Source organism: Chenopodium quinoa, unplaced genomic scaffold, assembly GCF_001683475.1.
Source record: "Chenopodium quinoa cultivar QQ74 unplaced genomic scaffold, ASM168347v1, whole genome shotgun sequence".
In the NCBI taxonomy this organism is placed as follows: domain Eukaryota; kingdom Viridiplantae; phylum Streptophyta; class Magnoliopsida; order Caryophyllales; family Amaranthaceae; genus Chenopodium; species Chenopodium quinoa.
Window position 1 is genome coordinate 2,379,539 of NW_018742959.1, and position 72,089 is coordinate 2,451,627.

A 72,089-nucleotide genomic window follows, 5' to 3' on the forward strand; every position below is an offset into this window, starting at 1 on the left:
CATAAATGTCACTCATCATACCCTTCCCTAAGCTTTAATGAGACAACATGCTCAAACATAAATCAAATAATCCATGGGAGGGAAAAAGAAAGAAATCATTCCAACCAACCAACACATGTCCAACAAGTCACTAACCATTAAAGAAAGAGCAAGGAAAGATATTACTAGATATAGGTAGGTGTAATTACCTGCAAATGACCCAATTTAACCTTTCAAAGTTAATTTGCTCCAAAGCTATGCCTCATATGCCATATGTTAGAAAGGAGGAGTCAATCTTCCTTAGTTCTTTATCTAATACTGATGCACCAAAGTATGCCAAGTCATGTACCTAGCAAAGGGCACACAAACATCTCCATGTGAGAAATATACTAAAAGAAAAGAAAGTGAAAAAAATAAAACACGAGTTACTTCCTGAAAAAGGCTTGCTTAAGGTCCTAGCATGACCGCTCTAATAAAATAATATTACAATGAACAGAAGAGTTTGTCAAATGCACTTCTAAACATTACATAGGACAAATGATAGGCAAATGACAAATTCCCAAGTAGCATGGGAAAGAATTCAACAAGCCCCCCTAGGTGAGTGAATTCCTACGTACGCCTACGCATAAGAAGTTATTTCGTAGGAAATACTAATTCCCATGATGTCAAACAAACACTTTTGAACAGTTTTTATGCAATTAGGAAGGAAATTTAGTTCATGCTAAAACAAAAATTAAATGAATGTTTATTAAGAGAAGATAAATTATATGCTTCCTTCAAGTACCTTTTTAGTATCTTGTCGCAATGCCTTTAAAGTTTCTACATACTCACAGGAATTCTTAACCAACTATATGTTGGGTGCAAACTGCAATGAACAATACAACCTTGATTGGGTGCACTCTATATCACAAACTATTAATTTCAGTGCAAAAAAAATCATAAAAGACATCAAAGACTGGAGATTTTGCCAAAGAGTATAGTTTTAAAAATATATATGTATAACCAATTTTCACAGGTTATTTTAATTTTCTCTCACGTATATGATTACTTTACTACACTAAGGACAAGCCTCCTATTATTATTATTATTATTATTATTATTATTATTATTGTTATTATTATTATTATTATTATTATTATTATTATTCATCCATTACCCCCCAAGTTTTTAAACGAGTACTAAAATCCTAAGTAGTCAATCGGCACAAGTTATTCTTTAATCTTTGGTAAATTTTTAAAATTTAATTTCTATCTCTGCGTTGAATACATGCATTTGGTTATTTGTCTTTTTTTTCATAATTTCATTAAATTAGGATATTAGTTGGTGTTATGATGATTTGTTGAATTTTTTATGTTATTTGGTTGAATTTGTATTAATTTGTGTTGTTAAATTTCGATTTATTTTGCCAAACATATTCCATCTGTTGCAATTTATCATGATCATATCATTACAAAATAAGTTAGAAAAAAGTAATTAGGGAGCACAAGATAAGTATAATAAAGTAATTATATAAGTTAAAGTAGATTAAAATAAAGGGTGAAAATTGGATTATTTACACTTTTTCAGCAAAATCTTCATCCTTTGATGTCATTTTTCTACACTAAACTTAATAGTTTGTGATGTAGTGTACACCTGATTAAGGTTGTGCTATTTTCTACACTCAACCCATAGTTGGTGTTATAAAGGCCAATTTTGCCTAAAAAATAAACTCATATTATCTCCATCCTATATCGTTTGCTCATTTTCTTGCAATTTAATTTGGGCCAGTAAAAAAAAATTGTTTTTACTAATGTACCATGTATTTTGATAATGTATAGGGTTCCAGATTAAGGGCTTAAGAGGTTGATGAAGTCAAAAATAGGGATTAATGGTTAAGGTTGAAAATGGAAAATTGATCAACTAAGATTGAGCACTGATAAAGATTGAAGATGAAGCTTTTTACTTTTCGTATGGCTTGGAAAATATAATGTAATTTCTTGTTGCTAAGTAAATCTTAATAAAATAATTTGTTTAATCTTACCTTTTATCTCATAAAACTAAACAACTTGCTAATAAATTGTTAATTAAAATTAGTATTGACGACTTTAGATTAATCAACTAACATATCACTGGCGAGGCTGTTTTTTGTTAACATAGTCAACTATACCCAAACATAATCGACTGTAACCGATAACTACAATATAATCGACTATAACCGACGACTAAGCTAGAATTTATACGGGAGAGGGGAAAGTAACCCCTTGCTTGAAGCCTCCTCTTTCTTTGCTCGTAACCCTGCTCAGCGAACTTTTTATTATCAACAAACTATCTTTGGCTGTTGATTTCATCAACCTCGTCATCAAAGCTCAAAGTTATTCATGTATGATATGCCATCACATAGACATGCCCTCATTAAAACTGGTAAGAGTTGTTAGTCACAAGTTTCCAGGTTGTATCTTTCTCGGACTTGGCAGAAAAAAGACTCACTAATCAATATATGAGTAAACCTTATCAAAAACTGTAACAGCTATACATAAACAAATATTAAGGCTCACTCGGTTACTCCCTTCCCACTTTGGTAGCAATCAGCAAATTTACAGCCTATTGATGTTGCTCATAGACACATACTCTCGTACCCAAAATACTGAGAAATACAAACATCTCCAGTGATACACGATGAAGCATGAAGAACCTGTTTCCGAGCAAAAAATGTCTCAAGGGTACCACTGTGCCCTAATCAGAAGTACATGAGCTGTGCAACTCCACTGACAATTAATACCCATTTGATCTATGGCTTGATTTGTAGCATTATGCAAGTTTGCAATTGCTATGATGAATTGCTTCCATATACACCGATAAAACATAGTGCCGAGCTCTTGATGTTCAGCAGTTGACAGTACCTATCATACTGCTAAGATTCTGGGAATCAGTTTGTCTCACCGACTATGCAATGCAGCAGGCGATGCAAATCATCACCACAAGGCTTGGCATGTCTTAGGTCCTGTGAAGTGGTGCAGGGTATATGTCCAATGGTTGGTAACGTAACTGCTCGTTATGAGGCAAAGGACCATCCTTCAAATAATAGAAACATAATTTAGTAAACATAATCAAGAGATGAAGAAATGAGAATAAGCTTACACCCACATGTAGCAAACTAAAATATCGACTTAATATGTCAATTCAAAGCAGGAAATTTACATGGACCACAACATTTTCAAAATTATGACCAAATTTTAATTTTCAACACAATACACTAGATCACATTTCTTAGATATGTTTGATAGCCTGTTCAAGAAAAAAAAAAAAAAAAAAAAATCCATGTAAACTAGGTACAAGTATTGCTAATGTCATCTCATATTGTCCTCTACCACTCTTTCACCAGCTTTGCAGTAAGCACACAATCAAACCCTGAATTTTGGATCCATCCTTACTCACCCTTACAAGATTGTATAGTGTCCCTTTATATCCCTTTCATTCCGGTCATACTTAGATTATACCCACTTCATTAATTATATTCACCATTACAAAGGACCATGCAGTTAGGAAGGATATGAAGAATATGGATTTGTATGAAAACGAGGTATTTGATCGTAAGGGATGGAGTATGAAGATTTTTGTGGATGACTACACGAGATAATCACTTTTGGTTCATGTAGCCAACCCCATTTATGGGTTTAAGGCTTTGATTGATTGATTGATCATTACAAAGGCACAATTGACAAAATTGGTGCTTCCAAATGCTAGGTAAAAAGTATATACAAGGTATATGTCTTAAAGCTATCTACATCCCTTTCAACCTTGCACTTAATTTAGTTGTTTATTATTCAGTATTTTCATACATTCTTTTGACATGATTTTATACTAACGTATAAAAAAAATGCTATATTGACTTATCGCATGTATGATTTCAACATTAACATTTCATAATTTACAGAGCTAAATTTTTCCCAGTGAGTATTTTTAATATAAGACCTAATGGAGGCATTAAGCTACTAGGTTACATTATTAAATAATGGAGAGGGTGATCAAAAATGAGAATGAGGAATTGTATACATTTCTAAGAAAACCAAATGGGTCTGTCTAATGATATGTACCTAGAAAAAGGAAAAAAACAAAAGAAGGCTGATCAATTTGTCTCAATTTTTAAATTGTTTCAATTCCCAAAATTGATTAGCAAGTTATGAAGCAATGCAATTAGCAAAAGACATTCGAGTACAATCACAATATTCACCATCTTGTCCGACTCTATCAGCAACTTACACAAGAAGATTGCTTGTAAACCAAAGATACCATCCATCTTTGACTGACATTCAATGATTAGCCCCGTTTTGTTTTGTTTCAAGTAACATGGTTATAAATCTCATATGTGGTCACAACAACGGTCTGAAGCCACTTTTGTGGCAATGCAGGTGGCATGAGGTTGTAACTGATGCGGGTGGATGTAACTTAGTGGAGGAAGTTGAAGAAGTTCCACGTGTGTGTCGTGAAACATAGTTATGCTAAGCTCCTTTGGTGGTCACCTCTTGGGATAGACCATCATCAAACTCAAGTGATATTTTTACTTGCTTAGAATAAAGCTCAAAGGGTTCTAAGTATTGACTAAGAGATAAAAAATAATTTGTAGACAGAAAGGCTTGTGCTTGATAAAAAAAATGCATTACTCAACTTCAATCAGCCATATCATCTTCACTATAAGGAATTTTCAACCAATTTAAATGGGAGATGAAAGTAGAGTCCGAGAAATTCCCAATGATAGGTCATATGCCCAATTTGAGTAAGAAATGAAGAAGTCGTGAGCAATCAAAATTGAGCTGCAGAACCGCTGGAGCAACTTTCTTGAGTGACCGATCCATCTTGATTTGGAATTTTTGGCATAAGCTTTGGAGCGTCCGCTTCGACCCTCTGTAGCGGTTTTTCTTCTATCTTTTAGTTGCTTTCTTGTTTTTAATCTGTCATTCATCTTGTAATCATAGGTTTTTAAGTTCTAGAGTTGCAAAGCTTGTTGTTTTTCAAAACTTTTGCCTAATTTTGAATCTAATGAGATTTTATGTCCCTCTACCATAGTCTTTGTTGACCCTTTGTAATTATTGAAAACTTCGTAATTGCATCCCCAAATATCTGCTCTACTTTTTGTTAAACTAAGATTAAACCTTTATTGCATTAAACTTGATGATCAATGTGATAAGAGACTAGGGCCCCGTTCTTTAGAGCTTATGCTATCAAATCTGCTCCGCTAAAAAGAAATCTGCTCTGCTCTGCTTTCAAATAATAATTAATATTCAATAATAATAATCAAAATTATATTGATGATAATAATTTATTATTTTAAATAATAATCATAATTATCAATATTTAAATAATTATAATAATTATTAACATAAATAATAATTAATATTTATTAATCATAATAATAATTTTTAAAGTTTAAATTAATTAAATATAAAATATTATCTTTTAATATTATGAATTTTACCTAAATATATGACAAATTTTAGCACATAATTAAAAAATATATATTTTTAAAAATTCAAACAAACCGTGCATCGCACGGGCTTCATCTAGTATTTAATAATTCAAACTATTAAGAATTAATATTTGATAATATTATTAATTAATAATTTCTAATAATCTTAAAAATTCTGTCAAAAAAATAAATAATAATAATAACAAGTAATAACAATTTTTTTTATATAAACATTTGATATTAGAATCACAATGTATAGAAACCTTTTATGTGGGTATTGATTGTAACTTCATTGAGTTGAATTATTTTTCAAATCTTTCCATGTATGAATTAAAAAAAAAAAAAGAGGTTGTTTTCAAGAAGGTTTTTTTGTATATTTTTATAGTTTTCAAATCTTTCCATATGATAATAATAATTATAATAATAACAATAATTATAACAACAACAATAATAATAATAGTAATAATAATAACAGTAATAATAATAACAATAATAATAATAATAATCATAATAATAATAATAATAATAACAGTAATAATAACAATAATAATAATATAATAATAATAACATTAATAACAGTATTAATAATAATAATAATAATAATAGTAGTAATAATAATAATAATAGTAAATAACATAATAATAATAATAATAATAATAATAATAATAGTATTAAAAATAATAAATAACATAATAATAATAAAAAAAAACATTAATAACAGTATTAATAATAATAATAATAATAAATAACATAATAATAATAATAACATTAATAATAATAATAATAATAATAATAATAAATACCATAATAATAATAATAATAATATTATTAAAAGTATTAATAATAATGTTGAAACATGCTCGACTCGGCTCTGCTATCCTAAAATCTGCTCTGCTCTACTCTACTGACCCCTGCTGCCAGAAGCTCAAAAGAACAGGGCCTAAGAGTTTATCTTTATTGTTTTCTGTCTTCGCCACTTTAAGTTTGAAGCTTTGATTGGAAATTTGGGTTTTTGGATTATTTCATATCAGTAACTACCTAACATTTCCTGAACAATGTGGACGCGATGTAGTAATGTGAGATATGACAAAGATTTGATACCATGCCTAAGAAGCAAAAATTGATGATTTTTTTTTTTTTTTTTTATTATTATTAGTGAAAATGATTAAGCAGATTGTCATTTGTTTGAAGTGTATTGGGTTCTATATTTTAACTGTTTTGGGTGATTTGTAGGATTCATTGGATATTACAGAAGAACAATAGTAAAGAGATACAAAGTTTTCTTTAAGAAAAAGGAAATTTAATTTTTGGGAAAACTAATATAGAAACTATGACAATCACAACATCAAAACAATAGGGGTGCTAAGATAAGACATAAAGATTATATCATATAGATGCAAAGCATCAAATAATAAGAAAATCACAATCTTTTATAGTATTGCATCAGCAAAGCGTATAACTTAAAACATAACAGTTAAATTTGAGAGGAAACAGGAAATAAACATGGCATAAAAAGTAAAAAAAAAAATATTACCTCATCTAAATTAATTTGGAATGGTTGTACAAAATCTTCAAACATTATTGGAGAGAGTTTGTTCATTCTATCCTCAACATCCTGGATGACAGAAGATAAAGATATTAAAGGCAGTGAGCCTTCATGATTACTATAAGACTGTAAGATTAAGATATTTAGACGAATCAATCATTACTCACTCGTTTACTGTAGTAAAAATACTTTTAAAAAGCCAAGAAAGAGGAGTAGGGGGGATACAACAGTGAATAGCTAGGACCCTATTAAAGGTTTCCCTCTTTTCAATCCACAAAACTAACAAACAAAAAATAAAGTGGAATTATAGATGGTGAGCTTCAGTTTATCGTGGAAATTATATTTTCATTTCCATGGTAATCCTGTGTTTAGCTTAACATGAATTTGTGACCTAAGCAAATTACATCAAAATTCCATTAAGTAATTTAACTTTTTAGGAAACTCCAGATGCTAACCTCCAGTTTTGCAAAAAATTTTATCGTGGAAGTTTCAAAACACAAGTCAAAAAAAAAAAAAAAAAAAAAAAAAAAAAAAAGACAAATAAATAATTTCCTCAATGAACTCTCTCTCTTTCCCCCTCTCTCTCACTTCTTTTTCAACCCCCTTCCTCTGCTATATTGGACTTCTGATGAAAAGCAATAATCTAAGACGGGGGATATGATGGCAGCAATGGTGACAGTAAGGTGTGTTGATTATTGGATTGGCTGGTTGGGTGGTGGCCAGTTATCAAAAGTAAGGTCACTATGAAAAAAAAAAAAACCCACCATATCAATCTAAGATTTTTCCCAAAAGTAAACAGTTACTGATGTATTTTATCACTTGAATTTAAGGGAACGACCAATGCTCCATAAAGCCTACAAAAGCGTGCCAGGCTGCCGGACATTGTAGGAACCCGTTGGAATTAAATAATGATTTTACAAGTTTGTTTTTTGAAGAAAGTATTAGTTGTATTTAAGATTTTAAGAAACTCAATAACCTTTCAAACATCAGATTTTGTAGAAACAAGTAAAACTTACTAATCCGGTGATTCTGGATTTTTCCAGCAGCTCCCTGGAAATCGCATCAAGTATATGTCTATTTTCCTTCAAGCCCTTCATTGCCAGTTCTTCAGTCTCTTCAATGTACTGTCAAATAGGTCCAATTATACGAGAGTATGAAAAGTGAATAAACATGTCAATAATGAACAAACATCAAGTTGGGAAAATTCAAACTACAAGAGAGAATACACTTATACACCCTCCTCTACTCCATCAATGACTTCCCTTATTGCCACATAATATTAAGGTGGAACTTCTTTTGGCTTTGTGAAGTGGACCTTTCTCTCTTGATGATGGTTGTCGCCAAGCCCATATATATAACACCATGTATTCATTTACCTTTTTAATCTTCCTACTTATAGTTTATTCATTCTTGGCAAATGAAATTCTCTTTGTTAACTCTCCTTATCCCACTACATTCTCTCTTTTTATCTATATATACTTCATCCGTTTTTTTTAGATGCATCACTTTCCTTTTAAATTATTAAATTCTCTCCATCTCTCTCATATCACATGGGTCCTCTTTTTTCTCTCTCTCAATCTCTCTCATCTCCAAAAACTGTCTAGGCGTCCGTGTTTTTGCAAATTATGCATCTAAAAAAGGAGGAAGTCTATAAGGATGACATTTTTCCTCTTTCAATCTATGCATTTCATTTTGTTCTTATAGAAGCCAAAAAATTCTCACAGCCCTTCCCACAACTGTTCCTCTTAAAAAAACCTCATTGTTAACCCTCCTAAACAATGGAAAAGGCCAAATTAACATTGTTCCTTTATAATCATACAATTACTACCTTATTTCAATAATAAACAAACAAAAGGTCTAATCCTGCCTCAAATTTAATTTCCCTTAGTTTAAAAATCAGAAAAATGAATTTAACACACCATATCTCAATTCACAAAATACAATTTCCCGTTTAATTTGTACTACTATATAATAATATCAATGTGTCTAGACTCTAGACAACTCTCTCTCTCTCTTACTAGCAAAGTAAATAAATAAATAAAAGGGGGGGGGGGGGGGGGGGCGCTCATATCCACTAACTCTTTATTTTCTTGGTTTCTATTCCTACAATAAGTAGAAAGATCAAAACAATAGTGGGAGTTTTTCATTGATTTAACCCCTAATTAATTGCACATGAACTAAGTTAAAATAACTTATATAGTTGTCTCTTTATGTTCCAACAAAGTTTCTCTCATACATACAAAAAGTGAATTTAAATTTAAAGTTCACACGCCCATATATTGATCAAAACATAGTTTTAATTTTTGAAAAAAAAGATATACTACATATGGATCTTATTTATATATCATTTCACAAATTTTTCTAATGGTATATAGATGTACTACAAGTTATATTTGATTTTACAAAACATAGTTATTTGTAATGATTTATAGAAAATCATTTTTCTTATTAAAGTCTTTTCAAAATCATCAAACTCTTTTATTACGTTATTAATTTCTATATGAAATTAATCCATCGGTCTCTATATGTTCTTAATTTGACAGTAATTTTTATGAGAAAATCACTGCTCAACCTAAAAACTGTTAGAAACAAAGGGAGTAATATTATAACATGACATGCTTATGTGGGCTATCTAGACTCTTGAAAAATTACTCGAACATTCAATATTTTTTAATTATCATAATGTTAGGTTATGCACATACAATTATGTAGCATAGATTTGTTTGGTAGATAAGTAAAAAGTAGTCATAAAAATTTAATTAAAGAAGAAACAGTTTGTGGTGGAGTCCATATCAGATGAAATGTGAAGAAATAGAGTAAGATACTCCCTCCGTTTTTTAATACTTGCTCCATTTCTCCTCGACACGTATGCTGACGCTAATCATTGATCAATAATACATTTAATTATCAATAAGTATAAATTCTAACAATTGAAAATTGATAATCTATGCATTGAGATGATTCCAACAAATACCCACAAGACTATATATATTTTTTTCTTATGTATAAATCACAAACATTAGTCAAAGTAGGACAACTGAATAGTGCAAAAAGTAGAAACAGAGTAAGTTTTTAAAAACATAGGGAGTAATAATTAGTGGTAGGGGTCACATCACATAGTTGGAGTGAGTTAGGTTAGGATAATGATTTGAGTACCAACCAAAATAGTATACAAGACAATTGTTAGAGGACGGAGGTTATATAAAGTAACACCATCGAGAACATATACGGATTATTTTTGTATTGTTAAAAAAAATAGCATAAAAGTCAATGATATTAATTAGAACAACTTTTGTATTAAATTAATAGTATTAAGAATTTTTATAGAGAAAAATAAATAAATACCCTTGTTAATTCTCGAGTGAAGAGTTCAGATATTTCAAGCGTCATCTCTGCAGGAATTACATGTGGATCATCCCACTATCAAATAGTACAATGAGTCAGTAAAATTGAAAATGACAATAAATTATTGATTTTAAAAATTACTCCGTATAAAATAAAATAAAAGTAAACAAAAGTATAAAAACTTTAAAGAAAGCAAACCTTGTATCGTAACAATTCACCATCTGGATTATCTGGATGGTCCACAAGACCAATTTTTTTTGTTAATGCTGTTAATCCTAACCTAGCATTTCTTGGGCTAATAACCATCTCCCTAGCAATCTGAACAAAGCAATTCGTACAAATAAAATTTGTAAACATATATTGAAGCAATATAATAGAACATAAGCACTTAACCACGCATAAAGGAGATTAACAAATGGGGAAAGGGGGAGCACAAGCAACATCAAACTTGTCAAGTGTTTAGGAGAATCAGGCAAAGGAACAGGGAGCACACAAGCAGGATTGTGTGTAAGGAAGGCAGAAGATGAAAAATATAATATCATCATGAAGATTCCAACAGAAAGTTGCAGCATAAAAAATTTAAAAAAAAAAAATCAAAAACTTTTCAAAATATTATAGAGACATGCCCTCTAGTTTCTAATTTTTTTTTTAGGAAAACCAAATCCGCCAGAGGAAAAGACGGAGAGAGAACAGAGGGACAGGGAGTGAGTACAAGGGTGCTGGGCAGGAAAGAACATGGAAGACTGAAAAATGTAAAATTTTAAGATCACGTATGGTCACAACAAAAGGGAGGAAACAAAGGAAGAATTTAGGAGGTAAATCCCTCTTAGTTAAAAGACATTAGGCAGATCATCTTTTTTTTTTTTTTTTGTTTTTTTTTTTTTTTTGTTATTGAAGTATATTATAAGATACCATACCAAACCATGACTACACCTAAACAATAATCTGTAAGCTATAACCTTTGTGATCTTTTCTAGATCATCTTTTCCTCCATCAGTTACATCATCACCATATACAATGCGCTCAGCACATCGGCCTCCATGAGCCACAATCATTTGCATCATCATGTAACCAAATGTTGTGTATCCTTGGTCCACCATATCTTCCCTTGGATAAAAGACAGATATAGCTGTTTCCTGTCCATGTTAAGAGATATTAGATCGGATACTAAGAATCACAAAAATCAAAATTTCACCCAAATGACTTATTCAAACTCCTACCTTACCACCGGGCAATAGCTGAGAAAAAGCATGCCAATCAAATCTTGGAAATAGATGAGCTAATACTACATGACCAGCTTCATGCACAGCTAGCAGACTCTTTTTTTCAAGTGATACCTATGATACAACATGTCAGCTTTTATCCAAGAAAACCATCTACTGGTAATAGCTCGACAACATGCTAAAACTTACACTTTGTTCACATTTTTGTTGCTCCTCCTCGGTGAGCAACACACCCATACCCTCCAGTAATTGCTTGTCTAAGACATCAACAATGTCTTGTTGGGAAATCATAGAATGCCCTTTCCTCACCTGCATGCCATTTTGTCAGTGATTGAAATGAAAGGCTAATATAAAAGTCTAAAAGCTGCATACACAAGAAATATTCGGATGCGCGCACACTCAGAGAGAGTACGACTGAAGACAGACACACAGAGAAAGAAAGAACATGAAATTGCTAATAAGCCACCCTCATTACCAAGATGATGTGTCTTGAGTTCTTGATTCATATCTGGCCATAAGATGAATCATGATAAAAAAAAAAAGAGCTTTTTTATTTATAAGAATCAATCAATTAATATAATGTATATATTTCCTTATAACTCACTCTGTTTTTTATTGTTTGTCCCATTTGGAACCTTAAGAGAACCCGTTAAAAATGGAAATAACAATTTATAGATTTTTTGCACTTCAAAACATAGTCATGTGGGATCTTGTTACATTCATCTCGGTTTTTAGTTTTTAAATACATAATAACTGTTTTTTTTTTTTCTAATTATGTTAGTTTCTAAAATATTACCACAATAATGCTTTAGAAGGAAATTCGGACAATTAAGATATAAATAAAGTACACATTAGTCACCATATTTGCATTATTCCAAAAATAAAAAAAATAAAAAAATAAAAAAAATACATGGGAGAATAATATCAAATCATGTAAAATACAACTAATATTACCATGTGAAGGGATATTTACCCCTATGCATTATTATGGTAGAGGCTAATTATTAATGAAATTTTTCTTCCCCTTGGGAAAAAACAAAAAAACAAAAACTATGCATTTACGAAATTTCATATAAGACCATACAAGAAGGCCTCTAAACTTTGAAATTACGTTTGAAAGATTGTAAGGAAGACACTGAAGCTGTATTAGTAATTATGTAATATCGAAGTTGTAGTAACAGTTGGGCGAAAAACACCTTTAATATACAAACGCACGCATCACGTGCATTTAAGATAAAGGAAAATATCCATATAACTATAATGGTACTATTAATATAATTCCTCCATTAATTTTTATTTGTCCCCATTTAGAATCTTCAATTTTAGGAGAGAAACTTTAGATATAGAGTATGAACAATTTTTAATAAATATAAAAACAAACATATTCATGTGGAATCTTGTTAGATTAATCTTAACACAAAATTTATAAATATAAAAAAATTATTTGAAGGGATTGATATTCAAATATGTGCATCATAAACTATGAAAAAAAGAAATGGGACAAATAAAAAGGTAAGGAGGGAATATTATTTGACATTTAGTATACCTATTAAATTAGTGGAACTTATTAGAGCTTATTAGACATGGTTGGACCGATTGGAAGGAATACACACATCTATATAGAACCCACCCATTATTGTTGCTACTTTGAAACTAAACTTGATTTCGCTATGTAATTTGAACTGAAAACTTAAGAAGATAGGTTTAAGAACACATTAACACATGCTTAGTTATATAGGAACTCCAAGACTTTGTGCTACTAAAATTAACTTGTAGGAAATGGAGTAAAAATAAATGCAACATAAATATGAAGTGATATGAACACCACATGCATAAAATAAATAAATAGTTAATAACTTACAGACATAATTCCTGCTTCATTGACAAGATTTCGGATATCAGCCCCAGAATAGCCAACGGTGCGAAAGACAAGCTGTGGAATGAAATTAAATCAGAGGTATACTAGTACCCACAATTTAGACAGCTAGGCAATGAAATAATACCACAGGTTAAAATGATATATAGATCTTTTTTGTAGGATAAAAATAAGTATAAGTAGTTTAAAGTGGTACTCCCTATGTTCTTTATTTTATCTTCGTATTTATTATTCATATAACATGAAGTACTAAGTTGAAAGTGGGTCCCTTTTTTTTACTTTTAACATAGGACAAAGAAATTTGTTGAGAAACATTGATATTATAATAGGAAAAATAGAAATATATAATCCCACCTCACGAATATTCCAAAACAATCCCACCTTTGACATGGATCTTCTTTTAAAGATCCAAGACCCGTTGGCAACCGGTTAACTTAAGTTATATGCCACGTGTCGATTTTCAATGGGGTTTTCTTTTCAATAATTAAAAAAAATAGTTTTGTTTTAAAAAAAATCAAGCCACCCATTCCCCACCCCTGCGCCACCTCTGGCTTGAACAACCACTGCTTCCCCTCCACATCCACATCCTCGCCTTCCCTCACAACCCCAACCCCGTCTCTTTCTTCCACTTAGCCATGAACTAATGTCATACGGGTTCAATCAGATCAGAGCAGCGAAAAAGGGAAAAGGGGAGGATGAGGTGGGGGTTGGGGGTGATGTTTTCCGGTTTTGAAGGTGGGTGTTTCGGGGTTGGTGTTTTTGGTGGAGAATAGGGTTGTCTGTGTGGGCAAGGGAGTTTTCGGGGATAGGGGTAGGGGTTATGGGTCTCCGGATAGTTAGGTGGTTTTCCGGCGTCGGAAGGGGTTTTCTCGGGATCAGGGTTGGGATTTCGAGGTTGTTATTAAGAGTTTTTGTGGCGTGGCAGGGGATTTCGTGCTGGTTGGGGGGAGGTTTTGGGATTAGTGATTGAGCTACTGGTTCAGGGGTTTTGGGGTTGGATGTGATTCCATTTCAGGCGGCAGTGGGTGGAGCTGTGGTGGTTATTGTGGTAGGTAGCCATGAAAGGGGGTTGGGAGGTAGAAGGAAAGAGATTAAAAAACACACACACACACATTTTAACCTGTTTTAAGTGATTGTAGGTTACATGGATCTTTAAAAGAAGATCCATGTCAAAGGTGGGATTGTTTGGGAATCCAAGCAAAGGAGGGATTATTTATTTCCTTTTTTTAATTATAATATAGTTTGATGTAGAACATTTGGTGGGCTAAGAAGCTATGTTACTCGGACTCTTCATTTCACCTCACGTATCGGTGTCGGACCCTTGACATTCGGACATGGGTATGACGCCCAGACACTTCACTTTTAGTTCAAAATCATGGAATTTTTTCACAAAATAACCGAGTCGGACGCTTGGACACGTACCTATGTTGGACATGGGTACCCGAGTCCAAGTAACATAGCTAAGAAATGATAAAAGTGGAAATATTCTTTACTATAAAAGGAATAAAGCAAAAGTAAGAATATTAAAAAAATTAAAAAATAAAAAAAAAAGAACTCTCAAAACGAAATAAAAAAAAAAAAATTAAAACTGAGTATAATGGATACGACAAACCACAAAGGTAACTTTCAGATCCACCACAATAAAATTTGCATAAAAAAACTAACATCAAACGCAATATATTTGCCACATCCTTTGCATAATCCCAACAAAGCTAGTTCACATTTGAAAAGTTACACCCGTTATCTGAAACAGCTTAGCATTATTAACATCACAAAATGAATTCAGCTTGTAAAATCAACAAATTTCACTATTGGTTGTTGAAGCTTTCTTGATACTTAACTGACTCATCCTGGTCGTAACGAATGAATCTCATAAATTCACTTACCTTTCCAAAGTCAACATCTTCAGCCAGCTGCTTCCCTGAACTATGCACCCCAAAGATTTGCACACGCTGCTTTGCATCGGGCAATCCAATGTACAAACGACGGTCTATTCGTCCAGCACGAACAAATTCTATGTCTAATTCATCTGGCCTGTTAGTTGCGCAGATGAAAATAACTGCTTGTCTAAGAGAGAACCGGTCAACCCCAGTCTTCACTTTGCTGCAAAACATAAAACAAATAGTTACATACATTATGTGTAATCCCCCGTATTAATTAAATATTTTATAAATGGAATTTTATTTTATTTATAATATTTATTTGTTATTTTCCGGAATTTAATTTCAAAAGTTTCAAATTATTAATCTGGGTCGAAAATTATTTGAACAAATTATTTTATGCACCTTTATTCTACAATTTATGTCCAATCAAACAAGCCTAACTCATTTGTTTACTTAATTGACCCATTATTTTTATGAGGCCCAATCTTTCTATTTACCCTACAATTGTCTCCTATAAATACCCCATGAATCCCCAAAAATTTCCCACACAAAAAGGTTAGTCTTATTTTCTCCTTTGTTTTATTAATTTGTATAATTATAATTATTGATTTATGGGTTTTGATTTTATTGTTTGAAATTAATTTAATTAGTATCAAATTATATTTTGATGATTAAATTTGATAATTTCATAAGTGTCATAATTTTCAGATTTTGTAAATTTTATAACCTAGGGTTTTTAATTATTGAAAATCATGATTTTAGGGTTTTTATGAACAATTGAGTTAGGGCTTTTATAGTAATGATGTTTTGAAATTTTGGTGATTATAACTAATGATTAGTTTAACTTAATTCCACATTATTTTGAACATATAAATTCGTGTTTTAATATTCAAATTTCCGTTCATTAATATTAATCTCGTTTTAATCCCGATCAGGTTCTGAACTCATCCGATTTTGACAAAAAAGTAGTGTTTTCCATGTGGAATCAACGTTTTAAGAAAGACTCACTACCTTGGGTAGAGAGCACCACCCTCTCGTGGCCAAATTCAGCTTCTAATTATGATTTTCGGACAGTTTTTTATTTTAACGAAGTTTTTTTATACTTAAAATATTATCCTTGAGATTGATTAATAAAATTAATTATGTTTAAAGTTAATTAAGCATAAATATATGTTTTTATTGAAGTTTTAAGTGCTGGAATTAGTTTCTAAGTACTACTTTTGATGTTTTATAAAAAGGGCTTAATCACCCATTAAAAAGGGAGATTATTAGGGGTTTCAAAATAATTTTAAGATTTTTATTAAACTTTAAAATTGCTGTAATTTCATGTATAAAAGTGTATTTTAAGGTTTTTATGAAGAAAATTTAAAAAACTATATATAAGCCTTTAATTTTAACTAAAGGGAAGGTTTTAAAGTGTTGTTTGATTTTGATTTTGAAGGTTTTAAAGTAAGTCAGTATTGCTGTAAATTTGATTGATTGGGTATTGATTGAGATGTTATTATTTGGTTTAGGAGAGGAGTTTATTGAAGGTGATTTCTAGTTAGTAAAGTGGCATACTAATTCGTTTGTTCAAGGTACGTACAAGTTACGAAACCTTGTTTTTAGGTGCATGTTTAAGAACGGATTGAGAACTTAGTATCATGTATAGGGATGACTGAGTTAAATTGTTTGGTTATACATTGTGAATTTCGTATGACGTGCACTATTTTATATTACAAGAATTATTTGTGCTCTAATTATGCAAGGTGCGCTTAGAGGCAAAGGTATGTGATTTGTGGAATGATTTATTTATTACTCATTCATGATTATTGAAATAGGATGAGTAACGGAAGAATTCAAGTCTTATAAGACGAGGTTAAGGTTTTGGGGTGGCTTATGCACTCAAGGTGTTTATACACCGAGGTAGTTAATGGAATAAATAATAAATGTTGCTTGTCACTAAAAACAAGAATTGAAATTGGAAAGTTGTTTTACTTGATTGAATTGATATTGGATTGATTGTATTGTTTGCATATGAGTCATCACCAAGTCTAAACCTGTAAATCACGTAAAGTGCAAGATGGATGAGCAATAAAACTCTAGATTGGTGCACTTCTGGAGTAATGACAATCAGGAGTACACGGGGTATTAGCCGTATACTTTTATCGAGGCCGTTTGATCTACGAGTCCCCTATTTCAAATATTTTTCAAAACTAGGAGTTAGGTGAGATCTCATACTAATTACGGTCACGGAGTCGCGCCCGTGGTCGTTGGAAAGGAGGCATGGGGTTTTTCTTTTATTGATGTTCCAAATGGAACATGGGTTGGACAACCTTGTTTATTGTTAAATCCTATTAAATAAATAAATGAGTTAGTTAATATCAACTAGTGAAGTCTTAATAAATTTGATATTTGAGTCATGTGTTGAGTCTATGATTTAATGATGCTTATGCTTGATTATTAGTAGCATGATAGGTATTTCTTAATTTATTTCGCAGCTTGTATGTACTCAGCTTTGCTGATTGTGTGTTTTTGTGTGTGTCTTTCTTTGGTCATGGCCTTCGCCTTTCAATGACCCTGTGACGATCCAATTTTTACACTTGTAATATTGGGGAGCAGATTAACCACAGGTTGTTACATACGCAGGGTTGTGGGATTTTGAGTAGAGAGTTTGTTATTATTCGCAGTTTATTTCTTTTCATAAGTTTGAATTTATTTAAACTCTGGTTTTATTTATTTTCTACTTTTGTGGGGTTTTGAATAAGGGCCTTAATGGTTCCATCTTGTATCACTTAATTTGGTTTTATTTGTTGGTTTTGAAACTTATTTATAACTGAGTTAGTTTTTCCGCTGCTAATTTCTAATAAAGCCTTAACGTTTGAACACGTGGCGGTAGCACGCCAGTAGTTCGCTTGAGTAGTTCTCTTGAATATTGTTCAGGGTCCTCACATGTTTAAAGAGAGAATTATTGGGGTGTTACATTATGAATAAAACAAGACATATTCCAAGTGTTGCTGCCTGTTTTTAGTTCTTTTCAGATAAAATTTTAAAATCTCATCTAATCAGCAAAAAAGAATTACAGTTAACTACTCCCTCCGTCCCCGAAAGAACGACCTTTTTGGGTTAATTTCGCGGGTATTAATAAAGTTAAATAAAAAGAAGAAAAAGTATTTTGGAAAGATAAATTTACATGGGGTTTGTAAAAAAGTAGAGAGAGAAAATAATAAAAGTACATGAAAAAACAAAATTTTATATGGGGAAGCTAATTTTGCACAAATATTGTTGTAAATTGGTGGGTATCTTAATGCAAATGGATCGATCATATTGGGACTAAAATTAGGCCAAAAGGGTCGAATTTTTTTGGAGACGGAGTATTTATTGGAGTTGATGCATTCATAATATTTCAACTGCCAGAACCAAATCGAAACCTTCATGAAGAAAAATGAGCCCACACGAAGTTGTTCAAAACCATGAATCTGCCTCACATACAAATTACCCAAGTTTTAATGTTATGGTGTTACCTATGTCTCTAACCCATGGATGTTGGGTACTATGTCCATGCAGAACCTTGGCAGAGGCCTACTTAAGTTTCCTAGCTATAAGAAATCATGTGCAGTCGTGCAGAGCGTACAAGCAACGAGCTGTAGGAAGTTTAACAGTATCACGAAAAGTCAAAAACCATCAGTGGGGTAATTGTGTAATTCACCTTGATACCCCGAAGTGGTCCTCACATATTCTAGGAAGAGGAGAGGCACCAAAGCAAGTGGCAACGGTCTCACAGCAGGAACAGAGCAGTCAAAACAACAACAGACCACACTCAAGAGAACCACTGACCTGGCAGCAGCAGAGAATGAGCAAATGACAGCAGCGCCAGAAGACAAATGAAGCAGGCACTAGAATCATCTTTGGGATGTGTGATGTAAATATATAAAAGGAAGAGAGCACTGAGATAGGCAGGCAATTTGTGAGTGAATTTTAGTAGAGGCTGGTAGCCTAAAGTTACCGTAGGAGATTTGTGGGCTAAACCCACTATTTGTAAGAAAACTTTTGGCTTGAACTTGAATAAAAAAAATCTGTCTTTCTTCCCCAAATTGGCTTGTGTGTGTTAGATTATTTGTATCTGGCTTGAATCTATTACTTATTGACAATCATAAACCTTCACACCAAACTTAATTTCCATTAGCACTTTAGCCAGCAAGGGTTATCCTTTTAGTCAGACTATTATTTTACATCAACGGACATCCATATTTATTTTCGCCTTGATGTATACAAATTGGAGACACTAGTAAAATATCCGCTAGACAGCCAGAATCTCACTTTTGCCAACTAGTGAATGGACACACTCAAAGTCACAAATTCAGCAGACAGCTTATTGTCTTTACACCAAATTTAATATTCTTTAGCACTTTAGCAAACTAGTGACTAATAAGAGAGTGTTGAACATTCTGGCCATACAAATGTCAGACGACTCGGACCGAGAGAAACCAACAAAAAGCATCAATGTGGTAGTTGAGAAAGGAAATGGACAACTAGAAAATAATGAGCCTTTGGCCCAATAGACAATATTTTTCTTGCTAGTAACACTGGAAGGACGCAACTCGAAGAAAATCTTACTAATTAAGCTTGGAAATAGCCTACTTGAGAATGCAGTTGAGTTCACGACTAAGATGTCAATAAGGGGGTATTTCTACCAGATGATGCAAAAACTAGGTTGTCATACTGTTTCTATACACAAGTTTATTCGAAATTAGTTGTTTATTAAGCTGAGCTGTTTGGGAGAGTATATTTACAAACTCGGGAATTGTATAGAGCACAATATTTATAACCATGTTGGACATCATACGTTTCAATCAATGATGTATCACAGACCGATGAAAACCTGCTCAGGTACTCAAAGCACACTCAAGTATCAATTGATAAGTTGGATCAATTGTTGAAGGGAGAAGTAACATTTAAAGTGGGAGTGGAGGACTTTTACACATAGGTGGGGGAAAGGACTTTTACAAATCAAAGATATTAACAGTCAAACCCATGTTTAAATATAGCTAGTGTGTTGCTTAGAAAAAAAAAATGAGTAAAACTAACGCACTAATGAAAGTCTCATCTACATTATATTGACTCTCTTGCCCGTACCCATTAGGAACACTCAAAGATGCAAATCTTGCACAAGACTAGCACTCGTTTGGCCAATAGATAAGAGAATGTCACACATTACAATCAAAGTCGGATGATGATAAATGTTGCTTCTAATATAGTATTGATATTAAATTAAAATACTATTACATCAAATTTTATAAGAAATGTAAAAGTTTTACTTTATTATCTCAAAATCTATAACAATATTAAACTACAGCACCCCGCAGCCCAAATAAGCTACTACAAGAGTTTTTCTTCAATCTAAATAAATTTGGGACTTAGTTGCATATACATTGAGAAAATAGGGATGCTTAGGACACTCAATGAATTTTGCTAGACACTCGGATTTGAGATGGGGAACAAGGATTTGTAGTCCTCCACTTTACCACTCGGCAATGCCGCCAAAACGATACAAAATACACTATACTTAAGTAGTCCCTTTAGGGGGTATTACTGCACTTCTTTTTTTATTTGTTGGACTAGAATCGATATTCAAAATCATTCCATTCAAAATATTTAAATTCTGTTGAAGTGTCGGATTCCTAAATTCTCATAGGGATCTCCTGTTCTAGAGCTTGTTATATAATTTTTACTGATTCCAAAAAAAAAAAAAAAAAAAAAAAAAAAAAAGGCTAATGAATCTCCTTTTTTCCATTGGACTTCCCAATCAAATTTGTCATAGACTCATAACATTCATAATGATCAACTTTATGAAGGTCCCATTGTATCCCGGAAGATTGCGGATTATCCATGTAATATACCAAGAGAAATCCTTAAAATATGATCTTTCACCCCCACTATAAGGCAACACACATAAGGGTTTTATTTAAAAGGGGAAATAAAGGAAAGGGAAAGAAAAAATAAGTACCCTGATGCTCATAAGTGTTGTTTCGTTGGCCTTTTTCCGGTTCTTTTCATTTTAAGCTCCTTCCAAACTCCTCAAAACTTATTCCCTCGCCCCCTTCCACCAAATACTTGATTAACTTGGAAGCCTCGATCTTTCCTCCCCCCACCCCACACACACTAAATAAGTCCCAAGATGCTCATAAATGTTGTTGGGTTGGCCTTTTTCGGTGTTTTTCATTTTAAGCACTTTCCAAACTCCTCCAAACTTATTCCCTCGCCCCCCGTCCCCCAATAAAGTCCAACATTCAACATAATTGACTTGGAATCCTTCATCTTTCTTCCCCCCCCCATAAAGTCAAACATTCAACATAACTTACCCAACATCATGTTCTCCATGCCTCAACCAACCTAAGCACACATGGCCATAAAGCACTAATACTAACATCTCCTTCACAAACTTCCTTATCACCACCACCGATCCAAAAACATGTAGCCTATCCATTTTAATCAATTACACCACCAACTACAACCTTTTCTCTACCTTAGATCAACCACCACAACCACCTTCCTGTGATGGATCCGGTCAACCATATTCTCGAGTCTACACTAGGAGAGCAGGAAGGCACCAAGAACAACAAAGGGCAGCAACACCTTAGAGCATTTCGAGATTTGAAGACTCCAATTAAGTAGAAGACAAAGTTAATTAAGAAGAGAAGAAGGAAAGAAAGCAGCTCTACTTCTATTATGTTTTTAATGGTTTTTCCATTTGTGTTTAAGTAAGTCACATGTAAACCTTAAAGTCAGCTTTGACCTCCAGTAATCTTGTATAAGTAAAATAGTTTAGTCATTGTAGAAGGCGTCTTGAAATGTGTAAGGCAAAAACAAGAGAGTGGCTACCTAAAGTGGCTTGGAGATTTATAGCCTCAAGCTACTAAACTATCCTTTGTAATCCTTTGACTAATTAAATGAAAAATCAGCCCTTCTTCCATTAATTGAATCACTTCAGTCCAAATTCATTGTAATTAAATACAGTCTATTACAACTTGGTATCATAGCGGTCGATCATGGCGGGACAGTCAGACGCGGTGGATGAGAAACTCAAGGAGACCAGGACGCTTCCACGCTTCCATTGGTCGAGCAGTGGCTGAAGCGGTGAGCTGAGCCATGGCTGACACCCAGAACAACATCACCGAACACTACACGTTTTTTATTTTAAGCGGAGCGAAAACGGCCGGAGAAAGACAGAGTCAGACTCGAAGGGCGGGTCGACCGCTTCCGAAAAGACCATGAGGTTCAGGCCACTTGGCGGCGAAGGAGCTGGAGAAGTTGAGGGAGGAGATGCGCGCCGCCCTGGCCTCGGCCACACAACCCCGACCACAGCCACCTCCGCCACCTCCCCCATTGCAACTGACCATTCCAGTGAGGTCAACAACGAAAATCATAGCGAAAACGAGGTGAGAACCCCTAGAGAGATTTGGCATGCCTGAATGGAAGAGGAGAGAACCCAGAGGGTGGCTCGACGGTGAATAGTTTAATGGTGGTGGAGATAACTGTTGGAAGCACAAAAAGCTTGAGATGCCGACATTTGAAGGAAAGGATCATAACAATCGGGTGATGCGCGCGACAATGTATTTCGATTTTTATTAGTTGTCGGAGGAGGACAAGGTGTCGACCGCCGTGGTTGCAATGGACGGGCCGCTTTACAGTGGTTTCATTGGAAAAATAAGAGGAGGCCGTTGGGAGGATGGGTGGATCTCACGGACCGATTGTTGAGGGAGTTCCGACCTTCGAACGACGGCAGCCTCCATAAACAATGTTGGCCGTCGAACAAACGACGACGGTGGAGGAATACCGCCTGAAATTCATCGAACTCGCTTTTCCCCACGAGGATATTCCGGAAAGCTTAATGCTAGGACAATTCGTGAATGGGCTGAAGGATGAGATTAAGGCCAAATTGAGGTTGTTGAGTCTTGGGAGTTTGGAGAAAGCAATGGACTTAGCAAGAAGGATTAAATGGCGGAAAGAGTGTGGGCCTTGGAATGCTGGACCAAGCAATTTTTGGCCTAGCCCGGTCGCAATCAGTGGGCCGAAGCAGCGAGGGCCTCATACAATCGTATGGGCTGCCAAATGGGGGTTCTAGTTTGAGTTGGGCAAGGGCCCCTGAGTCCCAAGGATCTGCTAGTGTTGGTCTACCCACTCCAACCCAGCAACCCCAAAGATCGAGCACAGGTCCGAGAAGGCTCACGGAGAGTGAATTGCTAGACAAACGAACCAAGGGACTTTGTTTCCGTTGTGACGAACGTTGGGGCATGGGACACCGGTGTAAACGGAAAGGAATTGAGTGTGTTATTGGTCGAGAATGAAGAAGAGGAGGAGTTTGAGGAAGGAGGAGATGTTGAGCTCGAATTAAAAGATGATGAGCCTTCATTAGGAGTCTCACTTTGCTCGGTGGTTAGCATTTTAAACCCAAAGACGATGAAATTGTTAGGAAAGGTGAAGGGGCGGGTCATAGTGGTGATGATTGATCCGAGAGCAACCCATAACTTTATCTCGATGGCGGTGGTGGAAGCAATGAAAATTCCCATAACGGAGGGGGACGAGTTCGGAGTATCCTTAGGTAATGGATTGTGAAAGGAAAAGGGATGTGTTAAGCGGTGAAAGTATGGTTGGAAGGTGGTATAACCGTGGTGGAAGACTTTCTACCACTTGGGCTAGGAAATGCCGATGTGATACTCGGGGTGCAATGGTTAGAAAAGCTTGGGACCGTCACTACGAACTGGAAGACTCACGAAATGAAGTTCACGGTGGCCGGCGTACCCGTGAAACTCATCGGAGATGCCTTGTTGGAAACGGACAAGATCTCACTTAAGGCCATGTTTCGAATTTTGGGCAAGGAAAGGAATGAGCTGTTGGTGGAAATAAATCAAGTAGAACAAATGGAAGTTGGGCCAGAAGGAGAAGTTGGGCCCAATTCCAAGGCCAACCCACCAGAATTTTTGAAGTCCACTTTGGAGCAATTTGCTAAAGTCTTTAACATGCCTACGGGACTCCCACCATCAAGAGGCCACGAACACTCAATCATTTTGAAGGAAGGCAGCGACCCCGTTAGCGTGAGACCGTATCGATATCCACAAATACAAAAGATGATTGAAAAATTAATTCGAGAAATGTTGGAAGCCGGTATTATCAAGCCCTCAACTAGTCCGTTTTCGAGCTCGGTTTTGCTTGTCAAGAAGAAAGATGGATCGTGGTGGTTTTGTGTAGATTACCGCACCCTCAGCAAGGAAACGGTACCGGACAAATACCCGATATTGGTAATAGACGAGTTGTTGGATGAGCTACATGGGGCGGTCATCTTCTCTAAGTTGGACTTGAAGTCTGGCTATCATCAAATTCGAGTCAAGGCCCAAGATACCAACAAGACGGCCTTTCGGACTCATGAGGAACATTATGAGTTCCTTGTGATGCCATTCGAGCTAACTAACGCCCCGACCACTTTTCAATCGCTAATGAACGATATCTTTCGACCATTTTTGAGAAAGTTCGTTCTAGTATTCTTTGATGACATTCTTGTTTATAGCAAGAGTGAAGAGGAACATCAAGTGCACTTGCAACAAGTTCTCAAAAAGCTGGCAGAGCATGAATTATATGCTAATTATAAGAAATGTGAGTTTGGGAAGCATGAGGTGGCTTATTTAGGCCATGTAATCTCAAGTCAGGGAGTAGCCATGGATCAAGAAAAGATCTCAGTTGGGCTAGCATAAGAAATGTGAGTTTGGGAAGCATGAGGTGGCTTATTTAGGCCATGTAATCTCAAGTCAAGGAGTAGCCATGGATCAAGAAAAGATCAAGGCTATAATCAGTTGGGCTAGCCCACGAAATTTGCGGGAATTAAGAGGATTTTTGGGTTTAACGGGCTACTACCAAAAGTTCGTGGCCCATTATGCTCAAGTGGTCGGTCCACTTGCATCACAACTCAAGAAAGATGCGTTTGGGTGGTCCGATGAAGCGGCCCAAGCCTTTGAAAGGTTAAAGGTGGCCATGACAACCCCTCCGGTACTAGCAATGCCCGATTTTCATAAATTGTTCAATCTTGAGACCGATGCCTCGGGCTATGGGTTAGGGGACGTGTTAGATGCAAGAGAATCGCCCAATTGCTTACTATAGCAAACTCTTAGGGGTTCGGGCCCTATCCAAGTCCATATACAAGAAGAAACTCATGCAATTTGTTTAGCAATCGTGAATTGGAGGCATTACTTGTTAGGGAGACACTTTGTGGTTAGAACTGACCAACAAAGTTTACGCTACATCACTCGACAAAGAGAGGTGGGAAGTGACCACCAAAAGTGGATGCGTAAACTAGTGGGTTTTGATTTCGAGGTTCAATACCGACCCGGGGCCTCCAGCCGGGTGGCGGATGCGCTGTCACGAGTGGGTGGCGAATTAAAATTGATGTGTTGTACACAAGAAATTGATTGGAAGGAATTAGAAGGGGTACTTGCAAGGGATCCTTGGTTGGCAGAAATTAAGAAGGGCCTTGAGACTTTGGCCAAGGGCCCAATGGCTTTACTTTGGCAGAAGACAGGGTGTTGTATACAAGTCAAATAGTGTTACCTAAGTCAGCTAAGGTGATTCTCCAGTTGCTCCATGAGTACCACGATTCCCCTACCGGCGGCCACGACAGAGAGGTTAAGACCTACCTACGGGCGGCGACAGAATGGTACGGGTGGGGATGCGCCGATCCATAGGCGATTATGTGAGGGGATGTGACGTCTGTCAACGAAACAAAGCCTCGCAGAGGCAACCGGCGGGACTTCTCCAACCACTACCCATACCAACGGCGGTGTGGGAAGATGTTTCAATGGATTTTGTAGAAGGGCTACCGCTTTCGAAAGGTGTGGATGTCATCCTAGTAGTGGTGGACCGTTTTTCGAAATATGGCCATTTTATTGGAGTCAAGCACCCAGCGAGAAGAGTGTCGGCATCTTCACACGGGAAATAGTGCGGCCCCACGAGTTCCCTTCGTCGATTGTATCCGATCGAGATCGAATTTCTATGAGTAACTTTTGGCCGGAATTGTTTCGGGTACAGGGGACGCAATTGAAGAGGAGTACTTCCTACCATCCGCAGACGGACTGGCAGTCGGAAATCGTCAACAAGGGGTTAGAGGCGTATCTGAGATGTTTCACGTCTACACAACCGAAGACATGGGCGATGTGGCTTCCTTGGGCGGAGTACGCGTATAACACGTCTCCCCACTCAGCCACTAAAACCACTCTGTTTCAAGTGGTTTACGGTCGTCCTCCGCTTAAGTTATGGAAGGTCAAACACCGGTGGGGTCCTTGGAAGAACAATTGCTGGAACGGGATTGTATGCTGATGAAGGCCTGATAAGCATAGTAAAGATGAAAGCTTCGGAGTAGGAGAGATGGTATTTCTGAAGCTCCAACCTTATCGGCAGAAATCCTTGGCACGACGTCCCTTTGAGAAGTTGGCCACATGATTTTATGGTCCTTTCAAGATTCTCCAGAGGTGGGCAGGTGGCCGCGTACAAAGCTTCTCTGCAGTCAACCCAGCATTGAGTTAAGTTCCAAGCCTTTCACTCTGTCAGGTACTTACCAAGACCCACGATTAGCAGGATAAGCGCCCTTTGATGCTATATTTCCTTCACTAATGCAGTCTATTGCTGATGACCCGCATAGCTTAGTAGCTAAACACCAAGCAAGCCTGCCGGCGTCCTGTAAGCTCCACCCTACTTTCCATGTGTCGCACTTGAAGAGGATGATCGGTGATCGACCCACCAGCCCCACTATACCCGAATTATTGGCGGATTATTGGCGGAACCAGAAGCCGTTTTGAATGTCCACAAGAAAAGGGGAGGCAACAAGGTGGTGCTGGAAGTCCTTATTAAGTGGCTATGAATGATCGCTTTCCGTCCTTCCACCTTGAGGACAAGGTGAAACTTGTGGCGGGGAGTAATGTGATGGATCCGGGTCAACCGTATCCTCGGGTCTACACTAGGAGAGCAGGAAGGCACCAAGAACAACAAAGGGCAGCAACACCTTAGAGCATTTCGAGATTTGAAGACTCCAATTAAGTAGAAGACAAAGTTAATATAGAAGAAGGAAAGAAAGCAGCCTGCTTCTATTATGTTTTTAATGGTTTTCCAATTTGTGTTTAAGTAAGTCACATGTAAACCTTAAAGTCAGCTTTGACCTCTAGTAATCTTGTATAAGTAAAATAGTTTAGTCATTGTAGAAGGCATCCAGAAATTTGTAAGGCAAACACAAGAGAGTGGCTACCTAAAGTGGCTTGGAGATTTGTAACCTCAAGCTAATAAACTATCCTTTGTAATCCTTTGACTAATGAAATGAAAAATCAGCCCTTCTTCCATTAACTGAATCAGTTCAGTCCAAATTCATTGTAATTAAATACAGTCTATTACACTTCCTCCTCCCAATCACCGCAAATCACAAGGTTTTGACAACCACCGAACTAACTTCCAACCAGAATACTTCAAAAGCAGCCGCCACCAAAACTACTATTTAAAAACAAAAAACCACTTCTATAACCTACCGCAAGTCTCTCACCCCACACAGCACAAGTGTGTGTGTGCGTGCGTGTGTGTGTGTGTGTGTGTGTGTGAGAGAGAGAGAGAGAGAACAAGATTAAATAGAAAATTAACTTACCACACCACCGAAATTTAAGATGTCAGTGATACGGATTGGTATAATTGATCTTCAATTGAACCACCCAAGGTCAAATCATAGACCTTGGCAGTGGTAGTGAAGAGGGTAATTGAAGGCAGTAGGGGTAGCGATTAAAGGTGTACGGCGACATGAAAGCTAAGGAGTAGGGATGTTAGTGGGGTGGGTCAAGTAGGAGACCCGCCCCAACGGGGGCGGGGATGGGTCCTGGTTTGGTGGGTGGTAGAGCGGGGATGGGGATAAAAATCAAACCTGCCATGGGTGATGCAGCGAGGGTGAATGTTACATTGTACACACCTCACCCCCACCTCACACCCACATATATATTTTTAAAAACAAAATTATATACTTTTATACTATTTTATATAAAAAAATTATGTAAAATAAAATAGTAGATATAATAATTAGTATAGTAATATTATAACTAAAAAAGCGTGTAATATTAACAATATGTTTTTTTTTTTGGAATCAATATTAATTATGTTGGATTGTGTATAGGGAGGTGGTGATTAGGCGGGTCTTATGTAGGGATTTAGTGGGGATGGATATCCAAGTGGGGGGTGAGGCGGGGATGCTTTTGGAATTGTACCCGCCGGAGCGAAGATGGGGATGAATTTTAGACCCGCTACGGGGTTGGGGATGGGGGATGGGATGAAAATTTTAGGTGGGGATGAGGATAGGAAGGCCAACATCCGCCCCCCCGGCCCCATTGACATCCCTACTAAGGAGGATGAGGTGGGGAAAAGACCGAAAAGAGAAAGGCTAATGAAAGAGTTTCTTAAACAATATACTCAAAAGAGAATTGTGAACTCACTCTACACCCAGCTAGAGTAGGGAATTGAGGGTAGGTTTATTTCTTTTCTTTCCTATTGATGAGTGTCATTTATGGCACTCATTTAGCTTCTTTTAGGATGAATTTTGATTGCTTTCATATCTCTTTTATCTATTTTTCTTTAATTTTACTTAATATTTCTCTAGTTTGTGTTTTCCTAAGTTGTTTTCCCATTTTCTTGCATTTCTTGGTTTATTTTGCTTTTTCTCTTTTATTTGTTTGTTTTGCTTCGATTTCAAGAGAATGGAGACATCTAAGGAACTAAATGAACTTCTCTTGGGATTTGCAAGGCTTAAAGTGCAAGCCGGTTCCTTCCCTTGAAGCTCAAAAGTGAAGGAGTGCAAAAGCCAAGTCTTCAAGGCCGCGCTCTCATGCTGCGTGGGCATCAAAATCGGTGTTGAACCCACCGTGAAGACCTTCGGAGACTGCCACCCCAACCATGCATCAAGTGGAGCGCACGGGAGCATCAGCGGATACACGAGAAGGAAGTGCCTTGCTCCCATGCGCAAGCGCGCACGAGGGCGACAGGCTGTGGCGCAGCCGTGCAAGTGGGAGGTGCGGTCGCCAGCCTTCCTCCCCTTCCTCCCCTTGTTCCGTACCCATTTCATTGCGGCCGCGCATGTAGAGGAGAGGGCGCGCCTATTGGAGTTTTTTTTGGACGTTTAACTAACTCCTCCTTTATTAGATTTACTATATAGAATTTCTTCATTTTTAGAGAGGGAAGCTCAAATTGGATTTTTAGAGAGAGAAGCTCAAATTGGGGAAACTTTTGTTCTTAGATTCTAGAGAGAGTAACTTGGTGAATTTGATGAATGCTACTTTCAATCTTCTTCCTCTTTGATTTTGATCAAAGTTTTGTAAGAATTCTTACTCTATAATGCAATTTTAGTTTTTGATTCTTGATATTTGATTGAATTACTTGTTGTTTGTTTGATTTGATTTTGGACAAGTATGAGTATATTTTGCATACAACGTTGATGATGAAACTGTTGATTAGTTTAGTTTTGCTATTCAATTTTGCAATGTGTATATTTTCCAATAGTATGTCAGTTTGTTTACAGGAACAGTATTTAGCTCAGCAACAAAGAAATTTGATGATGCAGTAGAAGCAAGCAAAAAATCAGTGCCTTACTCTCCATCCAGCTGAGAAATTAAGGCCTCAAACGTAGCTCTTCTTCGAGGATCATTCCTAGCATGCCTTCCTGCTATGGCATCAATTTCATCAATGAAAACAAATGACGGAGCCTACAAAAAAAAAACGAAAAAGAAAAAGAAAAATTGACATCAATTCATCAACTAATTACAAGATTTGAATTCAAAAATACATAGCAGGCATTTAATGTCTTACCAGGAAAAAAAATTTAAAAAATAGAAATACACAAAAACAAAACAAAATCTAGCTACTGCAAGGAGCTTTAAAAAAAATAATATAAATTAAAAAAAAAAAAAAAAAAAAACATAGATACACATACACAATAGTAAGCCTGTCCTACGTAGGCTGTATTCTATTAATTCAGACTCATGTTGCATTAGACATTGTAGTTTAATTTACATCCAACAAATGCACCATCAATTAGTGTACTATACACATAAAGTTTCATTTGAAGAGGGAAAAAAAAGTTTTGCTATGGAAAGAAAAGTATAAAACTCACTTTGCAATGGAAAATGACAAGAAGTCCTCTTCAAAATAGGGAAGAACATTGCATTTAATTACATTGTACATCAAATAGTGATGAATTACGAAAGGTTGCTAGGGCATGAGACCACATAAGACACCAAAGATATGGCTCTATCAGCCTAAGAAACACTTGAAGAGGGCTTGACGTGCAACTCCCTGTCCCACAGTCCCACTTCAATCCCAACACCACTGAATGGCTAAACATGGATAACAAGTAACCACTCAACTGTTGCAACCTTTTATCTATTGTAATGTCATAAAGAACCAAGCAAATCTTTCTTTAAGAAAATAAGAAAATGTAACCAACAAGAGTGACAATTACATTTCTTCGTGCTATTGAAAATATTTCGTTGATCCTTGCAGCGCCACTTTTCTCACTGTCGGTAAACTCTGCACCTGAAGCGAACACAAAAGGCAAACCACTTTCCTTTGATAGTGTTCTAGCAAATAGTGTTTTACCAGTACCTGGAGGTCCTGAAAGAAGAATACCCTGCCACAGAAACATGAAAAATCACTTATACATCATCCGCACATGATATAAGATAATAAAATCACGAGTTCCATTGTAAAAGACTAAAATCCAGAACGAGCTGGAAATATTGCCAAAAATTGAAATAGATAATACAAAATTCAACTAACTACTAATTATGGACAAGAGTATTACCCTCACAAATTGCACCTCCCTTTCAAAGAACTGCATAGGGTTTCTCATGTAAACCATTATTTCATCGAGAAGATCCCAAACATCACCCCCTAATATTACTTCTTTGTACATTGACTTCGTTTTAACATCTTCGCCAACAGGCTACAAAAGGATCAGATGGAATCAGCTAATGAACTAACTGCCTAGACAGAATGTCGGAACACTCTATTACCAGGATCCAAATATTTACCAAAATAAAATTCTCTGCATATGCCACGTCAAACAGCTGGTTATACTTCTTATAGAGAAAACGGCTGGAAGCAATGTGCAGAAGCATCAATGACTCTCTCATAAACCACAAAACCAGAATTCCAGGTAACAACGCAATTAAAACTTTCAGAAAATAATGGATTTGCCGTTTCTGAAGAAGATCCACCTCAACCCCAGAATTTGATATTGTCTCAAACAAGTACGGATCAAGAGGGATGTCAATCTAACAAACATGAGGAAAAGATTAATTATAAAGAGGTATTTAGTAATTTGACTTGGATATATTATTAACTAATATATACGGAGTAAATTACAAATGTTATTATGTAAGAGTAGTATATTGTTGGATTCGTCGCAATGTATACTTTTAAATTATTATTTTTTTTCTAACATATACGAAGTGATTAGATAAAAATAGTAGTTAGTGTTTCGAAATACTATCCAGCTCATATAGGAAATGTGTGCATATATGTCACTTACGATGTACTCCAATGGAAAACCTTCCTTCATTGTTACATACAATCTCTTTAGATCTTCGGTGAAGACAACAGCTGCAACCTGCCAAAGGTATAAAGAAGCTCAAAAATGTTCTCATTCAGATTGGAAACCTTCCAATAAAAAGATATCCTATCATCCATACCACCAGCTAATTGTTTTAAGAAGGAAGAAAACACATTGGCTACAGCAAGGATGGAGCAATAGACATGACATGATTCATGATTCATGATTGTGAATTCTTCTACATATTAAAATGTTGATGGAGGAAACGATTAGGCACAAATTAAAGAATCAACCAAAATACTCCGTAGGTAGCACTGAGCAATCTGACGTTTAAACAATTCAACAATATAGGCTCTCAGATATTCTTTAACTACCAGCAAATCGGCAAGACAAAAGCACAATACAACAAAGAAGGAACACTGAGTCTACCTCTGAGCTATTGAGCTTTTCAAAAAAATAAGTGTATGGTAGTTTAGGTCGATATCGCCACCAACGCTTAGATATCCACAAAGCCCTGGCTCCTTGTGCATCTGATGCCTTTTCTACAACATCTTTTCGAAGACTGTCCTCAACTTCTTTCATGTCAAATTCAACTGAATATCTAGCATTTAAAGGGCTAGTTTGCTCTGCTAACTTCTCCTTTTCCAGAATTTCTGTCCATGCCTTGAGCCTTCCACGCCATGATCCTCTAAGCTCTTGCGTATGAGCTGCAATGTGATAGAGAAAGAAGGGTTGCAAGGTTAGACAATGAAAATGAGTAACACTTCCAGAAAGGAGAAATAATTTTAGCCAATGTATCTAGTATATAATTGAGGAATTTGAAATACGATAATGTAGCTCCGTACAAAAGTCCAATCTCTAACGAAAAAAATTGTTCAGCTTGGTTTCCTTAGATAAATATTAAGAGCTAGCTATCATTACCTTGCTTCTAAAATACATAAAGCACCATCTGGTTCACCTATAGGAATTGGTACAAACACTGTACAGTATCAAATAAAACCAGACCAAATGTTTGGCTGGTTTCTTCTCTGTTGATCAGCTATATGGGTTGGAAAGTCCTCTAGGTTATACTGCCCACCTCCAATCAACATCAAAATGGTAACTATAAAATCATAAAGTCTAAAAAGAAAACGTATAACTCCAATCAGCGAGCCATCCAACACTAATTCTAGAACTCATCCACCCGCCTCTACTTCTTCTTCCTATCTCACTCCAACCACCTTCATCCACAATCACAACCATTAATTCCACCTCTAGTGGCTCCTTCTATCCTACAAAGAGAGAATCAACATGACTACAAGGGAATGGTTTAGCAGCAATTCAGTGGCATTGGCAATCAATATTCCGCGACCATCAATGGTTTAAGTGAGAGTTTCCAACTGCAAACTTGTTCAAAGATTTGTTAAAATTAGTTGATTCACCTTCATTTTTCCTAATATAACCTCCTTAAGCATGACCAGAGATAACAGAAATTCTGGCCCTAAATTTTTAGAAAATGAGAGATAGAGGAGTCTGGGTTCCAAGTATCATTCATTTCATATCCTTGTGTTTTTAAGTCAACCCAGATCAAACAGGACATAAGAGTTAACACAGGATACATGCAATCATGCATTGTCAAGCTATACAAATTCACTTTATGAAACATGCAGCAGAATTTGATAAAGCATCAAGTGGAGGAAGACAGAGCCTGAAAAAATAGATTGACCATGATGTCTGCTTCTGACACAGTATTTAGTGAAGAAGTCATTTTTACCCATTAAAAACTTGTATCCTACCTTTACTACACACTAAGCCTAGTGATGTTTCTTATGCCCTTCCTCCTAAATGGTAAATGATGAATTCAGCCAGAGTTTCAGTTACCAACTTTGAAATTTATTTAACAAAATAAAGGTTATTTACTAACCTGACACCCCAATCTCACTTTGAACGTCCTTCTTCGCTTCTGCACTTAAACTTGCATCACTGTTGATTATTCCTTTCACATTTTCGATAGGCTGTTCACTATCATCATCCCATGCATCTTCTCCAACATACGAACTATCATGAATTAGAGTCCCATTGGGTCCTTCAATAAATTTCTTCATTTTCAGTCCTTTCGGCATCGTATTTCTCCACATTCCCTTCTTCAGCCTGCACTTACAAAAGAGTTCCATGTTGTTTAGCAACATCTGAAAGTTACCAAGCACCAAACCCGAGTAGCCCACACTTACTACTTGGATGAAAAACATATATAAGTATATCACTAACACTTAAGATAAAACCTTTTAATAAAGCAAACTTTGAAACTCCACAACCACCTCTATCTCTCATTCCACATTCTAAAGCCCGTCCTCCCGTAGCATATTACAGCAGTCAGTAGCATCTTCTGCAGTGCTAGCCAGCTCTTTGTTTTATGTCCCTCAAACAGATTTTTTTTAAGGAAAAATTGTCAAGAACTACCCGCCTAATAGGTCATTTTGTCAACAACTACTCGCTTAAATTTTTTATCAAAAAAACTACCCACTAAATTTAAAAATTTTGACTAGCATTACCCATTTTGGTTTTCCGGCGACTGGGGTTCACTTTTGTTTTTTCTTCCATAATTTAAACACGATATGATGAATCACTCAATTAAGAAGCCAAAACAAGTGAATTTAACATCAATTTAGAAGCATTACATATATCTTAATTAAAATCACAATTACGTTCGCCCTCTTTAATTGGGGAAATATTAAAAATTTTGTGCCTCTAGGGTGAATCGTTGTAAAGGAGATTAGGTTGGTTGTTAATACGAGGTTTAGGCTTAAGTTTTGGAAGAAAAAAATAAAATTAGGCCACACTTGCCGAATTTTGTTGTCGGAGAACCAAAATGGGTAGTGCTACTCAAACTTTTTAAATTTAGTGGGTAGTTTTTTTGATAAAAATTTTAAGCGAGTAGTTGTTGACAAAATGACCTATTAGGTGGGTAGTTCTTGACAACTTTTCCTTTTTCTAATTAAGTTTATAGAAGAAACTTTTGATTAAAGTGATTATTTTTTTTTTATAAATGGAATGGATTCCCCACACTAAAGTACAAATAGTTCTTTCATATTCTTGGGAGTTGGAATACTCATCCTCATGTTGTAAATTAATTTATCTTGGAAGAGAAATTGAAGTAATAAATTAACACGCTTGCTGCTAGCTGGAGTCCTAATTCGTTTAACATCACATAAATCTTCATCTACATTATGACACCAACTGCACAGTCCTCCATTTGTGACAGATATATTGTCATTAAGGACTTTCGATATTGAAGAAGCTTAACTATAATCTAAATACTTGCACTGATAAAGGCAGCATTAATTTTGTTATTGTAGATAATATTTCAGTGTGTTTGGAAAATTAAAATTACAACGATACTAAGTATTTAAATTTATGAAATTCAATATTTTTAGAATATTTATTTATTTAAAGGGGTAACAATGGGAAAGATAAGATATTGAGAAAATTGGCAAGAAAAGCTACTTATATCTTACCTACTTTGTATTTCTTTAAAATTTACTCCATATCAGATTTATTTTTTTGAAGAATTAGGTTTGAGTAGATTTGGTTAATTAGCTGGCAATTTCGACGGAGGCATTGCAGCTGTAACATACCTCCTGACATTACTTGGCGTGGGAACAGGAATTAATGCCTCCATATATGCTTCCGTCAACTCTTTCTTCTCTTGTGCAATGCGAGGAGCTGGAAGACCCATGTAAATTTTCCTAGAAGACACTACGATAGCAAGCAAATAGAGCAACAGGGAACCAAAACGTTTAGGTTCCCAGCTTTTTACATCCTGTAGAATGAGATGTTAGCCATACTATTCTAGAATTTTTAGGAATCAAATAAATCCTTGGTACTGATGCAAATCATCAGTTTCATGTGTCCTACATCCCATGAAGGAACAAAACATGGGTCCAAATCATTAGATTGATCTAAAGATGATCAATACTTGAACAAGCTAAAACGAAATTTTCATAAAGAAACTATAAGAATATAAACAATTAGACTTTAACATAATTTCACAGAATGCCTTGAGCAAAAAAAAAATTCAATCCAAAAAAGGAACGGTTGAGTCCATATATTTCTTATTCAATAGGCAATGGAATTATAAGAATTTGCATCAATAACAGTGTGAATTCAACTTACCGGCATTTTCTTCTACTTATAATCAACTAAAATGAGAGAATGATATCTTTACTTGAAAAGCAAACTTCTTCATACAATAAACTACTATAAAACCTCAACTTATACATATTTTGGAACAAGCTTAAATATAGGATAATTTCATGAGAAACTCTATTTTGCACTTGAATACACCAGAGCTACGACTTTTCACCCGAGTATTTCCGGTAGGTGCACCTAAGAATGTTCGGTATTTTCGGGGGAAGGGTAGTGTTCATTAAAACTGGCTTTTACAAACACAACTCAAAGTGAATTCACCCTTTCAACAGCACCAGCAATAAAATACTTTCTTTGATCTTTAAAATTTCAATGACATATATGTTTTCACCTCTTCAAAAGTCATTTTCTCAACAAATATGTATCAACTTCCACAGTAAAACACCATATTTAAGCATAAAAGAAGTATAGCAAATATAAATTTCTATATATAAAAAATATAAAAAAATCTTACTTTCCAATTATCCCATTTGTTCCAATTGATGAATTCAGGAACCAATTCAAACCTAAAACGATTAAACCCAGCTCCAAAATAACTCACAGCACCATCAACCCGGCTCGAAACTTGAGAAATTAATTTCTGGGCGTCGCCAGAATCAATGCCAGTCTCCTTCATCACTGCCTCGCCAAATTTAGTCAAAAATCGGTCGGAACCGCGGCGAATGGAGCCCGAAAGCTTATCCCAGGAGAACCCATTTGAATTCCCAGAAGCAGAAGCGATGAATAAAGGTCTGGGGCGCGAAGATTTGAATTTTTTTCTGCGGCATGGTAACGGTGGAGGGGATAGGTGCTTCAAGAATACTGTGGTTTGGAAATTGGGGATGAGAATTGTCGAAGACATGAAAAAATTTTGAAAAAATGAGTTAGTAAATTAACATAAACAAGGAAAATGGTAGGAAATTTTTTGTTTAGCAAATAGCAATTGGCATAGTGGAGTACCTAAAGAGCTGGGTTTATCATGTAGGGAGAGTGTAGGGAGGACTAGGAGGTAAGAGGTTTAGCATAATCAATAACATGGGAGAGTGGCGAGTGCTCTTTGTATTCTATTGACGTTTCTTAGAGTCTATTCTAATTTATTAAACAAAATTGAGGAAGTAAACTGAAATTAAGCTAAAGAAAACGGGTTTTTAGTGACTGTAATAATGTTTTGTTGGTATTAATTTGTGTTTAGATGGTATCGTAGACTTCTTTTAAAAAAAATGGTATCGTACACAATTAACGGAGGCCTTCCGAATATATGTAGCAACCATTATGCTACCAAAATACTTCATCTAATAATGTTTTGTTGGTATCAACTTATGTTTAGGGCATGTTCACATTTACTGAATTGAGCTAAACTGAATTGAACTGATTAGAGTTAAATTGAACTGAAATGAACTGATTAGAGCTGAACTGAACTGAGTTGAAATGAATATTTTATGAGAGAGGGAAATTAGAAGCTGAACTGAACTGAACTGAACTGATTGGAGCTGAACCTGAACTGAACTGAAATGAAATTAAGTAAATGTGAACAGGCCCTTATATGGTATCGTACACAATTAACGGAGGCCTTTTTGACATATGTAGCAACCACCATAATACCAAGATACTTCTTTATCAAAACTAACAAAAAAAAGTGATTTGTTCGTAACATTAGATGTCTTTGTTGGTAATAAACAATATCACCTAAATACAATTTTGTACAAACGAGCGTTATTAGAGTCATTACTCTAATTATTATTCCTTCCGTCCCACAATACAAGAGACGTTGGACTTTTTTTTTTACTATTCACGCATTAGATTTGACCATAATTTTTTTACTAACATAATAAAAATATATTTGATCATAAAATATGTTGTTAGATAGGAATTAATATAAAGTTGTATAACATAACTTCTAAAATAATTTTCATTAATATTTAATTATCCCCAAACCGCCTCAACCAACCCCAAAAACGGAGCCACTCAATGCGCGCAAGCTGGCGCTGCCAGCCTTGGGCGCCAAGGTTGCTGCCCCTTGGCTTGCCTGCCAGCTGGTCGCTCGGGCTAGCAGCGAGCACCAGCAAGCCTCGCATTGATGCTGGATGTTGTTGCCAACACCTTCGTGCGCCATCCAAGCAAGCAATACTTGCTGCTAGGCATGGTGCGCTATGGTGTTGCGCCCCATGCTAGCAATAGCTAGCAAGCGATGCTAGCGTGCATGCTAGCACGTGGTGCACCCTGCACTAGGCGCCAACACCTTTGGTGCGGTGCGGTGCGCATGCTAGCTTATGTGCTAGCACCATTGCCCCTAACACTTGGTTTGCTCGGGGCATTTCGATGCTAGGGGTATTTTGGTACTTGATTAATTGATTTTTACCGTCTCGTCTTTTATTAATCGACTCGACTTGCAACGCTCGGTCTCGACGCTCCTAGCTCAATTTTCTACATCTATGTTCATTATACTCGAGAGACTCATTAATTCCTTGTAATACCCCGTATTTTCATACGTATTTTCTAATTAATTAATTAAGAATTATTTTTAAAAAGGGTAATTTAGTAAATTTATTATTTGGAGCCAAAATAATATTTGAATTTTGGCGCCAAAATTATTTTTAAAAGTAATCATTTTTTTGGATAAGATATATTATCCATTTATCCTATTTTAAAAATCGAATTATTTACATTTTTCGGATATTTTAATTAAAGCAAAATAATATTTTATTAATTATTTTATTATGGCCGAAATTTTCCAAATAATTAGCTTGGATTTTCGGATTTTCCATGTATGGAAAATCTGATTTTTCTTGATTATTTATTGGTAAATAATTGGTATTTAATTAATTAATTATTTAATTATTTATTCTATATTTTTATACAATTATTTTATTCCTTAAAAACCGAGCAAAATCTTCCTAAATATATTTAGAGGAATCCGAATATTTGAGCTATGGTAAGCTCAATATTTTCGGCCCTCATGAATTATTTTGGGGGAATTTATTAAGTAAAATTATATTCTTAATTATCTCCCAAAATCTCTTATTTTTCTTAATTCTAATTATCCATCTTTTTAATATCCAATCATCATATTTTCTTGCCATTCATTCTTTTCACTACAAGAAGAATCTCTTTTCGTAGGGATTATTTCGTAGCGATTGTACATTCACTACAATATACAAGTATGTTTGTGAAATAATCAAGGATGTCGTATTATTTTTACAATCTCCATGGTTTTCCCATATAAAATCGATACGGAAAACATAATAATACATATCAACACTATTTTTACACATTTATATAATTTTGAGAAATCGTAACATTTACAATCGCCACTAAATCCTAAAAATTGATACGAAAAGCCTTTTCAACACTAGATATATAAATATTGTTTGACAAAGAATACATAAAATATATCATAGCTTATTGGTGAAACATTTAATATAAGAGTTTGAGGTTGCATGTTCGAATCTTGTAAAGATCATACGCATGTTTTTTTTTTTTTGAAAAAAATGAGTTAAACATTTATAGCGATTGTAATCGCTACAATAATCACCACGATTGGATGTAGTTTTTCGTATCGATTATTGAGGCCAACCCCAGCGATATTGAAAACCACTACTAAAGGCTAAGGCAACATGGGATATTGTATCGAATGACCATTCGTTGGGAAAGCTTGTTGTTGCAATTACAATCGATACTAAAGGTTAAAATAATTGCTACGAAAAGGTTATTTTCTGGTCAATTTTTGGGGTATTGATGTTTCACAAAAGATTGTTTCTCTCAAAAAATACTTGAGTTTAGGCTCAAGAATCACCCAATTCGGAGTTATATTGAAGGAGTTATAGCCTCTGCAAGTTCTGCCTATTCTTTCCAACGCAAATCCAATTCTTCGCTTTTCCTTGGTTTCTTATCTTTTCTTATTCTCTTCTCTTATTCAATTATTATTATTATTATTATTATTATTATTATTATTATTACTATTATTATTATTATTATTATTATTACTATGGGGGATTTATAAATAATTATTATGAGTAGTTTTAATTATATAAAATGAGATTTTTAATGATGTTTATGAGAAATTAATTTAAAAGGTTCATGTACATATAGTTGGGGGTTTTTAATTATTTTTAAACCTTATATTGATTAAGGTTATATTTATTTGCAAGGTGTATTCGTGATTGAACTTTGAAAGTGCGAAGTGTTGATTGATATTCGGAATCAAGGTTCTTGAGGTTCTTTTTGTGTGTTTTTTCTAGCAAGGATCAAGGTACATTTAGGTGGCTACATACCTTTGAAAGTGATTGATTTGAATAACATGTTTATTATGATTTGATTGGTGATTGAATTAAACTGATTTGAATTATGATTTTGAAATAAATTATGTTTGAAGGTATTTATTTTAATAAAAGTATTTTGAATGATTGATTTTTAAATCATGTTTTGAATGGTTTGGATTACTTATCGTGTTTAAATAAAGGAATCGATTTTAAAAGGTTTGTTGAATTAAATAGAGGTTTTTCAAGGAAGAGTTATTGATTTTGAAAAGCTATTAATATGAGATTTTATTCTCAAGTATTTATTTACAAGCTAAGGTTTGATTTTGAAAGCATGTGGAATTAATTAAAAAGGATTTTTGAATTATATTGGAACTATTGGATATTAAAAGGATTTATTGAACCATTGAATTATTTTATTAATGCTTTATAAGCATGTTAGTAATCCCACTAAGCGGATTTGGTTTATTGATAAGGCCTTGGACTTTGTATGACCGGGTCTTTCCTCAAGAATAGCCTTGTAATATAAAGGAGACTAGCTTGTGGGGTGTGCACACTTAGGAGAGGAATTGATTTAATTGGTTCAATTGGTTTTATTGGTTTATTATGAGGAATTGGTTTTTTTATATGAGGAATCGGTTTTTAAAATAATTAGTATTGGTTTTATTGATTATTGATATTGGAATATTGAGAATTGGTTTTGAATCATGAGTTTTGAATTTATTGGATTAATTATTGGAATTGGTTTTAAAAGCATGTTTGCAAATAAATTGAGTTTACACTATCTTGCACTTATCGTACTTAGCATAATTTGCTAATCCGTATTTCTTATTTGTTTTGGTTCGCCCTGTTTACCGTAATGGTAAGCAGTGTTGACTATTTTCAGGTGGAGTCATGAATGAGCATATGGGAGTCCCGGGATTTGCTTCACCTAGTTTAGGAATGTTGGTTTTGTCTTTATTTTGAGTACTCGTAACAATGTTACTATTTTTAAAAGTATTAATAAAAGAAAGTTGAGTTTCCGCTGCAAGTTTTGTTGTTGAGTTAAGTATTTCGAGTAGTCTTGCGTAATCACGCGGCGGTAATACGCCCAAGTCTATCTTTACGGTATAATTATACGTATTATACTAGTATTTCCGTAGAGGGAGATTTGGGGGTGTTTGATGTGTCCAATTTATATAGTGTTTGACCCCCGTCCCTTGGTCATAATTAATAGTGTTTTTGGCTCTTTTGAGCCACTTTTATTACTAATTGGTGTTTTCTAGTGCTTTTGTAGTTTTGCTTGAGTTTTGTAGGAAATTGCACATTTGGAGCGTTTTTCGGGTTTTTCATGGAGCAACTACGGACATTAGGAGGACATGACCATCTTTGAAGCCCAGGATCGGTTAGAGCCGGTGATTAAGGGCTCGGTGTGTGATACCGGGGCATTTGGACCGAGTATTCAGGACCCAAAGAGGAAATTCGGATTGGGCCGAAGAATCAAGCCCAATCGAAATCCAAGCCTCGAGGAAGAGACCGGGCCCGATCAGGCAAGCTTGCGCCCGATCGGGCGGGCGCGCAGAAGCAGACATCAGGAAAGGCGCGCCCGATTGGGTGAGCGTTAGCTCGATTGGGCGCGGCTGCTCAAGAGAAGCTTGAAGAAAAAGGCGGGCCCGATCGGGCGCGTGTTTATGGAGGCACCTGATTGCCGAATTCTTAGTTTTTAATTAGGATTGTTTTAGAGATTTTTAAGTATGATTTTAGTACGTAATTTTTATTTACCTTCTCTTTTAGACTTTCTCTCTCTACTTAGAATATTTTCTCTCTCTAAAATTCTCTCAACTTTGTTCTTAATTCAACTCCTTAATTCAGATTACTTTTGGTAACGATTTCTTCTCTTTTAATTTCGGTTCTTTTCTTTAATTCTTTCATCATGTCTTATTTTATTGCTTTGATTAGTTTAGATTTAATTATGCGTGAGTAGTTTTATTTTTAGGGTTTATGGGGATCCAATAAATAATATGAAGGGGTAATTTGTGATTATTGATTGTCAATGCTTAATTATTTTCCTATTGATTGATTTAATGCTATGCAATTAGGTTTGGCCAGATTTAATTGTATGAGTTTACCAATATTGATTCGAGATTTGAGAGATGAGAATTGATGTTTAGGCTTAGTTTCAATAGGCGGACTAATTTATAAATGGTTAAGTCGAGATTCGAGAGATGAGATTTAATATCGGTAAATTAACTCTGTGATTGTAATACGTAGCGAAAGCCCTTTACAATCAGATTAATTGATGCATTGATGATTGATTGTTATGTTTTACCATGGAATATTGTTTATTGGTGAACCTATGGCCTAGGCTTTTCTTCCATTGATTTACCTCTTATTTTATTTCCTTCATACTCTTACCTTTAGTAGTTTAATTACCCTTTTAATAATAATTTGGTTACTTGATAATTTAGGTTGCTTTTAATTAATTAGGAATAAATTGACTTGTTTCTCTGTGGTTCAACCCTTCTTCCCTATTGTTGGACTTAATGATTTTGATGATGACACAACCTCACTTACTTACAAACTAATAAGTGCTTGATTGTTTAAGTGTGTGTTCAGTTGCAAAGACCATGAGAATTAAGTGTTGTAAAAATACCATGAGGAACAAGGAGGCCAGAAGAAGAGCTATCCATAAAGAAGAGTTCCTTTACAGGAACCAGTGCTTCAGAAATGAAGACTGGAGAAGAGAAGGTTCCCTCGGGGAACAGAAGCTTCAGAGAAGAAGCCTCATTAGAGAAGAGAAGTTCCTTCCAAGGAACAGAAGCCTCGGAGTAGAAGCTTCATCAGAAGGCATGAAGACTAAATATATTTATATATTTTAGGATTTATGTAAGTATAAGATATTAAGTTGCATTCGAAATACTGTGTGGAATTGGTCTAAAAAGATAATTTTGTGCTAGCTAATTTTTAGGGAAGTTATTATTGTCTAACGATTATCTTTTCAAACAAAAAGAGGATTTTATTTTTATTTCTGATTTTACAAAATATCTTCTGAAAACAAAATCTCCATGTTTCCCAAAACTTGCGGCCTACTCCCCATGTTCTTCTTCAGATCGTGGTTTTGCACATTAAGGAGTTCATAGTTCCTTAATTCAAGGGACATGATCTTCTTAGTGGGTATGAATAGTGGCGTAATGGATTTGCTGCATAAAGAGGTTTTTCCAATATGCTTATTGCTCTATAAATAGTCTTTGAAATCTGATGGAATAACTCACCCTTGCTCACATAAGTTTTCAAGCTTTAAATCGAGTTAAGAGTCAAATTCCACACAAGTTAATTAGAGTGTTCTTAATGTTCTTATACTAAAGTTTGTTTATCTTTCGAGTTGTAATTTGGGAATGGGGAAGTTCGAGTGAACTTTTGTGTATGAGAAAGAGAAGTGAGAAAGAGAAGATAAAGAGAAGAGAGAACAGAGAAGTGAGAAGAGAGAAAGAGAAGAGAAGAGAAGAGTAACAAGTTGGGTGACTTGTTCCTCAGGGTTTCAAGTTCGTAGAGGAACTTGAGTTTGAGTCTTTAGTTTGTAATAGGACCATTTGCCCTATTATAGTGAAGATTCTTTTCCCAAAATCCCAAGTGGTCGTGGTTTTTCTCCTTGTTAGGGCCAAGGAGTTTTCCACGTAAAAAAATCTCTTTTGCATTCTTTAGTTCCTTTAGTTAATCTTTCAGTTCCTTTAGCTAACTTAATTTTAATTCCACAAAAAGTTTGGCTAAACTCTCATACTACAATTCAACCCCCCCTTCTTGTAGTATTATTTAAAACAACAATTGGTATTAGAGCCTAACTTCTAAGAAAATCAGGAAACCCTGAAGAAGAAAGGTCTTGGAGAAAATGAATACTCATGAAAAGCTCGAGGAAGGATACTGTAGACACCTAAAAATGTCTCCCCAAAACCAAACCCGATGATGAACAACCTTTCACCACCGCTATTGGTTGGGTTCAGTATTTAATCCCAAGAGTGCTTAAAAAATCGTATTTGATTAAATTTGTATTTTTGAACAGTCCATGGATTAGTCTTGATGTTTGGTAAAAGCATAGTTTTAATTTCAACCCAAATTTATTATTTAATTTCATCCCAAACCTTTTTTATTTTATTGTTTAATTATTTATTTTTGGCCCAAACCTTTTATTTATTTTATTTACTTATTTTAGCCCAAATAATAATAAATCAGAAAAAGGCCCGAAATTATCAATCGACACTTAAAATGCTGAACGAAATTAGGGTTAAAAATGTATTTAGACGGAAAAGCGAGCTGAAAATTCCCGCGCCACGGCAGGTACCCACCGTGTCACGGGAATCATTCCCGTCTGACGGTGGGATTTCCCATGACACGGGAAACCTGCTGTGACACGGGAATTTCCGTGTCCTTTCCGCGTAAACCCTTAACGCGTTTTTCTTCCCCGTTTAATAAAAATTTCCCGCTTCATACTAAAACTGCACCGTGTCACGGGAATGATTCCCGTCTGACGGTGGGATTTCCCGTGTCACGGTACAGTTTGCCGTGTCGCGGGATACTTTTTTAGGGTTTTTATCATTTTAGGGTTCCGTGTGTTCCCTCAGCACATTTTCTCTATAAATACCCCATCATTTATGATGTACGGGGCATCAATTGTTCTGTAGTTTTTTCTCTCTTCTATGATTTAGCCTAAACACTAGCCTACCCTTCTTTTTTCAAAATTCCTTCTTCAAGTACTCCAAGGAGTCCATACTTTACTCGTGGTTCTGTCCTTAAGCCAAGGCATGAAAGGTAGAACTGTTTGAGGGTTTGGCCCTAAATCAACTCTACTTTATTTAATTTAATTTAATTATTGTTTTATTATTATTTCTTTGAAGTTACTAACTCGTTTATTATTTTGTAGTTGCAAACAAACAGAATCAAAGTAAGAATTATGTTCCTCTTATTTCTATTATTTTTCTAACGATTTTATATTGTTGGAATTATTGCTAAATTGCTTCCAATATTAATGCTTATTTTTATTGATCACCATATTGCATGTTTAAAGGGAATATGTAATTGAAAATCACGCCTAATAAGAAAATTTGGACAACCGGTTTAGGTTCCTTTTAATCTTGTTATTTAATCAAGTGATCACAAATATTTTAGAATTATGTGTTGCATTAATATTCAACCAATTTAGCTTAATAATATTTTAGAGCGAATTGAATATTTTGTTTGTATGCCTTTGAGATCGTAGGAATCACTTTTCACTATAAGAATCGAGTAGAGGCCAATACGGGCGAATGTGACTCCATGACTCACTTCGTACCATCATCCCCGATCCTCCTTTCGTGGTTCTGAACCATACGGAGTTAGTAACCTCATGGATTATGAATGGGGTGTAACCTTCACGGGTCAATCGTTGTTGCCTATCGTTGTCCCTTATCGTGGTTGCCTTTTTTTTATGATCTGTGAACGGTTTACAAGTTCCTTAAAAACTTGTTGGCGGCTCCCTACTTTCCTTGTCCCTAATCGTATATGTCAATTCCCACTTCCTATGAGTGCCAAGCATATTCACCACATGCTTTAACGTAGGCGCACTTCAAACGACGCCTACAATTTGGCGACTCCGCTGGGGAGGATTCTTGATTATTTATCGATTTGAGTGATCGAGTATTTAATTAAGATGAGTGGATGAGACTTGAAAAATTCTTGAAAAAATATTCCTGTGATTAATTTGGCATTTTTGCATGTGCATAGACGTTTTAACGTCGCATTTAGGTTTATCCCGTAGGAAAAATTGAATAACCTGATTGCGTACGAAGGAAAACAGGGCACCAGTCAGATTTTCTGACTGCCACGCCACGACAAAATCTGCCGTGTCACGGTACAGTACACCGTCTGACGGTGTGCAGTACCGTGGCACGGGAATTTTTGCCGTGTCACGGCAGTCCTAAAATCAGTCCAGTGGCTTATTTTCTCTTCTCACAGTCAACTTCCTTCGATTTTTCTGAAAAAACGTATGTGTTCTACATGCGTCTTAGCCCCAGGGGATTTAAGCTCTATCAACCCAAAGACGCTCATGGCAATAAGGGTTCATTCAAGTTATTAAATCCACCCAAACCATGGAGCCGAGTTCGATTTCATCACGAACTCGCGGAGCCGCCCGTTGGCATACACCCTCAAGGGAGGTTGCCTTGCTAACGCGTCCAAACTCTTAACCATGGTACCCTTTTGACACCCAATGCTTGACCAATAGTTGAACATAGATCTTGACTCTAGGTTGCGAACTTTTTTACATCATCGTGCCTAAATGCTACATGGTTGTTTGGCGCTAACCTTCATGTGTTTATTCTTTTTCTTAACCCATGACTGAGGGTTTTTATTTTCACATAGTAATTAGTACGGACCTGGAACTGCGCACCGTGTCACGACAATTTCTGCCGCGCCACGGTGAACAGTGCCGTGACACGGGTCTTTCTACCGTATGACGGTAGGCTGCACCGTGTCACGACAGTCAGCACTGTGACACGGTGCCCAAGAAAGGTGTCTCGTCAATCTTTTTTCGGTTTTTGTGCGTACGTATGTGGTTTATGTGACCAGTTTGGTGTCATGTCTAGTTGTACGGTCAAAACACGCTTCCATAACCTCACTTAATCACTCACATATCGTGTTCACACTTTTTCTTTTCTTTAATCGTGCACCACTTTTGACCGTATTTTAGGGTAGTTTTTTTTATGACGTTTTTTTTTCGGAGTAAGTCGGATAGTATCCTCCCATATTTAAAAAAAATAAAAAATAAATAAGTAAATAGAATTTCAAAATTATAGTTTTTTTTTTAATTTCAAATTTAATTTTATTTATCCGGATGGGTTAAGGTTAAGTTTGGTCATTAAAGGTGTGTTTGTTTCGGTGTCACAGCACTTGGTCAAGAAGCAGGGGTAGATTGTTACGGTTCGAGTCAATACCCTCAACAAACTCTTATACCAAAGAGGCGTACAAGGAAACCACCACAATCATCTCCACAAGATCCATCTCCAGTCTACTTTCAACCAATGGCTACTAAGGAAGACATCGAGAACATCAACAAGACAATTGAAATGTTGTCTAACATGATGCAGACACTCACCACTAGAGTCAACACGGTAGGGCAAGACAATCAAAACAATGTCACTATTGCTGCAATGGACAAGATTAAGGAACAGATGAGTAAGATTTCTGAAGAATTCACTTATGTGGAACAACCTGTCACCTCTTCGTCCATAAGGGACAAGCTTCCTGAGAAGTTTTCCACTGCTGACATTCCCAAATTCAAGCCTACTGATAATCTGCTTTTCCATTTGAAGGCTTTTCCTGCAACCATGGCTCTTAAGGGAGTAGATGTGACACTCTTCCCTACAATGTTCCTTCTTTCCTTGGATCATGCCTGTCAATAGTGGTTCTACTCTTTGGAATCCAAACATGTCGCGACTTGGGAGGATGTTACTGAAAGCTTTATGAATCGTTACAAGTGTAACATTTAGGCCAAGACTTCTGAACGTGAACTCTCCATTCTCAAACAGAAAGATAATGAAGGCTTCACCACTTACTTAAACAGGTGGAGGGAAACAACCGCGCTCTTGGTGGATCCCCCCAAGGAAAAAGAGATGGTTTGCTTGTTCATTGCCAATCTGACTCATAAGTACAAGCAACACTTGAAGTTTCTGCCTCTAAGTACCTTTGAAGCCGTATACGATATTGGAATCAATACGAGGGCGAACTAATGAAGACTGCTGGTAGCAACAATAATAACAGCACTTGGAAAAATAAGAAGAATGACACTCCTTCTTCTTCGTCTTCCAAGACCAACAATGCTACCAACAATATCAATATCAATGATGTGCTGGCCCTTAATGGTCCTCCTCAAAGATTCCAAAGGCAAAGGAGGGTTTACACGCCTTTGGGAATGACTAATGATGTTGCTTTTGACCGTTTTGCATGGTCAAGGACTGATTATGCCAATTGGACCATTTCCAGAACCTCAACCAGAGAATAGGACCGCTAGCTATGAGCCCAATGCTTATTGCAAGTTTCATCAAGGCAAGGGTCATAATACTGAGAAGTGTTGGAGGTTGAAGGATTCAATCCAAGACCTAATTGATGCTACTGAACTTCCTGTCCCTCCAGGGGGCAAGAAACCTAACATTCAAACAGGTCCTCTTTTCGATGCTTTGGCTATCATGGGAGATGAAGTCTCCTTTGATCCGTCAATACTCATTCAACCTGTGAATGTACCTCTACCGGAAGTTGTATTTGTCTTGAGTTCTAAAGAAGTGAATGGAATTTGGGATAGTGATGATGAAGACGTCTATCTCAAGGATATAGCCTGTTCGTGAAGATGTTTGGGGAGACCTTGAGGTCAAGGTTCTCACCAGAAGTGGACGGTTGCAACAACCTAGTCCACCTCCACCTCCACCATAAACACATCCGGTAGTTGATCCCATCGACCCTGTGAACAACGATGTGGTCAAATAATTGCAAAAGACCAAGGTGGAGATGAATGTATGGAAGCTTTTGGCCACCTCCCATGAGCATCGAAAGGCTGTGATGAATGCTCTGGTGAAAATAGGAGTTGATGATGACATGACTCCTCAAGGACTGGTTAACTTTCTCACTACTGAATTGCCAAGTACTAGCAATCTGATTTCGTTTTCTGACAAGGATCTGCCCCCGAAAGGGGTTCAACATAATAAGGCCTTACACCTCACTGTGGTGTGTAGGCAGATGAATTTTCCTATGAGCCTGGTTGATAACGGCTCTGCAATCAATGTATGCCCACTCCGCACTGCAAAGAAGTTGGGCATAAAGAATGAAGAACTGACTCCCTCGACCCAAGGTATTCGTGCTTATGATAATACTCGCCGTCAAGCCGTGGGTACTATCACACTAAACATAACTACTGGGACCATTGAACGTCGCACCAAGTTTCAGGTGGTAGATATTAAGGCCTCTTTTAATCTGTTGTTAGGACTCCCTTGGCTTCATGAGCTAAAGGCGATTCCATCATCGCTGCACCAGAAAGTGAAATCCATAGTTGGAAGGGTTCCAATTACCATTGATGCCTCTCCTTTGCGCATTCAAGTTATCGACACTCCTATCGTCCATGTTGAGCATGACGAAGAAGACGAAGATCTTTGGGGGTTTTCACTCAATCATGTTCTCGTTATTGAAGAAGAGGAAAAGTGCCATCTCGACTTTGATCCCTATTCAAACACCAATATTAATGCCATTCTGAATAAGCAAGGGCATTTCTCGGAATGACCCTCGGACTCAAAAAGAAAATGGCTGAACTTTGGGGCCATCCTGGTGCACTCAAGAAGGATACTTTTGGCTTAGGATTCAAGCCGACAAAAGAAGATGTGAGACAAGCCCTCTTGAAGATGAAGGCTCTCAATAACGCTCGAATCACGAAGACGGAAATGGCCATGGATCCATATCCATTCACCCTCAATGGCCAGTACATTAAAGAAGGGGAAGACTTCCCATGCTACTAATTCCCTGAGCCATTCATCCACGATGGGAAGTGTGAAATAGGATTCGAGATGTTCCTCGATTTTGACTTTGTTGATGAAGACGAAGAGCTCTTCACAACTGAGAAACCAGCTAGCCCAAACTCTGATGATCTAGGCATCAACCTGCTTTTTGGAATGGAGAAGAATGAGTCTAAGCCCGTCTGCAATGATAATTCCGAGCTCGTTCAAGCTGTTATAGAAAACAAGGATTTTGACCCCTCCGAGTTAATCGTCCAAGCTGATAATATTTCAAAGGGGTGGCGCAAGACATTGAGGATCACTAACCAAGCGGAGAGAAGTTGGAAATAACCGCTGGCGAAGGTCCTATGTTTGATGAGTCTGAGTCGTCTAGGTCCGAGTCCGAGTCTGAGTCTAAGTTTGTAGACGAGTCCTTAGAGTCTGAGGCCGACCCTCTTTCTGCTATAGAGTCCAATCCTGAGTCTCTTGTTGAATTTTCTCTTTCCGGTGAGGTCGTAGCTGACCTTGCCCCTCTTGATGTATTAGCCAATGAATTCAATAAAATGAGTACCTTTTCTTACGATGCGTGTCATTCCCCTAGCCCTGATTAATATTGCTTTGCTAATGATAAAAATGACAAAGAAATAATAAAAGCAATGGAATAACACGAAAATAAAACAACAGTTATCGAAGATACAGAAACAGTTAACATTTCCAATGATACGACTGTTAAAGAAGTAAAAATTGGATTAATACTAAGTCAAGATGAACGCAAAGAGCTAATTAACTTGCTTAGTGAATTTGTTGATGTATTTGCTTGTTCATACCAAGATATGCCAGGAATTGACAGGGATTTAGCTCAGCATACGATACCACTCATTCCAGGTATGAAGTCTGTCAAACAAAAGTTGCGCCGTATGAAACCGGATGTGGCTCTCAAAATCAAAGAAGAAATCAGAAAGCAGTTGGCCGCAGGTTTCATCAAAGTATCCAAGTATCCAGAATGGATAGCAAATGTGGTTCCAGTTCCAAAGAAGGATGGAAGGGTCAGAATGTGTGTTGATTAGAGGGACCTTAATAAAGCAAGCTCGAAAGATGGGTTCCCTCTACCTCACATTGACATTCTGGTCGATAACACAACAAACCATGCACTCCTATCATTCATGGACGGTTACGCCGGATATAATCAAGTACTGATGGCTGAAGAAGATATGGAGAAAACCACATTCATCACACAATGGGGTACATATTGCTATACGGTAATGCCATTCGGGTTGAAAAACGCGGGTGCCACCTACCAAAGAGTAGCTATAGTATTGTTACATGAAATGATGCACAAAGAGGTGGAGGTCTATGTCGATGATATGATCGTTAAGTCTAAAGATCGCCCAGGCCACATCGTTGCACTTCGCAAGTTCTTTGAAAAACTCCGCAAGCACAACATGAGGTTAAATCCAGCAAAGTGTGCATTCGGAGTCACGTCAGGCAAATTACTCGGATATGTGATCAGTTCTCGAGGGATTGAAATAGATCCCACAAAAGTAAAAGCGATCATGGCCATGCCACTGCCCAAGAATGAGAAGGAGATTCAAGTTTTCATTGGAAGGTTGCAATATATAAGTAGGTTCATATCAAAGCTCACAGCGATATGTGAACCTATATTCAAGAAGCTTAAGTAAAATGTCCCAGTCACATGGGATGACGATTGCCAAAAAGCTTTCGACAAAATCAAAGAGTACCTGGCAAACCCACCCGTGCTAGCGCCAGCAATACCTGACTTTCCTCTTCGACTCTAACTTACGGTCACAAGAGAAACAATGCTAGCACAAGAGATTGAAAGCAAGGAGAATGCAATCTACTACTTGAGTAAGAAGCTTCAAGGATATGAAACACGATACACACCACTTGAAAAGTTGTGTCTCGCACTTGTGTGGGCCGCACATAAACTAAGACATTACATGCTCACTCATACAGTGCATGTCGTGTCCAAGATGGATCCTCTCAAATACTTGTTCGAAAAAGAAACACTCAATGGCAGATTATCAAGGTGGATAGTCAATCTTGCTCAGTTTGACTTGAAATTTGTACCACAAAAAGCCATCAAAGGTTCTGCGGTTTCTGACTTCTTAGCAGATTTTCCGCTAGAAGAAGTTGAGAAAGAAGAAGATGAGTACGATTTCCTAGACGAAGATTTACTCATGACCGAAGATGATAGCTGGACGCTCTATTTCGATGGAGTTTCAAACCAAAAAGGATGTGGTGTAGGAGTCTTGCTTGTGTCACCCAATGAAGAGCACATCCCAATTTCCATGAAGCTCGACTTTAATGTCACCAACAATGCCGCAGAATATGAAGCATGTATTTTGGGGTTAGAAACAGCTGTTGCCTTGGGAATTAAGAAGCTCAGAATCTATGGTGATTCTTCACTAATCATTAACTAAATCTCCAAGAGATAGAAGGCGAGAAGTGAAAGTCTTGCTACGTATCAAGCTCATTTAGAAACTCTCACGGAGCAACTAGATGAAGTGGAATATACGTATTTTCCAAGAGAAGAAAACCAATTCGCCGATGCACTAGCTAAATTAGCATCAATGGTGCGAATTCCAACGGATACAATTAGAATGCCGTTGACCATAGAAAGAAGGTATGAACCGGCTTATGTTCACGCACTCGACGATGAACAAGAATCACAAGAAGAAGATGAAGAGCCATGGTATACAGATATCCTTAATTATGTGACAAGAGGAAAATACCCTCCTAATACTGATAAAAGGGCATGCCGTGCTTTGAGGCTCCTGGCCTCATAGTATGTGCTCATCAGGGGAGAACTCCACAAGAGAACCGCAATGGGGAGAAATCTCTTATGCATAGCCAAAAAAGAAGCACACAGAACTACGAAAAATCTTCATGCCGGTATATGTGGAACACACATGAATGCAAAGATGTTAGTCCAAAAGATTCAACGACAAGGTTATTATTGGACTATTATGGAGAGAGATTGTCATGAATACGTCAAGAAATGTATGAAGTGTCAAGTCTACGCAAATTTACATCATGTTCCACCTTCGCTTCTCTACACATATACTTCTCTATGGCCTTTCTCCACTTGGGGCATCGACATCATTGGAAAAATAACACCACCAGGACAAGGGGGGCACGAATTCATCCTCGTAGCGATCGACTGTTTCACCAAATGGGTCGAAGCTGCCTCATATGCTAAGCTAACGGCGAAACACGTAGCTCAATTCATTGAGAAAAATATCATATGCCGCTATGGGGTACCTCATGAGATGATCAGTGATAATGGAACGCATTTCCAAGCCGAATGCGCAGAATTATTACAGAAATATCATATCAAGCATCACAGATCATCACCTTACAGACCACAAACAAATGGTGCGGTCGAATCGGCCAACAAAAATGTGAAAACAATCATCGAAAAGATGACAGAAAATTACAAGGATTAGCCAAGTAAGCTACATTTCGCCCTTTGGGGTTATCGAACCTCTGTTCGTACATCAACGGGGGCTACCCCTTTCTCTTTGGTCCATGGAGTTGAAGCTGTACAACCAATAGAACTCGAAATCCCTTCTCTTCGAATCGCATTGGAAAGCCAACTATAGACCTGTTCAATGGGTTAGGGGCCCATTTAAAGCCCTAGTCCAGCCCTTTTATAAAAGGGTTTTACCCATCCAACATTTAAATGGGGCGGGCTTTTAAAGGGCTATTAAATAATGGGCTTTAAAGGGTTGGGTCTAAGTTAAAAAGGGCTGAAATTAGATAACACTGATGAGGCTTTTTTATCCTAAATTTTCTGTTTATTTCTAAAACTTTCTAACGTCAGTTTCAAAAAAAAAAAAAAATTCCCTTTAAAAATCCCCTATTTCTCCCAAATGATGAACCCTTAAAAAATTCCCAAATTCTAAATCATCAATTTATCACCTTCTTGCTTGCCGCTCTTAATCGTTGATTCCGTCATATCATTTCAATTACCAAGGTATGTTGTTCGATTTCGCTCAATTCTTCTCGATTAGTTCTCGATCATATTCAAGTAGTACATTTTAATTTCCTTTTTTCAATTATTTTGATTTGTTTCATCTGGAATTTGTATGTTTTTGTGATTTTCATTATTAATGAGAAGATTAATGTAGTTTCCTATGAAACTTTTCATTAGGGATTAATGTAGATCCAAAACAGACACAATGATCCACTTCTCTGCCCGAAAATTCGAATATGGGGTGACTTTATCAAAGTCGGGTTTAATAGAATTCCAATTAACTTTAGGAAAATGTATGGTTTCAACATCATGAGCTTGTTTTTCAAAGCAAATAAGTGCAGCATTATAACCAACATTACGAAGGAAGAAAAGAGCAGCAACAGTAGCAAGTAATTTTGGGGATTTTGAGCTGAACCCTTAGTGGGTACTCGATCTTGGACTAACATTTGAGCAAATTTCAACACCCTTTAATTTTCAGTCAATTTTTGATCAAAATTAATCAATTTTTTACCAATTATATTGTGTCTACTTTATGGTTGTTTTGGATTGTTTATACATTTTAAATGGGTCGGGCCAGGATGGGCTTAATGGCCCATGGACAATATCGGCCCAATTTGGATTAGGCTTGTCCCGGCCCGACCCATTCTTGATAACGCCCTGTTCGGCCCGGCCCGGCCCGTTGAACAGGTTTAGCCAACTAGATGAAGTCGACTAGATTATAGCAAGATATGATGAACTAGTCTTACTTGATGAAAAACGCTTGACAGCTTTGCATCATGTCCAAACCTACCAATAGCGTATGGCGCGACATTTCAATAAAAAGGTCAAGACTAGGAACATCAAAGAGGGTGACCTGGTGCTTACAGCACTCCACAAAAATGTGTTGGATCCAAGAGGAAAATTCAGACCAAATTGGTCAGGTCCGTACATTGTTAAAGCCATCTTGTCTGGCGGAGCGGCACAATTGGTCGACATCGACGGTAACGGTTTCCAATTTTTAACAAACTTTGATCAACTCAAGAAACTCTATGCCTAGTCGCATGGGTTCATGACCCAATAGAGCTAAGTTTGGCCTGATTCCTTTTTAAGGATACGTAGGCACCCCTCAAGGGGGCCCGGCCACTTTAAAAAATAAAATCCTCCCTCTGTCGATCAAGTATACGCGTCAGTTCAGCATTACGTCACAAAAAAGGGGTTTTTGCCGCGATACGGGACATTCCACCGTGTCACGGCACAGTCCACCATGGCACGTGGTGGACTTGAGCAAAAAAAAAAAAAAGGGGGGGGGGGGGGGTTTGCCGCGACACGGGAAATTCCACCTTGTCACGGTACAGTCCACCGTGGCACCGTGGTCCTGAGCAAAAAAAAAAAAATAAAAAAAAAATAAAAAAGAAAAAAAAGGGGTTTTGCCGCAACACGGGACATTCCACTGTGGCACGGTGGACCTGAGCAAAAAAAAAAAATAATTGCCGTGACACGGGAATTTCCAACGTGTCACGGAATTTTTCACCGTGGCACGGTGGGATTTCAGATTTTCCATTTTTTTAGTAACGCAGTCTTTGCGAATTCATTATTTGTTCGATGTTTTTTTTTCATTCTTCCATTGCGTCCGACTCCTTGACTCGGATATTATTAAAAAAAAAGTCATTGTAATTTTTTATTTAAGGCTAAAATAAATATGCTATTATTATTGAAATAAATGTGACTACCATTATTGACATCATACGCCTTATTTTATAAAAAATTATAAATCATAAAAGCAAAACAATACTGATCTAATCCCTCTTCACTTTAGGAACCTCATTCTCTTTTTCAACTAGGTCGGCCTTCACCATTAATGTGTCTTTTGTAGCCCGAACCGTCACACCCCTAGTCAAACTTTCACCCCTTTCACCTTTCTTAAAATTCTTCGGTTGTTTTCTCTATAGACCATCTTCTCTTTACCCTTCCCGTCCACATAATTCTTCCTTTTCGGCATTATAGGAGTCTTAAACTCAATCCCTTGTGTTCTTGGGCCTAGACGATCTTTAGGGGTGCTTTCTTATTTCCAAGACGACTCTCCACATCAGATTTGTGTGATCCAACTCGTTCCCTCCTACTTCTATGATTCAACCATGCCTTGTATGCACTAGATAAGGGAGGAGAAGCTTGGTTACTTGCAGAAACGGTCCACAAAGGTCTTCCAATCCAATAAGTCTCGTACTTGTGAACGTTACTTTCATGCAACGATACTTCACGAGGACTATCGTTATAGCGTGGAACTACTTGTTCAAGTCCATACTGCCGCATCAGTCGAGAAGGACAATAAAAAGTCAGTTTTGAGATACTAGGAACACGGCAATACGGAGTATCATTCGTACCAACCATCCTAGTAAGCCTCCACCAAGGCACCACCCAACGAATGGAAAATTCTCTCTTTGCAAAGAAATTTTCCCAGTCTTCATACGACATGTTCACAGAGTAATTCTTCTTCCTGCGGACTAGATTGTTAGGGCCATATTTTTCAATATCGTCAGGGGCTTCAAATAGTTCTAAACGCTCCATCAACCAAATCTAAAAAGTCAGTCGAAAAAAAAATCAGTCGAAAAAAAAAAATGCAGATTCCCGTGACACGGCAGATTTTACCGTGTCACAACAGAGAACCACCGTGACACGGTGCCTGTTTTGTGTCACGGGGGATACTCGGAGTATATTTTTACCTGCAGCAGTACCAGAGAGCCCTTCCTGATGGCTTTCCGGTCAGCTTTTGCTTCGTCAAGGCCACGAAATGTTTCTCCAAGGCACGTAGGCATAGGAGATCTCCCAGATTCAACATGTTCAAGCACAGACGCTAGACAAGCATGTCCTACCCTACCGTTTGCAAATAAAAGCTTGCTAAACATGCAAAAAATATATGCCCTTCTACGGTATACATGATAAGACTCAGAGATAGGGCGATTAAAATATAAATTTGCAAGTTTTTCTAAGTCTACCTCATTACCACACACAATTCTATTTAAATCTGGATCTATTAGATTAAGATGGAGTTCAAAATCTTGGTAATAATATTCACGTAGGGTAGGCATGGCAATAAGATTTCTAGCAGGAAATCCAAAGATGGCACCGAATTCCTCCGACAGGGGACAGATTTCATCGTAATCAAATTTAAAACAATGTGTTTCTGGACTCCAATAGTCTAATGCTGCCCTAAGAAAATCATGTTCAATCGCTACATGCCTCAGGGCTAGTAAACCCCTGACATGAAACAATTCTAACTCTCTTTTGTCAGCATTGGTCAAAGAATAAGACCAGTCGCGCAATGTATTATCAAAATTCTGATACATTATTATTGAAATATGAAATTCTAATTATTTTGTGTTTCGTAATTATGCATATCACGAATATACTAGTCCTATTTTATAGCAAAAGCGCTCGAAACTACTCAGAAATTATCTTTCCATACGCGTAAACCACACCGTTGTAGAATTCGTGCACCGTGACACGAGGAGTCCCACCGTGTCATGGGAATTTTTGCCGCGACACGACAGATTTTGCCGTGACACGGTGTACAGTGCTGTGTCGCGGCACCTACGCGTTTTTTTTTTTTTTTTTTTTCTTTTCTTGTATCTATCTGGATTTTTTTAAGTATTTTATCTTCACCGTTTACTTTTCTGTTTTTCGAGAGTTTTATTCCCAATAACATTCTCAACCTTTTTTATCATTTTATTTTTATTATTTTTATTTATTTATTTATTTATTATCTTTTTTTAGTATTTTATTCATTTTTATTCTATTTTCTTGATATACTTATTTATTTACTCTTGTCTTTTTATTTTTTTTTTCTTTTGGGGAAGGTCGGTACCCTCCACTTACTCCACTTACGTTTTTTCTGTCGCGTCATGCACAATTGCACACAATGAGTCTCAAGCACACATTAACACACACTAATAAATGCATAAACTGTGAATAATGTACAAAATGAGTCATAATAAATAAGAAGTGTCAAGTGTCATCACAGTATGTACAAATAAAGACCCTCAGTCAAAAATCTGCAGAACTAGAAGAGTTAGGATCAGTATCATCTCCAGCCTGTGAATACGGGAACGGTGAGCCAAAGAGTCCCGCTATCATCCGAGTACGGGGAGTAGTGTCCCTACTAGTCCCTGTGACTCCAGCAGCAGTCAAACTCAAAGCAGGACCCGTCCAACTGGAAAACGGTGTCGACTGACTCAAAGACGTGGGAATTGTCGGTGGAGGCATCGTCCCATACACTGGAACTGAAAACAAGCCCGACACCGGTGGAGGAATCCCAGACGATGGAGCTAAAAATAAACCAGGATCCACGGGAGTTAAAACAGGCCTAAACTCAGGCTGTGAAGGCTGTGAAAATGACTGTCGTTGCCTCTGACCTTGACCCTGAAAGCACTAGGAAGATTGAGGCTGCTGCCACTGAGCCTCCTGAAATGGCTGAGTAATCTGAGGCTCCCGCTGAGACTGAGAATGCCGATGAACCGCAGGAGATCGTCTACCACGACTAAGCTCCTCCTCATCCGAGCCTCTATGCCTCGAGCGCGAGTGGGACCTCCGTTTCTCCTGAAAGATACAAAATCAAGAGGCGTCAACAATGCAAAATAAAACAAATGGTAGAAGTGGAAAAAAATGAGCATACCTCAAGAACATCGCCAGAACTACTCTGACAACTCGCACCACGTCGAAGCTTGATGATGCAGTACTTCAGAGCGTCAACCAACTTCATGATCCCCATCATCTCCGGGCGGTTAGGCTGAGAACAAAACAAAGAAAAATCAGTAACAAGCGACGTTAAAAGGATGAATAAGGCATCAAAAACTTACCGGCTCAAAAACCTCGGGCAGAGACTCCTGCGCCTGGACAGATTGAGGCGGAATCTCAATCCTCCCCACGGGGCGAACAGTCGTCTGAAAATACGATCGAATAATCAAGTTATTCGACAATTTAAACAAAGACTAGTGACAAAAATCCTTAAAAGAAATTATACCTCAGGAAGGCGGGGTAGAGGAGCCAAAGAGGGAAGTAAGTCCTGCGCATAATCACCCTCCATGTGCACAAGCTCCTTCCAAGGAAAAGTGTAGCACTCTCCCCTGTTTATCAACTCCCTAAGCAAGCGCGAGTCCAGCATCGACTCCGGTGGAGATAAGGGCACCACAAAGCGATCACCACTGTGCTGACGAACGACACGCTCCCCCTAATACAAAACAAAGCGTCCGGTACCAACCAAAACAGCGCGGTGCGCTGAAAGATGCAAGGCCTCGGGAAGATTAGTCATCCCAGCCCAAGGACGATACTGGAAATCAATGGCAACCTAAAAACCATAAAAAGTTGGTATGAAACACCGGAAATAACGTCAGAGAGAACATAACAGACTACAAAGCTAATTCTTACGCCAACAGAAAAGGTGCCTTGGCGTAGTAGCCCGCGCAGTGCAGAGACAGACTCCACCCGTGACTCTCCTTGGTTACGCCAGCTGGCCCCGACTGGGAAGTCATGAATCGCTCCACGACGCCGTCGAGGAGCCAATCCTGGGAAGTACTCGTAGAACCATAGCTGCAATGAAAATTAATCTTTGAGCATATGAGCCGAACAAATTAAAATAAAACAAGAAGAGGAAAGGATCGTCACCTCTACGACTCTCCATAGACCATAGACAGTGACGGGAGACTCGTCGTTCAGCTGCCTATTGCCACGGCGTAACGACAACAGAAGGTTGGCGTATCCGAGGCTGGCCCAGCTAAAGGATCCTATCTCACTGATCCTGACTAAAGAAGGGAGGTAGCAAAGGAGTGCACATGAACTCCTATCAGGAGAAAGAGTCATGGAAATAAGAATCAGAATGAAGATCCGCACTCGCTGCTCAGCCGATGTCTCCTCCATGTCAAAACTGCGAGCTAGAACCGAAGCCAGCTCCGATCGCCCGCTCCTAGGACCACCTCGAGACACTGGTTGGGTCCTGATATGCTGAACGATCGGACCTAACAAATCGGCTGCCTCAGCCGCTCCCCAAGAAAGATCAGACATCTGTGCTACGGCCCGGTCAGTGAAGCGCAGCCCGCTAATCATGCTAAAGTCCAGAGGGGTCACCGTCATCTCCCCCCAAGCAAAGTGAAAGGTGTTGGTAGTATCCCAAAAATACTCCAACAATGCGGGTACAACTGTCGCACCGCAACCCCGGGGGCTGCGAAACCCTACGACCGTCGAATAAAAGTCCACTAAACCATCCGATTCCCATAAGGCGTTCGTAGCAGGATCCCTCGTGATAATCTGGTGAAGTCAAGGAATCAAATCTCCGGCTCCAAAACTGTGGTGGCGAAGCGTGCCGTCAACTATGCTGGTAAGTGGGCGATGAGAAACGTGGTTCTCACGATAGAAAACCAACTGGTCTGGAGTCCACAGAGGTGGAACCCACCTACCTCTACCCGTAGAGGCCCGAGGCTCAGACTCTAAGACGTCGTCGTCCATACCCTCGGGAATCGTGGGAGTGTCCTCCCGAAAAGCCTAACGCCGGCCATGGGTGGAAAGATCGCGATCCCGTCGTCTAGGCATGCTATTATAAAAATAAAAATCTAAATGCTTAGCATCATTTCCTAAGACATTTAGTTATCGAGTTGCATTTTAATAAAAAATCTAAATTCTTAGCATCACTTCCTAAGTTGTTTAGTTATTTATTACATTATACGCTAAATTTTTACCTCAAGGCTAAAAATTGGCAAAATAATGGAATTATTTATAGTATTTAGTTTCTCCATGACGAACTAATACTATGTTCTCCTAATTGCATGATACTATGTTCTCCATGACAATGTAGTACATACACAACACAAAACATGTCTCAAAATTGCACAAAAACAATAGATCGACGCATCATAGCATATTTTACAAGATCTACAACCAACATGTCATCATTTCAAGTGCAAAAGAACAACATGAACAACAAGGAACACCATTTACCACAAGTAGTATAAAAAATGGTGATTTTGCTCAATTCTTCACAAAATCATGCAATTTTTGTCTCAAACCACTCACAAACACGCATACATACATGTGCAAGAAAATTCATAGCAAGAATTTCAACATAAACCACAAATAAAAAAAATCCCCAAATTGATTTTAAGGGGTTTTCATGAAATTACTCATTTGAAGCAAATTCGAGGCAAAATCAAGGAAAATTACATAGATCCTTGTAGAGAATCGAAAATGAGGAAAGTAGCAAAAAATTAGAACAGAATTGATGAAGATTTGAGCTCCAAAAGCTCGAAAAACTGTGAAGATCAGCAGCCGTCGCGACACGGTCACAATACGCCGCGACTTGGTGAACAAATGACGTGTCACGGGGATAAATCCCGTGTCACGGTGAGTCCAAGGGTCGCCGGAGCTCCGATAAACAGCAACAGCAGCACGACAGTGATCAGCGACGAGCAGCAGCAAATTTCAGCGAAAAAAAGAGAAGAGGAAAAACCACAGAACCGCCGTGACACGGGAAGTAATTCCGGCTGATGGAAGGAAAAACCGAACGACGGTGAGCCGCCGCCAAGACACGGGAAGCCGAGCAATTAAAAAAGAAAATTTTTTGGGTGAAAACAGGACAAGAAAGAAAAATGGTGAGTGAGCAAAATGGGAGAAATGGTTGATATTTAAAGCTAAAAGTAACCGTTGCATGACCCCTTTACCGTTCCACATTTTCCGTTATCAAGCAACGGTGTTCAGGCGCGTGGAACGAAACACGTGGAATTTTTTTTTGTGCTAAAAAATTCCCGCGACACGGGAATTACTCCCGTCAGACGGAAAAACACCACCGTGTCACGGGATGTATCCACGTGGCACGAGGTTTAAGCTGTTGTCTTGCACATTTTTCGAAGATTACCAAAGTTGCACGATTTTCCGCGCAAATTGGACAGTTAATTTTTCGGTAAAATTACGCGGAAAATTCTAATTGACGGTTGAAGGGTATCAAAATTACCTTTTTGCCCTTAAGAAGCGTCAAAATCAAATTTGTCGATATATCAGGCACCTAAAATGGTCGGATAATCGACTTGAAGGTGTGAATCATCTGTGGCCCATGTTCGGGGATAATCGAACCATCATACACTTGCAAATTTCAGCGATTATAGTAGTCGTCGGCTTTCCTCAAGCTTGGAAAGCGTTATCGGTGGATTTTTCTTCAAGTATAGAAAACCGCCAAGTCGGCTTTCCTCAAGCTTGGAAAGCGTTATCGGTGGATTTTTCTTCAAGTATAGAAAACCGCCAAGTCGGCTCTCCTCAAGCTTGGAAAGCGTTATCGGTGGATTTTTCTTCAAGTATAGAAAACCGCCAAGTCGGCTTTCCTCAAGCATGGAAAGAGTTATCGGTGGATTTTTCTTCAAGTATAGAAAACCGCCAAATTCCTTTGTCGGGTTTCCTCAAGCATGGAAAGCATCGTCGGTGGATTTCTTCAAGCATAGAATGACACCAAATTCATATGTCAACTTTCCTCAGGCATGGAAAGTATCATTCAGTAGGTTTCTTCAGGCTTAGAAAACTACCAAACTCCTTAGTCGGCTTTCCTCAGGCGTGGAAAGCGTTACAATGAACGTTATCCGGTGGATTCCTTCAAGCATAGGAAGTTGCCAAACTCATTTGTCACCGATACACTAGTGCCAAATACATATTCTATCCTTTTACTCTTTTATCTGTGGAATTAACATTTTTTCTGCAGGTATCGGCGTATACAGAGTGATTTAGGATCGCAGAACGTCTTAAATCATCTCCGTCCCTATCGACTACTTTGACTATTGTTTTCGAAACTGACGTTTCTACAAACTCAGTCAAAGTGGTGGCTTCTGTAGACACCTAAAAATGTCTCCCCAAAACCAAACCCGTTGATGAACAACCTTTCACCGCCACTATTGGTCGGGTTCAGTATTTAATCCCGAGAGTGCTTAAAAAATCGTATTTGATTAAATCTGTATTTTTGAACAGTCCATGGATTAGTCTTGATGTTTGGCAAAAGCATAGTTTTAATTTCAACCCAAATTTATTATTTAATTTCATCCCAAACCTTTTTTATTTTATTGTTTTATTATTTATTTTTGGCCCAAACCTTTTATTTATTTTATTTACTTATTTTAGCCCAAATAATAATAAATCAGAAAAGGCCCGAAATTATCAATCGACACTTAAAATGCTGAACGAAATTAAGGTTAAAAATGTATTTAGACGGAAAAGTGGGCTGAAAATTCCCGCGCCACGGCAGGTACCCACCGTGTCACGGGAATTATTCCCGTCCGACGGTGGGATTTCCCATGACACGGGAAACCTGCTGTGATACGGGAATTTCCGTGTCCTTTCCGCGTAAACCCTTAACACGTTTTCTTCCCCGTTTAATAAAAATTTCCCGCTTCACACTAAAACTGCACCGTGTCACGGGAATGATTCCCGTCTGACGGTGGGATTTCCCCTGTCACGGTACAGTTTGCCGTGTCGCGGGATACTTTTTTAGGGTTTTTATCATTTTAGGGTTCCGTGTGTTCCCTCAGCACATTTTCTCTATAAATACCCCCTCATTTCTGATGTATGGGGCATCAATTATTCTCTAGTTTTTTCTCTCTTCTATGCTTTAGCCTAAACACTAGCCTACCCTTCTTTTTTCAAAATTCCTTCTTCAAGTACTCCAAGGAGTCCATACTTTACTCGTGGTTCTGTCCTTAAGCCAAGGCGTGAAAGGCAGAACTGTTTGAGGGTTTGGCCCCAAATCAACTCTAATTTATTTAATTTAGTTTAATTATTGTTTTATTATTATTTCCTTGAAGTTACTAACTCGTTTATTATTTTCTAGTTGCAAACAAACAAAATCAAAGTAAGAATTATGTTCCTCTTATTTCTATTATTTTTCTAACGATTTTATATTGTTGGAATTATTGCTAAATTGCTTCCAATATTAATGCTTATTTTATTGATCACCATATTGCATGTTTAAAGGGAATATGTAATTGAAAATCACGCCTAATAAGATAATTTGGACAACCGGTTTAGGTTCCTTTTAATCTTGTTATTTAATCAAGTGATCACAAATATTTTAGAATTATGTGTTGCATTAATATTCAACCAATTTAGCTTAATAATAGTTTGGAGCGAATTGAATATTTTGTTTGTACGCCTTTGAGATCGCAGGAATCACTTTTCACTATAAGAATCGAGTAGAGGCCAATATGGGCGAATGTGACTCCATGACTCACTTCGTACCATCATCCCCGATCCTCCTTTCATGGTTCCGAACCATATGGAGTTAATAATCTCATGGATTATGAATGGGGTGTAACCTTCACGGGTCAATCGTTGTTGCCTATCGTTGTCCCTTATCGTGGTTGCCTTTTTTTAATGATCTGTGAACGGTTTACAAGTTCCTTAAAAACTTGTTGGCGGCTCCCTACTTTCCTTGTCCCTAATCGTATATGTCAATTCTCACTTCCTATGAGTTCCAAGCATATTCACCACATGCTTTAACTTAGGCGCACTTCAAACGACGCCTACATATACTCAACTCAGAGGCCTCCTATGTTCAACGACAAGTTCTATACCTACTGGTAGAACCGCATGGATATCTTTATCAAGACAGAGAACTACCAAGTCTGGAGGGTCATCGAGGTTGGTGATTTCGAAGTCACCAAAACAAATGCTCAGAATGAGGTAATCCCTAAGCCTATGTTTGAATATGAGAAAGAGGACTTTGATAAAATGGAAATAAATGCTATGGCTGTGAAATTGCTCCACTGTGGACTTGGACCTCATGAACACAATCGTGTTATGGGGTGCAAGAACGCTAAGGAAATCTAGGATTTGCTGCAGGTCACTCATGAAGGAACTAATGAGGTTAAACGCTAAAAAATCGATCTACTTATGTCTAAGTATGAAAGATTTGAAATGCAGCCTAAGGAAACCATTCAAGAGATGCTAACACGTTTTACTAACATCATAAATGAGTTGGTTTCCCTTGGTAGACATATTCCTACAGATGAGCAGGTTAGGAAGGTTCTTAGAAGTCTTCCACAAGATGAGAGATGGAGAGCTAAGGTGACAGCCCTTCAGGAAACGAAGGACTTTCTCTGAACAACTAGCAAGTTCTCTCATGACTCATGAGTTACACCTTGGAGTCAACAATGAATTCATGAGGAACAAGGGATTTTCTCTGAAGGCTAATGAGGAGGAGGACTCAGAAGTGGACGAGGATGAGGCTTCCCTGATTGTGAGGAGATTCAAGAAGATGTTCAAGAAAGGCCGAACCTCAAGGAACTTTGGGAAAAAGGCCTCAAATCCAAAGCCTGACTACAGTTGCCACAAGTGTAGATCCACAAATCACTTTATCAGAGACTTTCCCTTTTTGGAAAATGATAAAGGGAAAGGAAAGGCTAAGGAACAAGTAAAAGAAAAATTCAGCAAAGCAAACTATCAAAAGTTAGACATGAGGAAGGCCATGATAGCAGCCTGGGGAGATTCAGACAATGAGGAAGAAGAGGATGACCAACCAGAAGAGGAGACGACCAATCTTTGTTTGATGGCCAAATCAGATGATGAAAAGGCTTACCTTTAGGAACTCCAGAATGAGGTATTTCTTGATCCTAAACAGCTTAAAACTCTCTCTAAAGATGTCTTAATAGATATATGTCTAGAAGAAGAAGAATTCTTTAGAGATACATGTGTAAAGTTGAACAAATGTGAAAAAGCTCTTAAGGTTTGCAAAGAACATGGTGCTTGGTTGGAAACAGCCTATGCCAAGTCTCAAAGCAAATTAAGAGAGCTTGATTTTAAATACAAACACATAACTGAGATAGCTGATAGAATTAAGAATGAAAGTATTCTTCTGAATGTTGAATTAACTCAGTCTAAGCTTATAAATTCTGATATCCGTTCTAGCAGTTCCTCAAGCGATCAGTTGCTTAAGTTCAATGTTGATTTTGAAAATTTGAAAAATGAGCTTTCTACTTTAAAAACCCAAAAGGATCAACTTGAATCGAAACTAAATGCTAGAAAGGATAGAAGTATTGACCCAAAAGTCATACCTAAGTGGATAGCTGAAGCTCAAGAAAAAAGAACTGAAGGCCTTGGTTATATGACCAAGAGGAAAGGTAAGCAAAAGAAATATGTTGAGCTTCCTAGCATGAAGGTATGTACTTTTTGTGGAAAGACTGGACATCTCTATGGACAGTGTAGGATAAGAGAAGAAGCTGATAAAAGAAATGTAAAACAAGTGTGGGTCAAGAAAACTGATATTGCATCCACGTCTAAGGAACCCAAGGAAACCTGGGTTCCTGAACCTAATGCTTAGTTTTCTTGCAGGTCTTAGTGAAAGGGAACAACTCGTGGTATCTCGACATCGGTTGTTCAAAGCATATGACAGGTGATAAATCAAGATTCCTCTCACTAGAAGACTACCCTGGAGGAACAGTATCCTTTGGGGATAATAAGAAGCGCGAGATCATTGGAAAAGGAAAAATTAGAAGATCTAAATCTCATTCCATTGATAATGTGTTCCTGGTCGAGGGATTAATGCACAATTTGCTCAGTATATCACAATTCTGTGATAAAGGAAACTTTGTAAGTTTTACTTCTGATTCTTGCAACATCATCAACAACAAGTCAGGAAAGGTTGTTCTAGAAGGAACAAGAAGAGGGAACACTTATGCAGTTGACCTCAACTTAATCCCAAGGAACAACCTTACATGTCTGAGTGTTGTTGAAGATGATCCCCTGCTATGGCATAAACGTTTTGGACATGCTAGCTTTTCATTACTGGACAAGCTAAGGTCAAGGAACTTGGTTGTGGGACTTCCTATTATCAAGTTCCTATAGAACAAAGTTTGTGATGCATGTGTGAAAGGCAAGCATGTTTGTTCATCTTTTAAATTGAAGAAAATGGTAAGCACCACAAAGCCTTTGGAATTAATCCATATGGATTTGTGTGGTCCCATGAGAATTTAAAGCAGGAGTGGCAAGAAATATGTGTTGGTTATCGTTGATGATTATTCTAGATTTACTTGGGTTATTTTTCTTACTAGTAAAGATGAAACTTTTAACGAGTTTGTTGCTTTTGCCAAGAAAATCCAGAAAATCAGTGGTTACTCCATAGTCCATCTCAGATCAAATCACAGAACTGAATTTGAGAACTCAAGATTCAATGAGTTTTGCAGGGAAAGTGGCATGATTTATAACTTCTCAGCTCCAAGGACTCCCCAACAAAATGGAGTTGTAGAAAGGAAGAATCGAACCCTTGAGGAAATGGCTAGAACGATGCTGATTGCAAGTGGATTGCCAAGGAACTTCTGGGGTGAAGCCGTGAATACAACATGTTACATCCTCAACAGGGTAACAATCAGAAGTATCATCAACAAGACTCCCTATGAATTATTCAGGGGAAGGAAGCCAAACATATCTCATCTTAGAGCCTTGGTTGTAAGTGCTTTGTACATAACAATGGTAAAAAAAACCTAGGGAAATTTGATGAAAGAAGTGAATAGGCTATATTTCTAGGATATGCCTCTGATAGAAAAGCTTATAGAGTTTACTATAAAAGCTCAATGTGTGTTGAGGAAAGCATTCATATAATCTTTGATGAAGTTAACCAGTTTGTGAGTGTACAGGAACAAGAAGATGATAATGATTTTGAAATTGGATTGATAAGAGACAGGGATGAAGAAGAGACTCAGAAGCAAACCAAGGAAAAGCAGCCTGCTCCAGAAAGAGGATCATCAAGAAAATGGAGAAGTTCCTCAACCCGATGAACAGGTAAATGAGGAACAAGCAGATGAAGCAGGAGGAACAGAAACAGAAGCTCCTCAAATTGGAGTTCCAGCAAGGGAATTTCAACCCTGGCCATTCAAGTATCAAGGTTCCCATCCAACTGATCTCATTATTAGTGATATAGGAAAAGGAACTCAAACAAGATCACAAATGAGGAACTACTGTGCATTCCATGCTTTTCTGTCCATCCTAGAGCCAAGAAATCATCAAGAAGCCTTGGGAGATGCTGATTGGATAGTGGCCATGAAAGAGGAACTCAATGAGTTCGAACGGAACAAAGTCTGGCACCTTGAGCCAAAGCCTAAGGGAAAGAAAGTTATTGGGCTCAAATGGGTGTTCAGGAACAAGCTTGATGAACATGGCACCATAGTAAGGAACAAGGCTAGATTGGTTGTGAAGGGCTACAACCAACAGGAAGGTATTGATTTCGATGAAACCTTTACTCCTGTAGCTAGATTGGAAGCTATTAGAATCCTAGTAGCTTTTGCTTCTTTTATGGGTTTCAAACTCTATCAAATGGATGTGAAATGTGATTTTCTTAATGGTTTCTTAAATGAGGAAGTGTTTGTTGAACAACCTCCAGGTTTAGAAAATCCTAAATTTCCAAATCATGTTTTTAAGCTTGATAAAGCTCTCTATGGGCTTAAACAAGCTCCAAGAGCCTGGTATGAAAGGCTTTCAAAGTTCCTACTGAAAAATGATTTCAAAAGAGGAAAGTAGACAAAACTCTTTTTCTTAAATCTCGAGGAACTGATTTGTTAGTTGTACAGGTCTATGTAGATGATATTATATTTGGTGCTACTAACAATGGTTTGTGCAAGTACTTTGCTGAGCTAATGGGTGGTGAATTTGAGATGAGCATGATGGGTGAATTAAATTTCTTCCTTGGACTTCAAATAAAGCAAACTGCTGAAGGAATAATGATTCACCAACAGAAGTATGTCAAGGAACTTCTGAAGAAGTACAACATGGAGAATGCCAAGACAAATCACACACCTATGGGAACAACAACAAGACTTGATGAGGATCCACAAGGAACAAGTGTGGATCAAACCACTTACAGAGGTATGATTGGTTCATTGCTATATCTAACAGCCAATAGGCCTGATATTTCTTTTAGTGTTGGATTGTGTGCAAGATTTCAGTCTAATCCTAAAGAATCACATCTAACGGCTGTTAAGAGAATTTTGAGATACTTCAAAGGAACAGATGACTTGTGTCTGTTCTATCCTAGAAGTGATGACTTTATGCTTAGAGGATTCACAAATGCTGACTATGCAGGTGACTTAGTCAATAGGAAAATCAGCTCAGGTATGGTTCAGTTCCTTGGCTCTTGTCTAGTTTCTTGGGGTTCCAAGAAACAAAATACTGTTGCATTGTCTACTGCAGAGACTGAGTATGAAGCAGCAGCTGCTTGTTGCTCTCAAGTCCTTTAGATCAAACAACAGTTGCGTGACTTTGGAAGTAAATTTAATTGCATTACTATCTACTGTGATAACACTAGTGCAATTTGCATATCTAAAGATCCAGTCCATCATTCAAGAGTTAAGCATATTCATATAAGGCATCATTTCCTTAAGGATAATGTTGAAAAGGGTTTAATTAAATTAGATTTCTGCCAAACTGACAATCAAATTGCAGATATATTGACTAAACCCCTGAACAGAGAAAGGCATGAGAAGATGAGAATGGAATTTGGGATGATTAAGTTATACTAAGAAAAATGCATCAAGTTCCCTTAGGTATGAAACTCAAACTAACGTTCTTAAACTATTGTATACTGTGCACAAGTGTTATATGTTTAATTACATAGTTAAGACAAGTTGTGAGCAGAAGTAATATTCGCTAAGGGCATGTAATTGTGAAAGACATTGAATATGAAAGTCCAAAATTGATTGCATGAGCCTTGTTGATTTGTTCCATGTATCAAGTTGTATTTGCAAGTGTGTTTCTTCTGATTTAATTCAAGAGATAAAATTATTGTGTTTATCTATTTGTCAAAATTCCAAATTCTTTTTATCTAAACACAAAAATCGGATGAATGCATCTAATATTCATCATTATCTTTTGTTCAAAAGTAGCCCACTCACATTACTCTCTTAAAACACGGTTTACGTTTCCCTAAGTAATAAATATGAGTGTCAAATCAACTAAATTCACCTCACCTCCCAACGACACCTCACTTCACCAATTTACCTCCACCATAAAACATGTCAGCCTCACAAAAATTTACACCACACAAAAATTTCATTCTCTCTCATCACTCCGTTCAAAATTACTCTCCAATGTCTACCTCTCCAAAAACCCAAATTGAAGCCGACTTAAACACAAACCCAATTCCTGACATTACCATGGAAATCCCACCGGAAATTGCTCCCATTGAAGATCAAGAGCCTCCAAAAGTGGATTCAACTACCGAATCCCAGTCTTCTCGAAAAAGGAAGTCCGACGACATGCAAGATGAAGAAGAAAGTGCTGCGGAGCTAGGGGTCAATTACCGGGACAAGCCAACAGCCATGAAAAGGCAAGAGAATATTAGTGATCACTTTGTGACAGGTTTGGCTATTAATCTTCCTTGGTGTAAGTCTGTTAAGTTGTATGAACTGCTTGATTTAATTGAGGCTCAAAATTGGGTGAATTTGTTAAGTGAATGCTTTAATCAGAGTATGTATGTTGATGCTATGAGGGATTTTTGCAAAAGTTTCAAATACTCTAAAGGTGTTATTCGTTGCTGTGTGTGTGAAAAAGAAATTGAGTTTGATGCGATGTACTTGGCTGAGTTGTTTGATGTTCCTAATACTGGATATGATTTATATTTCAAAAGTAATGTGATAAGGAACCCTCTTCCTGATGCAAACATTGATGAAATTGTAGAGTTTTTAGGAGGTGACCCGGAGGAAACCTACATAAACCACAATGACCTAACCCCTCTTGACAAAATCTTGCTAAAGTTTGTTTTCAATGATATAATCCCTCGCACCCAAAAGAGAGACAGTGCCAACAAGCTTGACTCTGTTCTCATCTACTGCCTGGCCAAAAAGATCCAAATCAACTTTCCCTCTATCATGATTCAACACCTCTCCCACCGTGTTCCAAAAGGATGGAAGGTGGGATATGGTAACCTACTTACCTATGTCTTCGAAAGCTTTAGCATCTCCTCTGCTGATAAAGAACCTCTGCCCCTTAAAAACACCGAATACATGCAACCTATTTTCCTTGAAAACCATAAGATGAAGGTTGTGGATGGATGTTTTGAAGTTGTGCTGGAGGAAAAGGAGAAAAGGCCTAAGGAAGTAGGTGGACTAGCTGAGGGGGAAAAAGAGAGGGCTGTAGGGATAATAGAGGGAGTAGTGCAGGATATTTAAGAGGAGGAAGAGGAAAAGGTTGTTGAGGAGGTCAATGAAACAGGGGGAAGGAAGAAAAGGAACAGCTTGAGGTTGATGAAGAAAAAGGAGACTTTTGCACCCATTTGCATTGATATCTCTGGGGTGCAGGAGGATTTGCATAAAGTCACAAGCTCTCCTATTTTGGGCAAGTATGCATCTGCAGGAATAGGTTTTGCGGCTTTCAGTTCCCCACCAAAGGTTCCCAGCAAAGATGTGAAGGAGATGAAGGATATGCTCCTGACGGTGCTGAAGGAACAAGAGGAGTCAAAGCTGAATATGGCGGAACTGAAGAATAGCATGCTCAATCTGAACGCTGATGTCAAGAAGCTGGTCTCAAGCACTGAACAAGGGAGACAGTCCATTGTGAAGGACATAATGTCTCAAATCAGCATGAAGTTGGGGGATCTTGCTGTTGATGATGACCAGAGCATTGCATCTTAACCTGTCCTTCCTTGCAGCCTCTTTATGTTGATGAAACTTATATTTTATCTGCTTTTGGGAACAATTTTATTTTGATCTGTAATATTTTGGGCACTTTTTAACTTCTTTTGGTAAACTTGCAAATTTGGTACATTGGCCGATGTTTTAAATCGGTTTTGGATGATTATTATCTATGTTTCTTTTGCCTATATGCTTTGTGAATATTTTCTCTCTATGCATGCTTCTTGTCTTAACACAAAACCACTAGATAGTGCTGTGTTATGGTATACTATATGCTTGTATGTTAGTTTTTGATAATGCCAAAAGGGGGAAAAGGATGCAAACTATCAAGGAAACTTAATCATTCTACGGTCTCTGTTCGAAATCTTCACAAGCTGCCTACTCTCTACAAGCAGGTTTAATGTATATACAAGTTTTTCAAGTTTTTTTTGTTTTTCCTTAAGTTATTTACTTAAGCATTGTTTTATTCTTTTAATATTAGTTCCATTTCTGCATTGTTTTTAGTTTGCTTTTAGTTGTTGCATTTTCTTTTCTTTAGGAATAAATTGGATTATTTCTGTTTCCTTGTAAGTAAGTTTGGTTTGTTTGTCATCATAAAAAAGGGGGAATATTGTTGGACTTAATTATTTTGATGATGACACAACCTCACTTACTTACAAACTAATAAGTGCTTGATTGTTTAAGTGTGT

The 72,089-nt window shown here is 37.3% G+C and overlaps 1 protein-coding gene across 2 annotated transcripts; it reads right to left on the minus strand.

Annotated features, from left to right (window-relative positions):
* Positions 1-2,099: 2,099 nt before the first annotated feature.
* Positions 2,100-37,108, minus strand: LOC110728741 (ATP-dependent zinc metalloprotease FTSH 12, chloroplastic-like). Of its 2 annotated transcripts, XM_021908388.1 has the most exons (19): positions 36,529-37,108; positions 35,504-35,688; positions 33,793-34,019; positions 32,319-32,596; positions 31,869-31,946; positions 31,369-31,611; positions 31,140-31,280; positions 30,798-30,965; positions 29,930-30,042; positions 15,299-15,515; positions 13,398-13,469; positions 11,726-11,845; positions 11,534-11,650; positions 11,273-11,449; positions 10,512-10,631; positions 10,314-10,388; positions 7,985-8,092; positions 6,957-7,037; positions 2,100-3,030 (listed from the first exon to the last, which is right to left on the minus strand). In XM_021908388.1, exons 1-19 carry the CDS (start codon positions 36,913-36,915, stop codon positions 2,953-2,955), a joined length of 2,985 nt encoding a protein of 994 aa, XP_021764080.1. In that variant the 5' UTR covers positions 36,916-37,108; the 3' UTR covers positions 2,100-2,952. The 2 variants fall into 2 exon arrangements, with proteins under 2 accessions (XP_021764080.1, XP_021764081.1); XM_021908389.1 differs by lacking the exon at positions 35,504-35,688 and having other exon boundaries at positions 36,529-36,627.
* Positions 37,109-72,089: the final 34,981 nt, after the last annotated feature.

Excerpts from the sequence above, each read along its gene's own strand:
- LOC110728741 (XM_021908388.1), bottom strand. The coding sequence starts at position 36,915 with ATGTCTTCGACAATTCTCATCCCCAATTTCCAAACCACAGTATTCTTG. Across the intron at positions 31,612-31,868 it reads GTTTTCCATTGGAGTACATC|ATTGACATCCCTCTTGATCC; the intron begins GTAAGTGACATA and ends CATGTTTGTTAG. Across the intron at positions 10,389-10,511 it reads GTGAATTGTTACGATACAAG|TGGGATGATCCACATGTAAT; the intron begins GTTTGCTTTCTT and ends ACTATTTGATAG.